The sequence below is a fragment of the Salmo salar genome, chromosome ssa05, assembly GCF_905237065.1.
Source record: "Salmo salar chromosome ssa05, Ssal_v3.1, whole genome shotgun sequence".
Lineage (NCBI taxonomy): Eukaryota > Metazoa > Chordata > Actinopteri > Salmoniformes > Salmonidae > Salmo > Salmo salar.
In genome coordinates, this window is record NC_059446.1 from 72083082 (window position 1) to 72145528 (window position 62447).

Genomic DNA, 62447 nt, shown 5'->3' on the forward strand with positions numbered 1-62447 from the left:
AACCAAGCTTTAACTTCCTGACTGATGTCTTGAGATGTTGCTTCAATATATCCACATAATTTTCCTTCCTCATGACGCCATCTATTTCCTAACTGACTTGCCAAAACTATAGTTTGTTAACAAGAAATTTGTGGAGTGGTTGAAAAACGAGTTTTAATGACTCCAACCTAAGTGTATGTAAACTTCCAACTTTAACTGTAGCTTAAGACATGCATATAATTTCTCCATGGTTTCAAAACCTGTTCTTCACAACCTATATAATCGTTCAGAGAAAGCCTTGGAAACCCTTCTAGAATACTAGAATATTGAGGTGTGACCAGCAGCCTGCACCTGTTTCAACAACTTCCCCATCAAACAAGAAAAAGAAAAACACAAATGAAATGGACCTAAAACTGAAGCCTCCATTTGGTTGTTGATAAATATATAGTATTTGTGAAGGAATCCTTGTGTTCTATTATTGAGTTATTAAATATTGTTTATCTGAGGTAAGAGAGAGTGTTTTATATTCAATGTCAAGCATCTTTCAATGTCAACGAAGACGAACAAAAATGTATTGTACATCTACATTCTACTGAATAATAACATTGTGTATGTTGAATTAAGAGAGGGGAAATCTACTCCTCAGCTGTAACGATTTCACCCCATCTACAAATATGAAGTGACAAGTGGAGAAAATAAAGTAAGTTTTCCTCAGTAATTGTTTACATTCGTGACGTGTACGAGTTTTAATTATTACAGATGTAGAATCTTAATTTGAGCCAGGACAAAATTCTGCAGCAACAGGAAATGTGATGTATTATGTGGATTATAATTAATGGCCATTTTTGTATGGGTTAATGCATTTTTCATTAGGGAAAATCAAGTCTGAAATTTCAAAGTGGAAATTACAAACTTTAGAAGCCCTTTTAGAACAGGAAAATTCTCAGCAACAAAGGTGATCAAATTAAGATCCTACATCTGTACATGTCATTATTATTCTTCTGTTACATATAATGCTCTTATTATTGCTGTTACTGCTGTATTATTGAATATACATATTTGCTTTGCTCTTTCTTTATAACGGCTAACTTTTAAGCTCAAAAATAGGTTAGGTCATATCAAGCACCGTGTCAGATAGATTTTCAGCATCAGTATTTAGTACTTCTATAACAATGTCTCAGCAATATTTCTCAAAGTTCATTCAGACTGCTTGTTTTCAGTTGCTTTGGCACTCAAGTAGCAAAAACAAATTATCTCAGCAGGTCATCAATCTATCCATCTATTCATTCATCTGTCCATCTATCCGTACTGTACATTCATCTGTCTGTCTATCTATTTGTTCATCTGTAGACATTCTGTCTTTTATAGCCTGTTCATCAATCTTCCGTTTCTCTCTGATACAATACTACTGATGCATTTCAGTCCTTACCAACCAGATCAGACTGCAGCACATAGAAATAGAGAGCACAGAACAGATGCATAGATCTCTCCTATCTAACTTACCATAGCCTAGCCTACCTATCTCCCTGCTAGAGGACAGAGTAGCAGGGCCTTTCTCTGCTCTCTGCTGCTGGAAACTATACAAAACATTAGTATACATTAGACAGCTCGTAGGTATAATAACACTTGGGTGTCAATGCCCTTTGTCATATGTATCCCTCTCCCTGTGTCAGTGACAGAGAGACACAGAGAGCAGGGCAAGGCCCCAGAGCTGACCTCAGATCAGCTTCAACAGAGTATTTACACTATTTACACTGCACTACCACATATAGGGCCGACACAGAGCCTATTACTAGCCTGGTCCCAGATCAGTATGTGCTCTAGCGAACTTCTCTCACCATAGTTGCCATGCCAATAGTCAAAGTACCTGATATAAGTGGATCAGTGGCAGAGATGGGCTCTCTGGAGACACATAGAAAATCATATGGCATGACAACAATAGTTAGAGGAGTTGACTAAAGCACATATACAGATCTGGAACCAGGCTAGGCTATGGTCATCACTAGTTTACACAAGCACAAAGTCATAAACCCTTCCTATTTCTACAATTTATCTTCTTAAAATCTGACCCTAAACTTAACCACACTGCTAAAGCTTCTGCCTAACCCTAACCTTAAATTAAGACCAAAAAGCACATTTTTATTTTAATGACATTTTACGATATAGCCTATTTTGACTTTGTGGCTATGTTATCTAGTGGAAACCCTAGGCTACGGCTGCATTCTAAAACAAAAATCTCTGCTCTCTCTCTCTCCCCCCTCTCTCCTCTTGTTGACTCTGGTTACAGTCTCCTATTTACTTTACTCGACACAGTAAAATGGTATTACATTATAATTACAATAAAACGACTTTTGGGGTTCTTTGGGATTCAGTGAAACAAGCACCACTATGTAACATTTAGTACCAGGTAGTTACCAATTGTGTTGAAGAAAGAATAAAATGTTACACAATGTTATCCAATAATTCCTTAGTAAATAGCAGGTAAGTGAAACAGGACGGTAAAATAATGTTACCTTGGCACCCTGTCTGGTGTCAACAAAAGGGCAGAGAATCGAGCAGGCTTTTGTTTCAAAATGTGACTCATGAGTTCAGAATCACACACAGGGGATATCAGTGACGCCATCGGAGTGACTGCATCTTAGAGTTTAGTTTACTACTTGACTTTTTCTAGTTTTCATTGATACATATGAATGAAGTGTAGATGACTTGATAAAATGAGTGATTTGATATTATTTTAGTCTGTTTGAATAACTATGATACAGTACAGTATATTTCTGTTTTGTTGCTAATAAAGTGATACATCTGGAGTTTTTGTCTCTTGCCAACTGGGCTTTGCTTTGTTTAAGGGTGCGTTCGTACATTTTCTCTGGCCATCTACTCCGATTTCAAAGCACTCTCATCTGAGTGTAACAGAGCGCAGAATAACTGATGACTTTACTAGCGCTCAACACCCGTTGAATAGGGCCGGTGTCAGTAAACATCGGCAAAAAGCTTAATTAAATTGTTGCCAGCATCACAGTTAGAGTCACCAACACGCTAGATAACATGTAAACAACCTAACCAACTCTGCTAGGGAGAGTAAAATGGTCAGAGTGAGGTGTTCTCTCATTTGTGTCTGGAAGTAGCTAGCAAGCTAGCCAACGTTAGTCTGTTAGCTTGGGTGCTTGACTGCCGTTGTGAGGTCAGAACGCTCGGATAAACCCTACTCCTCGGCCAGAGCGTCCAGCGTGCGCTCGGGAACGCTCCAAGAGCGAAACACTCTGAATTTACGAACGGACAATCTGACAACGCTTTGAATTACGAACGCCCAGAGCGCACTCTGGCACTCCAGTGAATTTACGAACACATCCTAAGGCTTATATTTACTGTGTTATACTTCTAGGTGAGTTTGACTGAGTCTGAAAACAACCCTCATAATGTAGCAACAGGACAGCACACTGTTAGAATGATCTGCTATGCTAGCCTGACATGAATGTATTGGTGTGTGTTGGTGTGTGTGCGGTGTGTTTATCATTATGGCTGTGTGGAAATGGATCATGCTATAGGGGAGTTATTACCATGGTTCTCTGTAGTACCAACAACTACCTACCTTAAGAGTACACGCTAGCCTACAATTCATATGAGTTCATTCAAATATTGCTCATACTTTTCTATGAGGTATTCTCAATTCAAGTGGTGTATTTCAATCCATTACCTTGTTACCTTTGCTCTGCTAAACAGTGGAGTCTTATGTACAGACGTCCATGGTGCTAGTAATACCACTTCCCAGTAGAGGGGACTAAAAGCTGTTGGAAACACACAACACTACACCGTCGCTAAAACAGATAGATCTGACACTTTCCTATATTGAAGCTTGTGAATGAAGATGGCATGAAGAAAATTAAAAATAGACAAATAAGCATCTAGTGGTTAGAATGTAAACATGGCGTTGCTATAGTGACGGCGGAGTGTTGAGTGGTGCTGTGGTTGGATGGAATGAAGGTCATGTGATGGAGGTGGTCTTGATAGGTCATGATCTGGGAGGAGAGTTGGAGAGAGGTGGTGACGCTGTTGTCCCTTCCTTCTCTGCCTGGTCAACGCTCTCTTCACCAGCCACAGCCACAGGAGAGCCAGGCTTACTATAAAAGAGAGCGAGCAGGAGATTGAGAGAAAGAAAGAGAAAGAGCGAGAGAGAGAAAGAAGATCATTTTTGGGGGAATGCATCATTTAGACAATAACAGGTATACAGTAGGCACAAGAATGCGTTTAGAACTTGGTCAAAGAAAATTTACGGATTACTGTAAACTACTGTAAGTCATTAAAAGTAAGCCAAAGAGAAATCGTGAGAGAGAAGTGAATGCCGGTGGCAGAGAGTGAGTGTACCTGTCCCCACTCTGGGTGATGAGTCTCCTGCAGGTCTCCATCTGTACATCCAGGCCTCTCTTCATAGAACACATCTCCATGTATTCATGTAGGTGACGGTTCATATCACTCTTAGCTGTAGCCAAGTCATACTGGGGAGAAACACATCACTCTTAGCTGTAGCCAAGTCATACTGGGGAGAAACACATCACTCTTAGCTGTAGCCAAGTCATACTGGGGAGAAACACATCACTCTTAGCTGTAGCCAAGTCATACTGGGGAGAAACACATCACTCTTAGCTGTAGCCAAGTCATACTGGGGAGAAACACATCACTCTTAGCTGTAGCCAAGTCATACTGGGGAGAAACACATCACTCTTAGCTGTAGCCAAGTCATACTGGGGAGAAACACATCACTCTTAGCTGTAGCCGAGTCATACTGGGGAGAAACACATCACTCTTAGCTGTAGCCAAGTCATACTGGGGAGAAACACATCACTCTTAGCTGTAGCCGAGTCATACTGGGGAGAAACACATCACTCTTAGCTGTAGCCGAGTCATACTGGGGAGAAACACATCACTCTTAGCTGTAGCCAAGTCATACTGGGGAGAAACACATCACTCTTAGCTGTAGCTGAGTCATACTGGGGAGAAACACATCACTCTTAGCTGTAGCTGAGTCATACTGGGGAGAAACACATCACTCTTAGCTGTAGCCAAGTCATACTGGGGAGAAACACATCACTCTTAGCTGTAGCCGAGTCATACTGGGGAGAAACACATCACTCTTAGCTGTAGCCGAGTCATACTGGGGAGAAACACATCACTCTTAGCTGTAGCCGAGTCATACTGGGGAGAAACACATCACTCTTAGCTGTAGCCGAGTCATACTGGGGAGAAACACATCACTCTTAGCTGTAGCCAAGTCATACTGGGGAGAAACACATCACTCTTAGCTGTAGCTGAGTCATACTGGGGAGAAACACATCACTCTTAGCTGTAGCTGAGTCATACTGGGGAGAAACACATGGTCAAACACTAACATAGCCCTAGACACACTGTCTCACACCCCCCACCTCAATCTGGTCGATGGTCTCTTGGTATTCTTTCTCCCTGGATTTGAATAAGTCCTCAGTGTCGTTAATCACCTTCTCCAGACACTGGTCTTCCTGCTGAGAGGGAAGGAGGAAGAGAGAGAGAGAGAGGGAAGGAGATGGAGAGAGAGATGGAGAGAGGGGGAGACGGGGAGACGGAGAGAGGGGGGAGACGGAGAGATGGAAGGAGACGGAGAGATGGGGGAGACGGAGAGAGGGGGGAGACGGAGAGAGGGGGGAGACGGAGAGATGGAAGGAGACGGAGAGATGGGGGAGACGGAGAGAGGGGGAGACACGGAGAGATGGAAGGAGACGGAGAGATGGGGGAGACGGAGAGATGGGGGAGATGGAGAGATGGGGGAGACGGAGAGAGGGGGAGACGGAGAGAGGGGAGACAGAGAGAGGGGGAGACGGAAGGAGACGGAGAGATGGAAGGAGACGGAGAGATGGGGAGACGGAGAGAGGGGAGACGGAGAGAGGGGGAGACGGAGAGAGGGGGAGACGGAAGGAGACGGAGAGAGGGGGAGACGGAGAGAGGGGGAGAAGGAGAAATGGGGGAGACGGAGAGAGGGGGAGACGGAGAGAGGGGGAGACGGAGCGAGGGGGAGACGGAGCGAGGGGGAGACGGAAGGAGACGGAGAGATGGAAGGAGACGGAGAAATGGGGGAGACGGAGAGAGGGGGAGATGGAGAGAGGGGGGAGACGGAGAGAGGGGGGAGATGGAGAGAGGGGGGAGATGGAGAGAGGGGGAGATGGAGAGAGGGGGAGACGGAGAGAGGGGGAGACGGAGAGAGGGGGAGATGGAGAGAGGGGGAGACGGAGAGAGGGGGAGACGGAGAGAGGGGGAGACGGAGAGAGGGGGAGACGGAGAGAGGGGGAGATGGAGAGAGGGGGAGATGGGAAGAAAAATAAATGGAAGTGATAAATTAAAGAGTACGGTGATAGAATGATAGAGAGAGGAGAAAGATTGTGGTTGTTTATGAAGACGTGTCTGTGTGTGTGAGTATTGGTTGTTTATGAAGACGTGTCTGTCTGTGTGAGTATTGGTTGTTTATGAAGACGTGTCTGTCTGTGTGAGTATTGGTTGTTTATGAAGACGTGTCTGTCTGTGTGAGTATTGGTTGTTTATGAAGACGTGTCTGTCTGTGTGAGTATTGCTTGTTTACGAAGACGTGTCTGTGTGTGTGAGTATTGGTTGTATATGAAGACGTGTCTGTGTGTGTGAGTATTGGTTGTTTATGAAGACGTGTCTGTGTGTGTGAGTATTGGTTGTTTATGAAGACGTGTCTGTCTGTGTGAGTATTGGTTGTTTATGAAGACGTGTCTGTGTGAGTATTGGTTGTTTATGAAGACGTGTCTGTCTGTGTGAGTATTGGTTGTTTATGAAGACGTGTCTGTCTGTGTGAGTATTGGTTGTTTATGAAGACGTGTCTGTCTGTGTGAGTATTGGTTGTATATGAAGACGTGTCTGTGTGTGTGAGTATTGGTTGTTTATGAAGACGTGTCTGTCTGTGTGAGTATTGGTTGTTTATGAAGACGTGTCTGTCTGTGTGAGTATTGGTTGTTTATGAAGACGTGTCTGTCTGTGTGAGTATTGGTTGTTTATGAAGACGTGTCTGTCTGTGTGAGTATTGGTTGTTTATGAAGACGTGTCTGTGTGAGTATTGGTTGTATATGAAGACGTGTCTGTGTGTGTGAGTATTGGTTGTTTATGAAGACGTGTCTGTGTGTGTGAGTATTGGTTGTTTATGAAGACGTGTCTGTCTGTGTGAGTATTGGTTGTTTATGAAGACGTGTCTGTCTGTGTGAGTATTGGTTGTTTATGAAGACGTGTCTGTCTGTGTGAGTATTGGTTGTTTATGAAGACGTGTCTGTCTGTGTGAGTATTGGTTGTTTATGAAGACGTGTCTGTCTGTGTGAGTATTGGTTGTTTATGAAGACGTGTCTGTGTGTGTGAGTATTGGTTGTTTATGAAGACGTGTCTGTCTGTGTGAGTATTGGTTGTTTATGAAGACGTGTCTGTCTGTGTGAGTATTGGTTGTTTATGAAGACGTGTCTGTGTGAGTATTGGTTGTATATGAAGACGTGTCTGTGTGTGTGAGTATTGCTTGTTTATGAAGACGTGTCTGTGTGTGTGAGTATTGGTTGTTTATGAAGACGTGTCTGTCTGTGTGAGTATTGGTTGTTTATGAAGACGTGTCTGTCTGTGTGAGTACTGACCAGACAGTACAACACAGTAGTGTTACACCTGGTACACCTCATGACCAGACAGTACAACACAGTAGTGTTACACATAGCTGAGGTAATCTACTGATGTAATCAGTTAATTAAATTACACTGAGTAAGGCCTTTTTATTTACCTCAGAGTGACAAGACACTGTTAAAAATGTTTCTTCTGACTGGTAAATGGAAAACAGATACTAACTAGTGTGTGTGTGTGTCAGTGTGTGTCAGTGTGTGTGCGTGTGTGTGTGTGTGTGCGTGTGTGTCAGTGTGCAGACACAAGCCTCCAGGCATGCAGTCATTAGTGAAAAGCTTTTTGGAGTGTGTGAGTGTGTTGGGGGAACATTTTTTTTGTTTTTTTAAATCGCCTGATAAAATATATTTCCCAGAGGAGTGAAGGTCAGTGCCCTGGGACAGTTTAAACCACTAGCACCACTGAAATCAGACAGCCAGGCCCAATGCCTGTGAGCAATAAACCCTGTTTTCAGCAGGCCATTAGCCCATCCCTCACCCGACTCATCTGTCTAGCTCTATTCAAAACCATTTCCTGGAAAATACAATTGACAATGCTATAAACTGAGTAACTGCGAATACAGAAACAACTGATAAATGTCTATGGGCTGTTGTGTAACCTCTGCAAAAAGATATCCGTACTACTTGGACAAAGGCATTGCACTAAGTTATCAATTTATACTTATGAGAAGTTGAAGGTACTGCTTCCATAGTTCTAACATCAGTTAACCCCATAGAGTTACTATGGAATACCTAAACATCAACATTCTAAAGCGCTCCATACCTCTCCTGGCTGGTGGGTGGTCTCCGGAGCCAGAGTGCATCCTGGGAAGTCCTCCCACAGCAGCAGAGTCTCCTCTGTCTCCTCCCAGGCCAAGCTGTCACAGTCATCTTCAAACTCACACTCCCGCCTGCAACACACACACGTTTGTTTATTAAAGTTTGTTTGGCCTCTGGAGAAACTGCACATGGAAGATTCCTTCTTATCAGTCTAATACCTTTACTATGGTAGAGTATAGACTGTGTAGAAGCTGGTTGTACCTGTAGAAGCCAGATAAGAGAAACTACACATGTAACAAACACCAGTCCTGTAATGTTACTCACAGCTGGTTGAGCATCCTCTGCATTTCCTCGTTGATCTGACTGGCTGACGAGCCACAGAGCTCCTCCTCTCTGGGCAGGCCCCCATCGCTCTCCGAGGTGCTGATAGTCTCATCACCCTCGCTACTGTTGACGGACAGCGGGGTCTGTTTCCGGGGGCGACAGTTGATGGCAGACTGGGTGTTAGGGACCTAGGAGTGGAAAGAGAGACTTAGACAGACACAGACAGACTGACACAGACAGACACCGTCAGAGACAGACAGACACCGTCAGACAGAAAGACAGACAGACTACCTGATACATCTGGATGACATCCTCACAGTTCCTCTGCTGGGCCACGTCACACAGGCGAGCCGTGATGTCGATGCGTCTACAGATGTCCATGTCCACCTTCATGGCCTTCTCCTGGATCTTACTGTCCAGATCAGACATGTTCTACACAGAAAGAGAGATTGTTACGGTCTCCTAGTAACAGTAATCATCCTAACCAGACCAGGAGTGATCTCTGTGTAGAGTGTGAGAAACAGACTAGGGGACCCAGTGGGACAGGAGAATGAACCAGACAATATTGAGAGTGAAAAGGGTCATCGATGAGCAGATGATTTGTGTGCAGTCAGATCAGGACAGTATGAGGCTGTGTGTGTATATAGGGAGAAAGATGTATACCAGTTGTTGATGATGGTTCTGTTAGGTGTGTATGGCAACATGAGATGGCGCCGATAGAGATGGCAGCTTCGCTTCAAGTCCTTAGGAAACTGCAGTATTTAGTTTTTTTATGCATTATTTCTTAGTGTTAGCCCAGAAAACCTTAAGTGTTATTACATACAGCTGGGAAGAACTATTGGATATCAGAGAGACATCAACTTACCAGCACAACCAGCACTACAACCAGGAATATGACTTTCCCAAAGCGGATCCTTTGTCTGCAACTCCCAGGGCATTTGAACTGATTCCAGAGGCCAACCCAAAACAACGCCGTCGGAGGAAAGGGTGCCGGAGCGGTCTTCTAGTGAGGCTTCGGATACGCGCATACCACCCACAGCTTCCAAGTATATTACTCGCTAACGTCTAGTCCCTAGTTAACAAAGTCGACGAAATTAGGGCAAGAGTTGCTTTCCAAAGAGATATCCGGGATTGTAACATACTCTGTTTCACGGAGTCCGTACAGCCACAGCCAACGGGATTTTCAGTGCATCGCGCCGACAGGAACAAACATCTCTCTGATAAGAAGAAGGGCGGGGTGTATGTTTCATGATTAACGACTCATGGTGTAATTGTAAGAACATACAAGTTCTTTTGTTCACCTGACCTAGAATTCCTCACAATCAAATGCAGACCCTATTATCTCGCAAGAGAACTCTCCTTGGTTATCGTCACAGCCATGTATATCCCCCTGCAAGCGGATACCAAGACGGTCATCAAGGAACTTCACTGGACTTCATGCAAACTGGAAAGCATATATCCTGAGGCTGCATTTATTGTAGCTGGGGATTTTAACAAAGCTAATCTGAGAACAAGGCTACCTAAATTCTATCAGTATATCGATTGCAGTACAGGAGCGAGTAACACACTCGACCACTGCTACTCTAACTTCTGCGATGCATACAAGGCCCTCCCCCGCCCTCCTTTTGGCAAATCTGACCATGACTGCATCTTGTTACTCCCCTCCTATAGTCAGAAACTAAAACAGGAAGCGCCCGTGCATAGGTCTATCCAACGCTGGTCTGACCAATTGTATTCCACGCTTCAAGATTGCTTCGATCACATGGACTGGGATATGTTCCGGGTAGCCTCAGACAATAACATTGACATATACACTGATTCGGTGAGCGAGTTTATAAGGAAGTGTATCCGTGTAACCACTGTGACTAAAACTTTCCCTAACCAGACACCATGGATTGATCGCAGCAGTCGCTCAAAACTGAAAGCACGTACCACCGCATTTAACCATGGCAAGGCGACTGGAAACATGTCCAAATACAAACAGTGTAGCTATTCCCGCCGTAAGGCAATCAAATAAGCAAAGCGTCAGTATAGAGACAAAGTGGAGTCGCAATTCAACGGCTCAAACATGAGACGTATGTGGCAGGGTCTACAGACAATCAGGGATTACAAAAAGAAAACCATTCCCGTCACGGACATAGACGTCTCGCTCCCAGACAAATTCAAACAACTTCTTTGCGCGTTTTGAGGACAATAAAGTGCCACCAACACAGCCCACTACCAAAGACTGTGGGCTCTCCTTCTCCGTGGCCAACGTGAGTAAAACACTTAAACCTGTTAACCCTCGCAAGGCTTCCGGCCCAGACGGCATCCCTAGCCGCGTCCTCAGAGCATGCACAGACCAGCTGGCTGGTGTGTTTACGGACATATTCAATCAATCCCTATCCGTCTGCTGTCCCCACATGCTTCAAGATGTCCACCATTGTTCCTGTACCCAATAAGGCAAAGGTAACTGAACTAAATGACTATCGCCCGGTAGCACTCACTTCTGTCATCATGAAGTGCTTTGAGAGACTAGTCAAGGATCATATCACCTCCAACCTACCTGTCACCCTAGACCCACTCCAATTTGCTTACCGCCGCAATAGGCCCACAGACGATGCAATCGCCATCACACTGCCCTATCCCATCTGGACAAGAGGAATAGCTACGTAAGAATGATGTTCATTGACTACAGCTCAGCATTCAGCACCATAGTACCCTCCAAACTCATCATTAAGCTTGAGACCCTGGGTCTCGACCCCGCCCTGTGCAACTGGGTCCTGGACTTCCTGACGGGCCGCCACCAGGTGGTGAAGGTAGGAAACAACATCTCCACTCCGCTGATCCTCAACACTGGGGCCCCACACGGGTGCGTTCTTAGCCCTCTCCTGTACTCCTTGTTCACCCATGACTGCGTGACCATGCACGCCTCCAGCTCAATTATCAAGTTTGCAGACGACACTACAGTAGTAGGCTTGATTACCAACAACGACGAGACGGCCTACAGGGAGGAGGTGAGGGCCCTCGGAATGTGGTGTCAGGAAAATAACCTCTCACTCAATGTCAGCAAAACAAAAGAGAGGATTGTGGACTTGAGGAAACAGCAAAGGGAGCACCCCCCTATCCACATCGACGGGACAGTAGTGGAGAAGGTGGAAAGTGAAGGTCCTCGGTGTATATATCACCGACAAACTGAAATGGTCCACGCACACAGACAGTATGGTGAAGAAGGCGCAATATCGCCTCTTCAACCTCAGGAGGCTGAAAAAATGTTGGCTTGTAACCGAAAACCCTCAATAACTTTTACAGGTGCACAATTGAGAGCATCCTGTCGGGCTGTATCACCGCCTGTAACACTAACTGCACCACCCACAACCGCAGGGCTCTCCAGTGGGAGGTGCGGTCTGCACACCGCATCACCGGGGGCAAACTACCTGCCCTCCAGGACACCTACAACACCCGATGTCACAGGAAGGCAAAAAGATCAAGGACAACAACCACCCGAGCCACTGCCTGTTCACCCCGCTTCCATCCAGAAGGCGAGGTCAGTACAGGTGCATCAAATCTGGGACAGAGAGATTGAAAAAGAGCTTCTATCTCAAGGCCATCCGATTGTTAAACAGCCACCACTAGCACAGAGAGGGGGCTGCCTACCTACAGACTTGATATCATTGGCCACTTTAATAAATGGAACACTAGTCACTTTAATAATGCCACTTTAAGAATGTTTACATATCTGGCATTACGTATCACATATGTATATACTGTATCCTTCACTATCTATTCTTCACTATCTGTTGCATCTTAGCCGCTCTGTCACTGCTCATCCATATATTTTATACTTATATATTCTCATCTCATTCCTTTACTAGATTGTGTGTATTAGGTTTTGTTGTGGAATTTGTTAGATATTACCTGTTAGATACTGCTGCACTGTCAGATCTAGAAGCATAAGCATTTCACTACACTCGCAATAACATCTGCTAACCATGTGTATGTGACCAATACAATTGGATTGGATAAGAGAAGGTGCATATTGAGAGGAACTTTGTGGATGTAGACTCACGTTGCTCATGAGGCCTTTGAAGAGCACCAGTTCAGCCTTCAGCTGCTGCACTCTGACAGCCAACTCATCCTGACAGCCCTCACTCTCCTGGAGGTCCTACAAACAAAACACACACATAATCATGAGATGCATGTCCATGCACACAGGTACACGCAGACACACAAACGCACGCAGGCCTGCACGAACACACACACAACCCCACCACTCACACACATCCTGCAAACCAGCTCAGCCCCTACTTTCTGGAAAAGGCCAAATTATAAACTCAGCAACAACAAAAAAACAGCCTCTCACTGTCAACTGCGTTTATTTACAGCAAACTTTACATGTGTAAATATTTGTATGAACATAACAAGATTCAACAACTGAGACATAAATAGAACAAGTTCCACAGAAATGTGACTAACAGAAATGGAATAATGTGTCCCTGAACAAAGGGGGGTCAAAATCAAAAGTAACAGTCAGTATCTGGTGTGGCCACCAGCTGCATTAAGTACTGCAGTGCATCTCCTCCTCATGGACTGCACCAGATTTGCCTGTTCTTGCTGTGAGATGTTACCCCACTCTTCCACCAAGGCACATACAAGTTCCCTGACATTTCTGGGGGGAAATGTCCCTATCCCTCACCCACCAATCCAACAGGTCCAAGACGTGCTCAATGGGATTGAGATCCGGGCTCTTTGCTGGCCATGGCAGAACACTGACATTCCTGTCTTGCAGGAATTCACGTGCAGAACGAGCACTATGGCTGGTGGCATTGTCATGCTGGAGGGTCATGTCAGGATGAGCCTGCAGGAAGGGTACCACATGAGGGAGGAGGATGTCTTCTCTGTAACGCACAGCGTTGAGATTGCCTGCAAAGACAACAAGCTCAGTCCAATGATGCTGTGACACACCGCCCCAGACCATGATGGACCCTCCACCTCCAAATGGATCCCGCTCCAGAGTACAGGCCTCGGTGTAATGCTTATTCCTTCGACGATAAACGCGAATCCGACCATCACCCCTGGTGAGACAAAACCACAACTCGTCAGTGAAGAGTACTTTTTGCCAGGCATGTCTGGTCCAGCGACAGTGGGTTTGTGCCCATAGGCGACATTGTTGCCAAAGATGTCTGGTGAGGACCTACCTTACAACAGGCCTACAAGCCCTCAGTCCTGTGACCTTAATTGCCTACCGTCTGTAAGCTGTTAGTGTCTTAACGACCGTTTCATGTTCATTAATTGTGTATGGTTCATTGAACAAGCATGGAAAACAGCGTCTAAACCCTTTACAATTAAGATCTGTGAAGTTATTTGGATTTTTACTAATTATCATTGAAAGACAGGGTCCTGTAAAAGGGACGTTTCTTTTTTTGCTGAGTTTATATTGAGCATCTCAGGGTAGGGCCAAACAGTAATACATTCTATATTGACCAACTCAGGGTAGGGCCAAACAGTAAAACATTCTATATTGACCAACTCAGGGTAGGGCCAAACAGTAATACATTCTATATCGACCCACTCAGGGTAGGGCCAAACAGTAAAACATTCTATAATGACCATCTCAGGGTAGGGACAAACAGTAAAACATTATACACTGCTCAAAAAAATTAAGGGAACACTTAAACAACACAATGTAACTCCAAGTCAATCACACTTCTGTGAAATCAAACTGTCCACTTAGGAAGCAACACTGATTGACAATAAATGTCACATGCTGTTGTGCAAATGGAATAGACAACAGGTGGAAATTATAGGCAATTAGCAAGACACCCCCAATAAAGGAGTGGTTCTGCAGGTGGGGACCACAGACCACTTCTCAGTTCCTATGCTTCCTGGCTGATGTTTTGGTCACTTTTGAATGCTGGCGGTGCTTTCACTCTAGTGGTAGCATGAGACGGAGTCTACAACCCACACAAGTGGCTCAGGTAGTGCAGCTCATCCAGGATGGCACATCAATGCGAGCTGTGGCAAGAAGGTTTGCTGTGTCTGTCAGCATAGTGTCCAGAGCATGGAGGTGCTACCAGGAGACAGGCCAGTACATCAGGAGACGTGGAGGAGGCCGTAGGAGGGCAACAACCCAGCAGCAGGACCGCTACCTCCGCATTTGTGCAAGGAGGAGCAGGAGAAGCACTGCCAGAGCCCTGCATAATGACCTCCAGCAGGCCACAAATGTGCATGTGTCTGCTCAAACGGTCAGAAACAGACTCCATGAGGGTGGTATGAGGGCCCGACGTCCACAGGTGGGGGTTGTGCTTACAGCCCAACACCGTGCAGGACGTTTGGCATTTGCCAGAGAACACCAAGATTGGCAAATTCACCACTGGTGCCCTGTGCTCTTCACAGATGAAAGCAGGTTCACACTGAGCATGTGACAGACGTGACAGAGTCTGGAGACGCCGTGGAGAACGTTCTGCTGCCTGCAACATCCTCCAGCATGACCGGTTTGGCGGTGGGTCAGTCATGGTGTGGGGTGGCATTTCTTTGGGGGGCCGCACAGCCCTCCATGTGCTCGCCAGAGGTAGCCTGGCTGCCATTAGGTACCGAGATGAGATCCTCAGACCCCTTGTGAGACCATATGCTGGTGCGGTTGGCCCTGGGTTTCTCCTAATGCAAGACAGTGCTAGACCTCATGTGGCTGGAGTGTGTCAGCAGTTCCTGCAAGAGGAAGGCATTGATGCTATGGACTGGCCCGCCCGTTCCCCAGACCTGAATCCAATTGAGCACATCTGGGACATCATGTCTCACTCCATTCACCAACGCCACGTTGCACCACAGACTGTCCAGGAGTTGGCAGATGCTTTAGTCCAGGTCTGGGAGGAGATCCCTCAGGAGACCATCCGCCACCTCATCAGGAGCATGCCCAGGCGTTGTAGGGAGGTCATACAGGCACGTAGAGGCCACACACACTACTGAGCCTCATTTTTACTTGTTTTAAGGACATTACATCAAAGTTGGATCAGCCTGTAGTGTGGTTTTCCACTTTAATTTTGAGTGTGACTCCAAATCCAGACCTCCATGGGTTGATCAATTGGATTTCCATTGATTATTTTTGTGTGATTTTGTTGTCAGCACATTCAACAATGTAAAGAAAACAGTATTTAATAAGATTATTTCTTTCATTCAGATCTAGGATGTGTTGTTTAAGTGTTCCCTTTATTTTTTTGAGCAGTATATATTGACCAACTCAAGGTAGGGAAAAACAGTAAAACATTCTATATTGACCATTTCAGGGTAGGGCCAAACAGTAAAACATTCTATATTGACCATCTCAGGGTAGGGCCAAACAGTAAAACATTCTATATTGACCATCTCAGGGTAGGGCCAAACAGTAAAACATTCTATATTGACCAAGTCAGGGTAGGGCCAAACAGTAAAACATTCTATATTGACCATCTCAGGGTAGGGCCAAACAGTAATACATTCTATATTGACCATCTCAGGGTAGGGCCAAACAGTAAAACATTCTATATTGACCAACTCAGGGTAGGGCCAAACAGTAAAACATTCTATATTGACCATCTCAGGGTAGGGCTAAACAGTAAAACATTCTATATTGACCAACTCAGGGTAGGGCCAAACAGTAAAACATTCTATATTGACCATCTCAGGGTAGGGACAAACAGTAAAACATTCTATATTGACCAACTCAAGGTAAGGAAAAACAGTAAAACATTATATATTGAGCATCTCAGGGTAGGGCCAAACAGTAAAACATTCTATATTGACCAACTCAGGGTAGGGACAAACAGTAATACATTCTATATTGACCAACTCAGGGTAGGGCCAAACAGTAATACATTCTATATTGACCAACTCAGGGTAGGGACAAAACGTAAACATCATATTTTATCTTTATAAATCTTGACTCAAATCGCACTTCAAATCCAAAGTACAACAGTATAATCTGTCCATGATGATTATATATTCTTTACAGTGTAAGGATAGATGTTCTTACCCTAAGTCTTACTACAAATCCAAAGTACAACACACAAACATACAGTACATACACACAGATTATACATTGACAACCCTGCCTACTTAATCTCATGAGTGCCTTGGATTATATTGTTGATCTAATTCTCCCTCTTTTCTCTGAAGTATTTGATTCCGTAAACTACTAGCCATAATATTTTGCAGAACTTCTTCCTGAGATATGTCTTGACATAAAAGTTGATTGTGTCTGTGGTGCAAATGAAATAGGGTAACTTGACTTGACTCATCCCTGAGTGTTTCTTTGTGTAACTCTTGTACATTGTTCTGCATGGATAGTTGAATGTAAAGTGGAACTTTGCTGCATGCCATGTGGTCTCCTGTTGGCTCAACAGAGCCTGTCTAACTGGGTTAGGTAGATGTCCCCTGCAGTTGCATCCTCACACATCCGCACACACAACAAACCTGAGAAACCAGAGCCCCACCTGGCTCAGCTACATATGCTCACCGATGGCAAGATGGCGCCGACAGACATGGCAGCTCTGCTTCTAGCTCCTTAGCAACTTTGCAGTATTTTGGGTTTTTTTTGTGTTATTTTTTACAAACGGAAAGAACTTTTGAATATCATAGTGGTGGTAACTCACCAGCATTACGACCAGGAATAGGACTTTCCCAATTTGGAACCTTTGTTCGTAACCCCCAGGGCATTTGAACTTATCCCAGAGGCTGCTACAAGACGCCGCTGTCGGAGAAGAGTAGACTTCAAGTCTGACTCAGGAGGCGTGCACACCATCTACCGGTTCCGAGGATATTACTCGCTAATGTTTAGTCCCTGGACAATAAAGTATACGAGCTCAGGGCGAGGATCTCCTCCAGAGAGACATCAGGGACTGTAACATACTCTGTTTCACGGAATCAAGGCTCTCTCCGGATATACTGTCCCAGTCAATACAGCCAGCTGGGTTCTCAGTACATCGCGCACACAGGAATAGAGAACTCTCCGGGAAGAAGAAAGGCGGGGGTGTATGTTTCATGATTAACTACTTATGGTGTGATTGTGATAATGTACAGAACTCAAGTCCTTTTGTTCATCAGACCTAGATTACCTCACAATCAAATGCCGACTGTATTACCTACCAAAATAATTCTCTACAGTTATGGTCACAGCCGTGTACATTCCCCCTCAAGCCAATACCACGACGGCCCTTAAGGAACTACACTGGACTTTGTGCAAACTAGAAACCACATATCCTGAGGCCGCATTTATTGTATTTGGGGATTTTAACAAAGCAAATTTGAAGAAAACGCACCCGAAGTTCTATTAACACATTGACTGTAGTACCCATGCTGCTAAAAACCACATGACCACTGCTACTCCAACTTCCGCGACATATGTGGCAGGGTCTACAGACAATCACGAATTACAAAGGGAAAACCAGCTACGTCGAGGACACCGACGTCTTGCTCACGGACAAGCTAAACACCTTCTTCACCTGATTTGAGGATAACACAGTGCCACCAACACAGCCCACTCCCAAGGACTGTGGAAGTGCACTGCCCGCACTTCAAGGACATCAACCACCTGAGCCATGGCCTGTTCACCCCGCTATTGTCCAGAAGGCGAGGTCAGGATGATAGCGGGGTAAACAGGCCGTGTCTCGGGTGGTTGATGTTGTAGATTATCTTTTTGGCCTTCCTGTGACATCAGGTGTTGTAGGTGTCCTGGAAGGCAGGCAGTGTGCCCCCGGTGATACGTTGGGCAGACCGCACCTCTGGAGAGTCCTGTGGTTGCGAGCAGTACACTTCTGGTCACAAGACGCAGGCCTCCTTATTGTCCCTAGAATTTCCAAGCAAACAGCTGGATGCAGGGCTTTCTCCTATGGAGCTCAATTTTTATGGAATGGTTTGCCTACCCATGTGAGAGACGCAGACTTGGTCTCGACCTTTAAGTCATCTCTTCAGTAGGTCCTATGATTGTGTGTAGTCTGGCCCAGGGGTGTGAAGTTGAACGGAAAGGCACTGGAGCGACGAACCGCCCTTGCTGTCTCTGCCTGGCCGGTTCCCCTCTCTCCACTGGGATTCTCTGCCTCTAACCCTATTACGGGGGCTGAGTCACTGGCTTACTGGTGCTCTTCCATGTCGTACCTAGGAGGGGTGCGTCACTTGAGTGGGTTGAGTCACTGACGTGATCTTTCTGTCTGGGTTGGCGCCCCTCTCAGGTTCGTGCCCTGGGGGAGATCTTCGTGGGCTATACTCAGCCTTGTCTCAGGGTAGTAGGTTGGTGGTTGAAGATATCCCTCTAGTGGTGTGGGGGCTGTGCTTTGGCAAAGTGGGTGGGGTTATATCCTGCCTGGTTGGCCCTGTCCGGGGGTATCATCGGACAGGGCCACAGTGTCTCCCGACCCCTCCTGTCTCAGCCTCCAGTATTTATGCTGCAATATTTAGTGTCGGGGGGCTAGGATCAGTCTGTTATATGTGGAGTATTTATCCTGTCTTATCCGGTGTCCTGTGTGAATTTAAGTATGCTCCCTTTAACTCTCTATCTTTCTCCCTTTTCTCTCAGAGGACCTGAGCCCTAGAACCATGCCTCAGGACTACCTGGCCTGATGACTCCTTGCTGTCCCCAGTCCACCCCAGTCCACCTGCTGCTGATCCAGTTTCAACTGTTCTGCTTGCGGCTATGGAACCCTGACCTGTTCAATGGACGTGCTACCTTGTCCCAGACCTGCTGTTTTCAACTCTCTCTCTACCATACCTGCTGTGTCTAACTCTGAATGATCGGCTATGAAAGCCAACTGACATTTACTCCTGAGGTGCTGACCTGTTGAACCCTCTACAACCACTGTGATTATTATTATTATTATTATTATTATTATTATTATTATTATAATGACCCTGCTGGTCATCTATGAACGTTTGAACATCTTGGGTATGGTCTGTTATAATCTCCACCCGGCACAGCCTGAAGAGGACTGGCCACCCCTCAGAGCCTGGCTCCTCTCTAGGTTTCTTCCTAGGTTCCTGCCTTTCTAGGTAGTTTTTCCTAGCCACCGTGCTTCTACATCTGCATTGCTTGCTGTTTGGTGTTTTAGGCTGGGTTTCTGTATAGCACTTTGTGACATCGGCTGATGTAAAAAGGGCTTTATAAATAAATTTGATTGATTGATTGAGTACAGATGCATCAAAGCTGGGACCGAGAGACTGAAAAACAGCTTCTATCGCAAGGCCATCAGACTGTAAACTAGCCATCACTTGCCGGCTACCAACCGGTTACTCAACCCTGCACCTTCGAGGCTGCTGTCCAATATACATAGACATGGAATCACTGGTCACTTTAATAGATGTTTACATACTGTTTGACTCATTTCATATGTATATACTGTATTATAATCTACAGTATTTTAGTCAATGCCACTCTGACATTGCTCATCCTAATATTTATACACTACCGGTCAAAAGTTTAAGAACACCTACTCATTCAAGGGTTTTTCTTTATTTTTACTATTTTCTACATTGTAGAATAATAGTGTAAACATCAAAACTATGAATAACAAATATAGAATCATGTAGTAACCAAAAATTGTTAAACAAATCAAAATATATTTTATATTTGAAATTCATCAAATAGCCAACCCTTGCCTTGATTACAGCTTTGCACACTCTTGGCATTCTCTCAACTAGCTTCAGTTGGAATGTTTTCCTAACAGTCTTGAAGGAGTTCCCACATATGCTGAGCACTTGTTGGCTGCTTTTCCTTCACTCTGCGCTCCGACTCATCCCAAACCACCTCAATTTGGTTGAGGTCGGGGGATTGTGGAGGCCAGGTCATCTGATGCAACACTCCATCATTCTCCTTCTTGGTAAAATAGCCCTTACACAGCCTGGAGGTGTGTTGGGTCATTTTCCTGTTGAAATACAAATGATAGTCCCACTAAGCGCAAACCAGATGCAAAGGCATATCGCTGAAGAATGCTGTGGTAGCCATGCTGGTTAAGTGTGCCTTGAATTCTAAATAAATCACAGACATTGTCACCAGCAAAGCACCCCCACACCATAGCACCTCCTCCTCCCTGCTTTACGGTGGGAAATACGGAGATCATCCTTTCACTCACACAGCGGTTGGAACCAAAAATCTCCAATTTGGACTCCAGACCAAAGGACAAATTTCCACTGGTCTAATGTCCATTGCTCGTGTTTCTTTGCCCAAGCAAGTCTCTTCTTCTTATTGGTGTCCTTTAGTAGTGGTTTCTTTGCAGCAAAAAGGCCTGATTCACACAGTCTCCTCTGAACTAGAGGTTGACCAATTAATCGGAATGGCCGATTAATTAGGGCCGATTTCAAGTTTTCATAACAATCGGAAAACGGTATTTTTGGACGCCGATTTGGCCGATTTTTTATATATATATTTTTAGACCTTTATTTAACTTGGCAAGTCAGTTAAAAACACATTATTATTTTCAATGACGGCCTAGGAATGGTGGGTTAACTGCCTTGTTCAGGGGCAGAACAACAGATTTTTACCTTGTCAGCTCGGGGATTCAATCTTGCAACCTTACGGTTAACTAGTCCAACGCTCTAACCACCTGCTTTACATTGCACTCCACGAGGAGCCTGCCTGTTACACGAATGCAGTAAGAAGCCAAGGTAAGTTGCTAGCTAGCATTAAACGTATCTTATAAAAAACAATCAATCAATCATAATCACTAGTTACTTACACATGGTTGATGATATTACCAGTTTATCTAGCCTGCCCTGCGTTGCATATAATCGCTTAGTTACACGTTGCTCCAACCATAGACATCAATGCCTTTCTTAAAATCAATACACAAGTATATATTTTAAAACCTGCATATTTAGTTAATATTGCCTGCTAACATGAATTTCATTTAACTAGGGAAAATGTGTCACTTCTCTTGCAACAGAGTCAGGGTACATGCAGCAGTTTGGGCCGCCTGGCTCGTTGCGAACTGTGAAGACTATTTCTTCCTAACAAAGACAGCCGACTTCGCCAAACGGGGGATGATTTAACAAAAGCGCATTTGCGAAAAAATCACAATCGTTGCACGACTGTACCTAACCATAAACATCAATGCCTTTCTTAAAATCAATACACAAAGTATATATTTTTAAACCTGCATATTTAGCTAAAAGAAATCCAGGTTAGCAGGCAATATTAACCAGGGGAAATTGTGTCATTTCTCTTGCGTTCATTGCACGCAGAGTCAGGGTATATGCAACAGTTTGGGCCGCCTGGCTCGTTGCGAACAAATTTACCAGAATTTTACGTAATTATGACATAACATTGAAGGTTGTGCAATGTAACAGGAATATTTAGACTTAGGGATGCCACCCGTTAGATAAAATACGGAATGATTCCATATTTCACTGAAAGGAAAAACGTTTTGTTTTCGAGATGATAGTTTCCGGATTCGACCATATTAATGACCAAAGTCTTGTATTTCTGTGTGTTATTATATTATAATTAAGTCTATGATTTGATAGAGCAGTCTGACTGAGCGGTGGTAGGCAGCAGCAGGCTCGTAAGCATTCATTCAAACAGCACTTTCGTGCGTTTTGCCAGCAGCTCTTCGCTGTGCTTCAAGCATTGCGCTGTTTATGACTTCAAGTCTATCAACTCCCAAGATTAGGCTGGTGTAACCCATGTGAAATGGCTAGCTAGTTAGCGGGTGCGCGCTAATAAAGTTTCAAACGTCACTCGCTCTGAGACTTGGAGTAGTTGTTCCCCTTGCTCTACATGGGTAACGCTGCTTCGAGGGTGGCTGTTATCGATGTGTTCCTGGTTCGAGCCCAGGTAGGAGCGAGGAGAGGGACAGAAGCTATACTGTTACACTGGCAATACTAAAGTGCCTATAAGAACATCCAATAGTCAAAGGTATATGAAATACAAATCGTATAGAGAGAAATAGTCGTATAATTCCTATAATAACTACAACCTAAAACTTCTTACCTGGGAATATTGAAGACTCATGTTAAAAGGAACCACCAGCTTTCATATGTTCTCATGTTCTGAGCAAGGAACTTAAACGTTAGCTTTCTTACATGGCACATATTGCACTTTTACTTTCTTCTCCAACATTTTGTTTTTGCTTTATTTAAACCAAATTGAACATGTTTCATTATTTACTTGAGGCTAAATTGATTTTATTGATGTATTATATTAAGTTAAAATAAGTGTTCATTCAGTATTGTTGTAATTGTCATTATTACAAATAAATAAAAATCGGTCGATTAATCGGTATCGGCTTTTTTTTGGTCCTCCGTTGTTGAAAAATCATAATCGGTCGACCTCTACTCTGAACAGTTGATGTTGAGATGGGTCTGTTACTTGAACTCTGTGAAGCATTTATTTGGGCTGCAATTTCTGAGGCTGGTAACTCTAATGAACTTATTCTCTGCAGCAGAGGTAACTCTGGGTCTTCCATTCCTGTGGCGGTCCTCATGAGAGCCAGTTTCATCATAGCGCTTGATGGTTTTTGCGACTGCACTTGAAGAACTTTCAAAGTCCTTGAAATTTTCCGTATTGACTGACATTCATGTCTTAAAGTAATGATAGACTGTCATTTCTCTTTGCTTATTTGAGCTGTTATTGCCATAATATGGACTTGGTCTTTTACCAAATAGGACTATGTTCTGTATACCACCCCTACCTTGTCACAACACAATTTATTGGCTCAAACGCATTGAGATGGATAGAAATTCCACAAATGAACTTTTAATAAGGCACACCTGTTAATTGAAATGCATTCCAGGTGACTACCTCATGAAACTGGTTGAGAGAATGCCAAGAGTGTGCAAAGCTGTCATCAAGGCAAAGGGTGGCTATTTGAGGAATCTCAAATATAAAATATATTTTGATTTGTTTAACACTTTTTTGGTTACTACATGATTCCATATGTGTTATTTCATAGTTCTGATGTCTTCACTATTAATCTACAATGTAGAAAATAGTAAAAATAAAGAAAAACCCTTGAATGAGTAGGTGTTCTTAAACTTTTGACCGGTAGTGTATATTTCTTAACTCCACTCTTTTACTTTAGATTTGTGTGAATTGATGTGAATTGTTAGATATTACTGCACTGTTGGAGCTAGGAACACAAGCATTTCTCTACACCCCCAATAACATCTGCTTAATATGTATGTGACCAATAAAATGTGGAAGTAGGACGTACAAATGACTTTCAGATGTAACTGTCTGACAGGGACCAACGGTGCCATTTTGGGGAGTTGATATTGTTGCTGTAATTCACACATACTGAATGTGTGTAAGTAGCTACACCACTTCCTCAAATAGTTAACCATTTGGCTGTTTGATCATGACAGTCAGCTGCTTTCTATAACACGTATGACGAACGTCATGGGAGGAGCATCTAACTAGTAGGTTAGGGATTTATACATAGCCTACAGTACAATTACGTTAGCTGTTTATAAACATACTATATTAGGTTAGTGGTTTGCACACTATTCAACCAAGCTGTTTCACACAAGCAATTGTATTAGGTTGTTTGGCATGCGTCAGGGCAATGTGAAACGTGTCAACACCGCCAGAACCTCAGACACAGCGTCAGAGACAACACTGCGCTTCTGGCCCCGCGCCCTAACTTACTGTATAGATCAGTGAGGAGGGACCTTTGTGTCTACAAGCATTGAGCTCCTAAACATTTCAATGTAATGTCTTGTTGTCATGTTTGATATGTTGACACGGCTTTGTTCGTGTCCCTGCAAAGTGTAACAGAAAGAGAGGATACATTTACCCCCTATGTATCAATCAATAAGAGAGGCCGGGCACACACACTGTTACCTCCTGTAGGTCTTCCATCTTCTGCTGCATGTCCACTCTGACAGTGTACTCCTCCTCCCACCTACACAACAAAAAGTAATGTGAAGTAAATGACACAGCAAAATGGCAACATCATAATAATAACTATTAACTGTGTGTCTGTGTGTGTGTGTGTGTGTGTGTGTGTGTGTGTGTGTGTGTGTGTGTGTGTGTGTGTGTGTGTGTGTGTGTGTGTGTGTGTGTGTGTGTGTGTGTCTGAAACCCCTGGTCCATGAATCTGGGCCCCAGGGTCAGACAGCACCATCCATCTAGTGAACAGTAATCTCATTAAAAGCCTGTACAGTTGACATGTTAGAACTACGATGGCTGATTCAGTGACTCTACACACCACACAGACCCCACTGCACAGCACTGCCATTTATAGAATTGCTGCTTAAAATGTACAATACTGCGACATGTCGGAGTCTTTACCAAAGTGCTCTTAAAACAAATAGGAGGTTATATAGTGTACAGGGAGGCGTTTTTTTGTGCCATTGTGCACACTGTTGGGATTGAGATAGATGGGTAAGGTGAGAGTGAGGGAGAGGGAGAGAGCGAGGGAAAGATGAGCTGAGCTCTCTTTGGAAGCCACCTCCCTTTTCCAGCAATCACAGCCTGCCGTGCAGAGTATACCGCATTGCAGATACTAGGTGGAGGGGAAGGCGCATGGCCGCATGCAGTTGGGGAGAGAGAGAGGAAGAAAGAGATGATGTGGGGGAAGGGGCTTGAAGAGAGGAGAGTGGAGTTGGCAGTGGAGAGCATGCGAGAGAGAGAGAGAGAGAGAGAGAGAGAGAGAGAGAGAGAGAGAGAGAGAGAGAGAGAGAGAGAGAGTGAGAGATGGAGAGAAGAGGAGAGAGAGAAGTGAGAGAGAGAGAGAATTTGGTATAGATCAGACATAACCTAACCCACTCCAATCAATTCATTAAAACAGGAACATTTCCCATCTGGTTGGAAATAAATAGGGAAATGATCTCAGAGAAAATGGTTGTCCTGTGTGATACCTATATCTCCCCACACATTAATGATGACAGCTTCTCCATCCTAGAGGGGGAGATCAACCCTTTCCAGGCCCAGAGACATGTACTAGTCTGTGGCGACCTAAAGCCAGAACCCGACACTCTTAGCAGACAGGGAGACAAACACCTACTTGGAGGTGACAGTATTCCCTCCCCAATATGCCCCCTAGACACAGCTGACAAAACAACCAACAAAAACAGGTCACAACTCCTGCAGCTCTGTTGCATGCTGGGTCTAGACATAGTCAATGGTAGGCTTCGAGGGGACTCCTACGGTAGGTACACCTACAGTTCATCTCTTGGCAGTAGTACTGTAGACTACTTTATCACCGACCTCAACCCAGTGTCTCTCGAAACGATCACAGTCATCCCACTGACACCCCTATCAGATCACAGCAAAATCACTATCTTCTTGAACAGAGCAATACTCAACCAAGGCATTGAAGCTGAACAAACTACATGCTTTTAAGAAATGCTATAGATGGAAGGAGGGTAGTGTAGAAAGCAAAAAACTATTGGCCAACAACAAATCCAATCCCTCCTAGACAATTTCCAGGACAAAATGTTTCCCTGCAATAGTGAAGGTGTAAACGTGCAGTAACACTATATTTGATCTATCAGCTAACATATCAAATTTAAATTCAAGCAGAATACCTAAGAAAACTAACAATGAGAAATGGTTTGATGAAGAATGCAAAAACCTAAGAAAGAAATTGAGAAACCTATCCAACCAAAAACATAGAGACCCAGAAAACCTGAGTCTACGCCTTCACGTTGGTGAATCACTAAAACAATACAGAAATACACTACAGATAAAGAAGGAACATCATTTCAGAAATCAGCTCAATGTAATTGAAGAATCCATAGAATCAAATCACTTCTGGGAAATTGGAACACACTAAACAAACAACACAAAGAGCTATCTATCCATAATGGAGCTGTATGGATAAACCACTTCTCCAACCTTTTCAGTTGTATAACAAAGAACAAACATATACATGATCATTTACTAAACTTAGAATCAGCTATTAAAGACTACCAGAACCCACTGGACTCCAATTACATTGGATGAGCTACAGGCCTGTGGTGTTGATGGTATACTAAACTAAATGATTAAATATACAGACCACAAATTCAAATAGGTTATTCTTAAACTCTTCAACATTATCCTCAGCACTGGCATCGTCCCCAATATTTGGAACCAAGGTCTGATCATCCCAATCCACAAAAGTGGAGACAAATTTGACCCCAATAATTATAGTGGAATCTGCTTCAACAGCAATCTCTGAAAATTCCTCTGCACCATCATCAACAGCAGACTCCATCATTTCCTTGTATACACCATGCACACCCTTAGTGACAAACGAACCAAAATAAAAGCAAAGTCTTCTCATGCTTTGTTGATTTCAAAAAAGCTTTTTGCAAAGGCACTAGAACAGCCTGCAGCACCAGGCCTCACAAATAAAAGGTATACTGTTTGCAGATGATCTGGTTCTTCTGTCCCCAACCAAGGAGGGCCGAACGCAGCACCTAGATCTTCTGCACAGATTCTGTCAGACTTGGGCCCTGAAAGTGAATCTCAGTAAGACAAAAATAATGGTGTTCCAAAAAAGGTCCAGAAGCCATGACAACAAATACAAATTCTATCTAGATAGTGTTGCCCTAGAGCACACACATAGTTATACCTACCTCGGCCTAAACATTAACACCAACGCTAACTTCCACAAGGCTGGGAACAATCTGAGAGACAAGGCAAGAAGGACCTTCTACCCCATCAAAAAGAACATAACCCTTGACATCCCAATCAGTAATAGAACCCATTGCCCTCTATGGTTGTGAGGTCTGGGGTCCACTCACCAACCAAGAATTCACAAAACGGGACAAACACCCAATTGAGACTCTGCATGCAGAATCTTGCAAAAAATAACTTTGTGTGCAACGGAAAACCCAAAATAATGCATGCAGAGCAGAATGAGGACTATACCCACTAGTTATCAAAGTGCAGAAAAGAGATGTTCAATTCTACAAACAACTAAAAGAAAGCGACGCCCACACATTACATCACAAAGCCCTCACCTACAGAGAGATGAACATAGAGAAGAGTCCCCTCAGCCAGCTGGTTCTGTGGCTCTGTTCACAAACACAAACAGACCCACAGAGCTCCAGGATAGCAACACAATTACACCCAACCAAATTATGAGAAAGCAAAAGGATAACTATTTGACACACTGGAAAGAACCAACCAAAAAAACCGAGCAAATTGGATTCACTTTTTTTTTTATTTCACCTTTTATTTAACCAGGTAGGCAAGTTGAGAACAAGTTCTCATTTACAACTGCGACCTGGCCAAGATAAAGCAAAGCAGTGCGACACAAACAACACAGAGTTACACATGGGGTAAACAAACGTACAGTCAATAACACAATAGAAAAATCTATATACAGTGTGTGCAAATGTAGTAAGATTAGGGAGGTAAGGCAATAAATAGGCCATAGTAGCAAAGTAATTACAGTTTAGCAATTAAACACTGGAGTGATAGGTATGCAGAAGATGAATGTGCAAGTAGAGATACTGGGGTGCAAAGGAGAAAAGAAAAAAATATATATAAATAAATAACAATATGGGGATGAGGTAGTTGGGTGGGCTATTTACAGATGGGCTGTGTACAGGTGCAATGATTAGTAGTAAGGCTCTGACAGCTGAATGCTATTTGGCCCTAAACAGAGAGTACACAGTGGCAGAATACCTGACCACTGTGACTGACCCAAAATGTACAGACTCAGTGAGCATAGCCTTGCTATTGACAGAGACCCCCATAGGCAGACCTGGCTATGTGCATAATGCACACAAAATGAGGTGGAAACTGAGCTGAACTTCCTAACCTCCTGCCAAATGTACGACCATATTAGAGACACATATTTCCCACAGATCACACGGACCCACAAAGAATTTGAAACAAATCAAACATTGATAAACTCCCATATCTGTTAGGTGAAATACCAGTGTGCCATCACAGCAGCAAGATGTGTGGCCCGTTGCCATGAGAAAAGGGCAACAAGTGCAGCACAAATAACATTGTAAATACCACCAATATTTATGTTGATTTATCTTCCCCTACAACCATATGCACATTGACATAACACTGTACATAGCTGATAATACAGTATAACACAAAAACATTTAAAAATATTTTTCAAAACTTTGAGTGCAATGTTTACTGTTAATTTCTAATCGTTTTTGGTGACATTGTTTTATGTCTTCTCACTTCTTTGTTTACTGTTTGTCTCACTTGCTTTGGCAATGTAAACATGTTTCCCATGCCAATAAAGCCGCATTTGATTTGATGAGAGAGAGCAAGAAAGACAGAGACAGAGAGAGGTGGAGGGAGGGATGATAATACAGGACAGAGCAAGTCAGGAAAAGAAGGGAGGAGACAGTAAGAAGGGTACAGTGGTGTAAAGTACTTAAGTAAAAATACTTCAAAGTACTATTTAAGTAGTTTTTTGGGGTAACTTTTACTTCACTACATTCCTAAAAAAATGCATGTACTTTTTATTCCATAGATTTTCCCTGACACCCAAAAGTAATCGTTACATTTTGAATGCTTAGCGGGCCAAAAATGGTCCAATTCATGCACTTATCAAGAGAACATCCCTGGTCATCACTACTGCCTCTGACCTGTCAGACTCACTAAACACAAATGCTTTGTTTCTGAATGATGTCTCAGAGGTCGACCGATTATGATTTTTCAACGCCGATGCCGATTATTGGAGGACCAAAAAAAAAACGATACCGATTTAGAATATATATATATATATATATATATATATATATATATATATGTAATAATGACAATTACAACAATACTGAATGAACAATGAACACTTTTATTTTAACTTAATATAATACATAAATAATATCAATTTAGTCTCAAATAAATAATGAAACATGTTCAATTTGGTTTAAATAATATAAAAACACAGTGTTGGAGAAGAAAGTAAAAGTGCAATATGTGCCATGTAAAAAAGCTAATGTTTAAGTGCCTTGCTCAGAACATGGGAACATATGAAAGCTGGTGGTTCCTTTTAACATGAGTCTTCAATATTCCCAGTTAAGAAGTTTTAGGTTGTAGTTATTATAGGACTATGTCTCTCTATACCATTTGTATTCATATACCTTTGACTATTGGATGTTCTTATAGGCACTTTAGTATTGCCAGCCTAATCTCGGGAGTTGATAGGCTTGAAGTCATAAACAGCGCAATGCTTGAAGCACAACGAAGAGCAGCTTGCAAATGCAGGAAAGTGCTGTTTGAATGAATGCTTACAAGCCTGCTGCTGCCTACCACCGCTCAGTCAGACTGCTCTATCAAATATCAAATCATAGACTTAATTATAATATAATAAACACACAGAAATTCGAGCCTTAGGTCATTAATATGGTCAAATCCAGAAACTATCCTTTCGAAAACAAAACGTTTTTTCTTTCAGTGAAATACGGAACCGTTCCGTATTTTATCTAACGGTGGCATCCCTAAGTCTAAATGTTCCTGTTACATTGCACAACCTTCAATGTTATGTCATAATTATGTACAATTCTGGCAAATTAATTCCGGTCTTTGTTAGGAAGAAATGATCACACAGTTCGCAACGAGCCAGGCGGCCCCTGACTCTGCGTATACCCGGAGGCCCCTGACTCTGCGTATACCCGGAGGCCCCTGACTCTGCGTATACCCGGAGGCCCCTGACTCTGCGTATACCCGGACTCTACTTGCACTGAATACAAGAGAAGTGACACAATTTCCCTAGTTAATATTGCCTGCTAATATGCATTTATTTTAACTACATATGCAGGTTTAATAAATATGTTCATGGTTAGGTACATTTGTGCAACGATTGTGCTTTTTCGCGAATGAGCTTTTGTTAAATCATCACCCGTTTGGCGAAGTTGAAGTAGGCTGTGATTCAATGATAAATTAACAGGCACCGCATTGATTATATGCAACGCAGAACACGCTAGTTAAACTAGTAATATCATCAACCATGTGTAGTTAACTAGTGATTATGTTAAGATTGATTGTTTTTTAAGACAAGTTTAATGCTAGCTAGGAACTTACCTTGGCTACTTGCAACCACAAGGTCCTTTTGATGCTGCATTCGGTAACAGGTGGTCAGCCTGCCACGCAGTCTCCTCGTGGATTGCAATGTAATCGCCATAATCGGCATCCAAAAAGGCCGATTACCGATTGTTATGAAAACTTGAAATCGGCCCTAATTAAATCGGCCATGCCGTAGAACGACCTCTAGTCTGAGTGTTGGAGTGTGCCCCTGGCTATCTGTACATTTACAAAAACATGAACAATTGTGCCATATGGTTTGCTTAATATAAGGAATTTAAAATTATTTATAATTTTACTTTTGATAGTTAAGTACATTTAAAACGAAATGCTGGGTGACTTTCACTTTTACTTGAGTAATTTCCTATTAAGGTATCTTTACTTTTAATCAAGTATGACAATTGGGTACTTTTTCCACCACTGGAGGGGTATGACAGAACTAGCCAATGAGAGAGCGGGAACAATGAATAGCATATGAATGGATAGATGGAGAGAACAAGGGACAGGGCAGGGGAAATGGAGTGGAGGAGAAGAGTGGAGAAGAGGGAGGGAAGGCGGTGTATCTTATACTGAAACTACCTTCTTGAAGTGAATTAATAGTCCTGTGGGTTTCCCTCTCTCTATGTTTTGCCTGCAGGTAGATTTAACTGCATTACTACAACAACAGACTCATGACAGAGAGAACATTATTTCACTACACTGAAGGCCTAAATCACATCTATGACTGTACAGTACGGATGCTATCAGATATATGGATGTCTGAAGGTGAGACAAGCCTGGACTTGACTCACTTGGAGGTGGCAGTAAGGTCACATGCCTCATGAAATCACAATAAACAAAAAGCCACAAACACACACTTGTCCCAGGTCCTCCCGATCACAAACCAATCCCTGACCCTACCCAGCCTTCCTAATGGGACATACATGCTTGTCTATCACCTTACATTCATTGGGCATTTTCGCTGAGATATGTTTATCCAAATCAACTTATGGTCATACCTTCAGCATAGACCATGTCTATGTGACCTGTGCAGCGTGAATCGAAGCCTCAGCCCTGCTGTTACTAGTGCCACAAATCAGCGGTCTGGGTACTAGTTCTGTCACAGAATACAAACTGCAGCCACTTCAAACGTGCAGAGGTGCACTATGGTATCTGTATCAGATTCCTGGGACTGTGTTTGGCCCATGCCCCTGTTTTTCTAAAGGGGCGCTAAGCAGATATTCCTTCCCCAAGCCAAACCATAAGTCAAATCTTCAAGTACTTGAGCTGTGCTTGATTTATATATAGTTTGCCTGGTTCCAATAGAATAGTCCCAAAAGTACAAAATCAATGCAGTAATCCAAAAGTACAAACCACTAAAGCAAGCATACCCTGACCGAGATCTGGAGTCCACTAGCTAGTGGGAAACTCAAGAGTTCAGGGGTCTTTGAACTTGAAAAGCATTGGTGTGATTGTTGAAACAGAGCCTTCCTGTGTTGGATCTCAGTTAAATGACTTCATTCTGAGTCAGTTATGGTCTGATAATGTTTGGTATTTCACCCAGCTGCCCTTTGACTGAAGGCCCTTTGCATCTCTAGCAATAAGAATGTTGTGGGCTGTGGCAGAAATAGACAGAACACAGGCAGGACACAGCTGCTCTGAAAGGCCATCTGTTGCAGTAGGGCCTTCCACTTCACCCAAGTAGCAAAATAATACATGTACGCCTATTATAGTTACATCAACTGACTTTTGCCAAGAGACATTTAATCACAACTCTAGGTCCCCGTGCGCCTTTACACCCTTCAGACAAACACGTTAATTAGGCCTTACATTGGTGAATAAATCAACCAAGGTTGATCCTATTTACCTGCGTTTGTACTCGTCTCTCTCCCTCTTGACTTTGGCCAGGACGTTGTACAGGGCTCTGATCTCCGGGGTAATGGTATCAATCTGGACCCCGACCCCGTCCGGCTGGACCCAGGACACACCGGGGCTGGTGACGCGCGTCTCCACGCCAGAACCGAGCTTGCGGGTATGGTTGTAGGACCAGATAGTACCGGGAAGGAACCGGGGAGGCGGGTTGGTGGGGGTTCCAGTGCCAGTACTGAAAAACGTTTTCCCGTTGGTGATTGAATTGGACCCGGCAGGAGAGTCGATTGTCGGGGTTGATAGGCTTACCGTGATGGTCGGATTCTGATTCGGTTCGGTGGGGTTTGTTTCAGCTTTGTTGTTGGACTCAAGCGTGAGGACAGTGTTGAGGGCAGGTGTGAAGAGGGTAGTGGGTCGTCTCGCGGAGTTATTGGTGTTTTGGAAAGGGAGTGACCCGGGCCTGAGCGGGATAGTTCCCACAAACCCGGTCTGTACACCTGTTTCTTGGGTATGGGCCCTTCTAGCACTTTCAGAACAACTTCCATCACAGCTGTTCTTCGCACCCAACGCCTGTTGTAGTTGTTTCTCTAAAATCTTATTCCTTCGCTCAAGTTCATGCACTTTGGCCAGAAAGCATCGGAAGCGTAAGTTCAGAGTCTTTAGGACACTGATATTGGAGCCCAGGTCGTTCCTCAGGGCCATCGCTGCAGGGGGTTGGGGCACAGATCGGTGATAAGAGTGGTTATTATGGTTCAGATGCAGGTAAGCTTGTGAGGGTGTGGTGAAATCGAACCCTGGCAGAGTCTCCGTGCCCAGTCCGGGATGGTCGCCCAGGAAGAAAGATGTCGGGTCGGGCGAGCAGAATACGGCTTCGGGCAGAAGGCCTGAGGGGGAATCCGGATGACTCGGTCCTCCTTGGTTCTGCTGCTGTTGATATTGGAGAAGCGAGTTCGCCCCTAACAAAGGATTCATGCTATGGTATGGAAAACTAAAGCGCTGCAGATCTGGCATGAACACGGATGGTAATTTTCTCCGTATAAAATCACAAAAATAAAATAATGACAGGCTGAAGGTTGACTTGTTGTTGGGTACCAGACGTATCCGTGACGGTCCACCTTTACCTGGTTACGTAACTGTTTCTAATTACGAATGTTATCCTCGATTTATCTCCGGTCAGTCTAAAGAGGCTCGTGGAATAAGTTCCCTCTCTCTTCCCGTCTCGCTCTGTTGCTGGATAACGGTCGCCCCAAAAAACAATGCCGAATAGGCCGGTCCGACGGCTATGCGCAGGCGACAACACTCAAATGTATTTCAGAAAAGTAATGTTTTGGTATACAGCCTATATGAGAGAAAGTACTGTTAAATGCTGCAAATCTCTAATGTATTAAAAATAAATCCAGTGTCTTCCGTCAACGCTTATCTGGCTCCAAAGTGACCACAAGACACAACAAGTGCTGTGGGATTTGGAAAGCAGTGAAACTACCGTAAATACACAAGTAGCTGGTTTTCTGTGCCCAGTAGGCAACGAACAGTTCAATAAGACCTCTTAAACTCCTAGTTCACAATTTGGGGTGGTGTTATCAGGAACATTTCAGCTTGTGAATGTCATTTTATGGTCACACCATAGGCAACAAGATTTTCCCACTTGGCTCGATTTTATTTTGTTACAAAATACACACATACAATTTGACACACTATTCTATTGTGTGAAACTATAATGTGAACCATAACCCACAGGCCGATCAGGACAGTGTTGACAAAGACAAAAGAACTACAAACTAGACTAAACTAAAAGATGGAATACTATTTTCAAAACTGCAGCAGACATCTTTGTTGGTGCTTAGATATAAAGGTAAAAAATACACACAATATGTAAAAATACAACATAGTGTATATTTTACATATCATAATTGCTGGTTATATAATAATACTATTGTTTTGGCTACATTTAAAAAAGAGTCACTACTCAAAACACTCACTATGATACAATACTCCCGTTGTTCTTACACAAAACATGTTTTATTTTAAAGCTGTTTTTAAAGAGGTCTCTGCTCCTAAACACCGCCATCCTTTCAACATCTCTTATCTCTCCCTCTATCACTCGGTCAGCAGACTACTAGAGGTGGAACCCCCCAGCTCTCTCTCTGTCTCTCTCCCTGCCTCGCTCAGACTCTGCCCGTCCATGTTGACCTGTGTGTCCTGCGAGGCCACGCCCAGTGCGTCCCACCCCACCGAGATGGTGTCGCCAGCCCTCTCTTTCTTCCCCAACTCCACCATGGGCACAGCCTTGGGCCTTGCTCCTCCCTCGCCAGCTCTGGCAGTAGGAGAGGCTGCCTTTGGGGGCTGAGGAGAGAAAGAGGAGAAGAGAGAGAGAGAGAGAGAGAGAGAGAGAGAGAGAGAGAGAGAGAGAGAGAAATAAAGTGAGAGAGAGAGTTATCAATCATTCTGCACCTGTCCAGTCCACACCTGTAGCTATAAAGACTCCTTACTGTCAGAGTAGCTCCCTCCTCTTCCCCGCATTCTCCTCCTCTCCCCGTTCTGTCTCCCAAACAGTATGTCGTATACGTCCTCTCTGAACTCCTTGTTCATGATCTGGTAGATGAAGGGGTTAATCATGCAGTGAGACTTGGCGAACATTGCTGGTATCAGAGACACCATAGGTGGCAGGCAGGACACCGGCCGGTTGCTCCCTGTCTCCGACTCCCCCTCCTGGCCTGGGGCTGAACTGCGTGTGGAAGCAGCAGACAGACTGTGGCCTAAGCCAGAATAGGAGTAGGGATCTGGGTTGGTCACATCCCGCAAGGATTCTCCAGGGTCGTAGTAGACACTTCCGTAGTTGCTTCCGTAGTTTTCCGTGGAGGTCCAATTGAGGAGACCCATAATGTTGGGGATGTTTGGGAAGGCTGAGGCCATCCCGGTGGATCCTCCAGTCCCCATGGAGGGGCCTCCTCCCTGCATGGCCTCCCCGGCTCCATGCTCCTCCTTGGGGGCCAAGGCGGAGTAGAGGGAGACGATGGCATAGGGAGTCCAGGATAAGAGGAAGGTGGAGCACACCACAGCTGCTATCTGGGACAGACAGACAATAGATGAAACAACAGAAAGATATAATGTGCTGTCTGTACTTACACACTTGTTACAATGTTAATACAAAAGTTATTCTCTGGTAGTTCCTCTGCCTGGAATAAAGCAGATGTTACAACATCTTTCATTTCAAGCCAGTAACTAAGCTTCTTCTAACATAGTCTGTTTTCCACATACCTTTGTGAGTCTCAGGTCTTTGCTGGTGTGAGTGACAGTTGAGGAGGGAATAGATGCCAGAGCGCGACTAGAACGGTAAACCTACACAGAGAGACATGTCAGTAAACACAAACTTCAACCGTCACTGACCACAAACAAATACACAAGGGCCATGCTGCTAGACCACCAGTTGGCTACAGCTATTGAGTCCACCATCACGGTAATAGATCATGCTTGCTGGACTGTACTCAGCATGCATTCCATACGTTATAGTGTGCCCCACTCAGAATATGCCAGGACAATTGATTGATGGACAATCATTGAGTTACATGGCATGCTGTTTTTTGCAGAGTCTGAGTTGAGTTCCCTGGACTCTCCCCTACTGAATCAGCCATTTTGTGCAGCTGGGTGCAGTTTCTCTCACCGTCAGCAGAATGGTCATGTAGGAGGCGACGATGGTCAGTGTGGGGAGAAAAAAACACATGATCAGGATCAGCAAGATGTAGACCCTGTCGATCAAAGATGACCTCATCCCCCACCTCAAAGAAAAGAGGAAGAAGAAGATGTATATTTAGAGACAATACTTTTATTACCTCGTACCCAGGCTCAATTGCTGCTGCTGGATGAGATGAATGCTTTAATAACTGCAGACATTCTCACACACACACACACACACACACACACACACACACACACACACACACACACACACACACACACACACACACACACACACACACACACACACACACACACACACACACACACACACACACACACACACACACACACACACACCAAAACAGAGTCTAATAAGAGAGAGTCAGCAGTACCAGTTGATGGTGCAGCTGGTCCCAAAGGGTTCTGGTCCGTAGCTGCCGAAGCCGAAGACAGGCAGGGAGGCCCAGAACAGAGAATAGGACCACACCAGTCCTATGGACATGGACATGTGACGTCTCTCAATCCACTGACCTGGTAGAGAGATATGGAGGAATTTTATTTCACCATTATTTATTCTCATTGGCTTAGATCTATTTTTTTGAGAGACACCTGATAGTCCAGCATGTACTATATTATAAACAGACACATAGGAAAGGGATATGAATAAAGTGAAGCACGTTGTTTGATTGACCACTAATTAGTAAATAAGAAATAGGATTGATCCAAAGGCTTCAGGTGTATGAAGCGTGTAATGAATACATGTATTTTTCTTTATTTTAGCAGAGAGTCTCATTGAGACCAAGGTATCTGTTGCAAGTGAGCCCTGAAAATGGATGCTAGTAGTCTAAATGGTTGTGTGTGATATTTACGGTTTTCTATTTCTTTATGTAGTGCTGCATGTTGGTAGCCCAGACATTAACCCTGCCTGACAACTACCCTTCCCCTTCCTTTTAAAAATGTGTTACCTGTATTTAACTAGGCAAGTCAGTTAAGAACAAATTCTTATTTTCAAAGACGGCCTAGGAAAAGTGGGTAAACTGCCTTGTTCAGGGGCAGAACGACAGATTTTTACCTTGTCAGCTCAGGGATTCAATCTTGCAACCTTTCGGTTACTAGTCCAACACTCTAACCACTAGGCTCTAACCACTAGGCCACCTTCCCTTTCCTATAACTACCTGCGTGACTACCCCCCTATACAATAACATCATTGCTGCCTAGTGTCTACGTAACCGAAAAGTCATCTCCAAGTCAACAAGATCAAGCTGGACTCTGGACCAATCAAAAATCTTAAAAACTGCTCTAATAGTGCCCCCAATTACCTCTACAACGTGGGCTTGAAGAAAGAGTCGGACATAGAGACAGATTATAAACTACACTACATGACCAAAGGTATGTGGACACCTGCTCGTCCAACATCTCATTCCAAAATCATGGGCATTGGTATTGGTATTTTTGGTATTTTATTTGGATCCCCATTAGCTGTTGTAAAAGCAGCAGCTACTCTTCCTGTGGTCCACACAAAACATGAAACATAATACAGAACATCAATAGACAAGAACAGCCTAAGGACAGAACTACATTAAAAAAATTAAAAGGCACACCTAGCCTAAATATCAATGCATACACACAAACTATCTAGGTCAAATAGGGGAGAGCCGTTGTGCCGTGAGGTGTTGCTTCATCTGTTTTTTTTAAAACAGGTTTGCTGTTTATTTGAGCAATATGAGAACGAAGGAAGTTCCATGCAATAAGGGCTCTATATAATACTGTATGCTTTCTTGAATTTGTTCTGGATTTGGGGACTGTGAAAATACCCCTGGTGGCATGTCTGGTGGGATAAGTGTGTGTGTCAGAGCTGTGTGTAAGTTGACTATGCAAACAGTTTGGGATTTTCAACACATTCATGTTTCTTATTAAGTGAAGTGATGCAGTCAGTCTCTCCTCAACTCTTAGCCAAGAGAGACTGGAATGCATCATATTTATATCAGCCCACCTGATTACAATGAAGAGCAAAATGTGCCGCTCTGTTCTGGGCCAGCTGCAGCTTAAATAGGTCTTTACTTGCAGCACTGGACCACACGACAAATATGGAGTTGGAGTTGATGGTCCCCCTTTGCTGCTATAACAGCCTCCACTCTTCAGGGAAGGCTTTCCACTAGATGTTGGAACATTGCTGTTGGGACTTGCTTCCATTCAGCCACAATAGCATTAGTGAGGTCTGGCACTGGTGTTGGGCGATTAGGCCTGGCTCGCAGTCGGCGTTCCAATTCATCCCAAAGGTGTTCTATGGGGTTGAGGTCAGGGCTCTGTGCAGGCCAGTCATGTTCTTCCACACTGATCTCAACAAACCATTTCTGTATGGACCTCGCTTTGTGCATGGTAGCATTGTCATGCTGAAACAGGAAAGGGCTGCCACAAAGTTGGAAGCACAGAGTTGTCTAGAATATCATTGTATGCTGTAGCATTAAGATTTCACTTCAGTGGAACTAAGGGGCCTGAACCATGAAAAAAAACAACCTGACCATTATTCCTCCTCCACCCACACAGTTGGCACTATGCATTCGGGCAGTTAGCGTTCTCCTGACATCCACCAAACCAAAATTAGTTCATCGGACTGCCAAATGGTGAAAAGTTTACACTGCTCCAGAGTCCAATGGCAGCAAGCTTACTCCACTCCAGCCAACGCTTGACCATGGAAACCCATTTCATGAAGCTCCGGACAAACAGTTATTGCACTGACTTTGCTTCCAGAGGCAGTTTGGAACTCGGTAGTGTGTGTTGCAACAGAGGACAGATGATTTTTACGCGCGACACGCTTCAGCACTTGGCGATCCCGTTCTGTGAGCTTGTGTGGCCGACCCCTTCACACTTCACTTTCACTTCACAATAACAGCACTTACAACTGACCTGGTCAGCTCTAGCAGGGCAGAAATTTGATGAACTGACTTGTTGGAAAGGTGGCATCTTATGACGGTGCCACATTGAAAGTCACTGAGCTCTTCAGTAAGGCCATTCTACTGTCAATGTTTGTCTATGGAGATTGCATGGCTGTGTGCTCAATTTTATACACCTGTCAGCAACAGGTGTGGCTAAAAAAGCCGAATCCACTCATTTGAAGGGGTGTCCACATACTTTTGTATATGTAGTGTATGTTTAGATTAGATCATTGAATGCAGAGGTTCTGTTCTATATTCTGTTTAAAATCAATTATCTGACGTGCTCAGTATAAAGGGCATATTCAAAGCAAGGGCCTTGTTTATGCTCTGACCCACTGACTAAAGCCTCAGGGAAAACCAAGAAGTCAATGAGGCCACTAAAAGGGGTCAACAACATCCCTTTGTGTCACCCCTTTTGTTCTCTCAATTTAGTATCAGACATGTATTTCATGTCATGAAAAGTTTGGAAAAATATAAAATAAGGATGAAAGACAAATGTAGCCTACGGAAGCTAAATGTTTTGGGGATTCAACAACACTTTATCATTGTCTTCCCAAGGGAAAATATGTAAGAAATGTATAAAATGAAGAATATAATAAGTATGTACACACATGACTCAAAAAGACAGCAAAAAGAAATGAAGGGAATCCCACTGACCGTATCTGAAGCTGCAGATCTTGAGGCAGCGGTCCAGAGAGATGAGACAGGTGGTGATGAGGGAGCCAATCCCAAAAACAAAGCCCTGCAACCCGTACCACAGGCACCCTGCTTCCCCAAACACCCAGCCATGGGACACACTGGTGGACCAGAGGAGTTAATGACCTGATAATGATCATTGGTCGTTGGAACACTAAGCACTTTGTCTGATTCATGGGATGTGAGTGTTAACTGTCAATTGTTTTGGATAAAAGACACCTGTACCATATCATTCTGTCTAGTTTGATATTCATACTATCAGTATGGGGGATTGAAGATTGGGCGACAGGAATCGCTCACCTGGAAATGATGAGGCATGGCGCCCCCAAGAGGCTGTATCCAAAATCACAGATGGCCAGGTTGATGGTCATGAGTTCTGGTGGTCTGAGTTTCTTCTTCTTTCTACAGAAAACCAACAGCACTATGCCATTCCCAGCCACTGACACTACACCTGGAGAAGAAGGGAGGAGAGAAGGAAGAGAGGAGCGGGGAGATAAGAGGTTTGAAGCGACGGGGAGGGAGAGAAAGATAGAAGTACAGAGACAGACCAGCTCACTGTGAGCTCTTGGGTATAACAAGGGTCAGTAAACCGCCAGTCATTTAATATTTCAACCTCTGCTACCTTCCTGACCCCCTCAACCCACTATTAGGCTTTGAAAGCATCGGGGAACCAATCCAAAGTGAATAAATGTTATAGCTGAATCGACATGATTGCTTGCTGGCTGGCTAGTGGGGTGCAGGGTGCTGTTCATAGCCTCATTTGATTTGTTGTGTAGGTAATTATTGGGAGCAACAGGTATGGAATGTTCCATGCTGTGATTCCTCATGTGTATCCTCTCCTCTCTTCTTTCCTCTCTCCTTTTCTCTCACCTTTCCTCTCTCCTTTCCACTCTCCTCTCTCATTTCCTCTCTCTATGTATCCTCTATCCTTTCATCTCTCCTCTGTCCTTTATGTATCCTCTCTCCTTTCCTTTCTCCTCTGTCCTCTCTCCTTTCCTCTCTCTATGTATCCTCTCTCCTTTCCGCTCTCCTCTCTATGTGTCCCGTCATCTCTGGTGTGACCCTGGGGTTGCTATGCTAATACACTTTGTATTCAGTCTGTCTGTACAGCTCCATAATGGAAACAGTCATAGAGAGTTAGATCACTGACTGACTTGATCAGAAAGGTTGATCTGATGGATGACAGATCTGTGTTGAAACAAAGTAAACCCATTCAGCCATCTGTGTGGGCTCTGGATTCTGATGATTAAGATGTGAAAAGCTGTTGCCCAGCTTATATATCGAAAACCTTTCAGTCCTTTGGGATCAAATTCGATTTTGTTCATATTGTTTTTAAGTCTTGATTTATCTGAACAGAATTTCACCCCCATAAATATACCTTAAGCCAAGCCTAATTCTTCTACACTGTAGAGATTATGTTTATGATTATTTTACCAGTGAGTTACTCAGGAGGAATACCAACCAAACTCTAATGTTAACTGACACCAACACTGAATCACTCATCTGTGATAAGGAGAGATGCCTAATTTCAAATCAACCAACAACCCTGGGCCTCTATACCCAAGTCTCTAGACACTTGTATAGATCTGAAATTATTTGATGTAGTATGGTAATATCTCAAACTTGCCCTTTACGCTTTGAGGATTTTTCACCATATTGCTTATAGTACACATACTGTAAAATCCAATCCTTTCAAATCTCTATCAGTGGTTAAAGAGTATAGGGGTATAGTGGCTAAGGGTGAGAATGTGTTATAGGCAGATGGTAGATTTGACTCACCTGTGAGGATGAGGAAGATGGCGACTCCCAGGTCAGTGCTGGGGGAGAGGTGAGAAAGGAAGGCAGGAGGGATGGAGGATGGGACAGAGCCCCCCCACGAGCCATTCCCTCCCAGAGACATCAACTGGTGGAGAAAATAAGACAGAGAGAGAGATTTTACTGTAAAGCCCAGTAGATAGAAGAGGTCAAAAGAGAGAGGAGGAGAGTAACGTACTGAGACAGAGAACGTGCTAGAAAGTGGAAGGTAAGAGGTTTTAACCCCCTAGACATGCACAGAAAAACAGAGAGTTAGAGGTGTTAAATTCCCTATAGTATTAGCTAATGTGGATATAGACAGAGAAAGAGAGAGAGAGAGAGAGAGAGACAGCAATGCTGGGGTAGTTATATATTGATGGAGAGAGCAAAAAAAGAGGAGAGAGGAGAGCGGAGAGAAGATTGGAAAGGGTAGAGGAGAGCAGAGAGGGTAGGGGAGAAGAGAGGGGAGACGGGGTGAGTCTTACAGCCAGTGTCTTACAGCCAGAAATGTGTAAAAGTAAGAAGTGCACAATCTGGAGAAAAGTGGAGAATTGGAAAAGCAGGAAGAGAAAAAGAGAGACAGCCAATTGAAACACACACAACTATTATCACAGAATCAAACTCACTGTTCAGTTCAAAGCTGAAATGCGATCACACACACTAATGAGAAATCAACAGGTGACACACACACACCAAGAGGAGCATTCTTACTCACCTTCCTCTTCATCTGTCAACCTGCCCCTCTCTACCTCTATTTTTTACTTCCTATCTCACTCTTTTGTTCAGTCTGTCTGTGTTGTGAGTTAAGCTCTTTTTTAAATCTTAAGCCTCTGTCAATTTTTGTGCTCTATTTCTGAGAAAAGTAAATCAACTTGCTGTCGACAATCTGGCGGAGAAATGATCAGTGAGTGCGTGGTCCGAAATGGCACACAGAGGGAAAATAAATGGAAGGATCTGAGCCTTTTTGACCTCCCTCTCTCTCTCTCTCTCTCTCTCTCTCTCTCTACTCTCTCACTCTCATCAATCTCTTTCTCTCTCTTCCATGCTCTCGCCCTCTTTCTCTCTTTCTTCCATGATCTCTCTGTATCTCTGTCACTCTTTATATCTCTATCCATTGTTTAAACTGAATACCGTAGAAGAGATATCACCACTTGTGATATAGTAACAAGAGCACACATGTAACTGACTCATAATTTGGATGTGTGTGTTTGTGTGTGTGTCTAACAATGAGAGCAACAACACCCAGGAGACACACATCTTCTCTTCAATAAGATTATGGATGGATGATGATCTGACTACAGGAGAATAATCCTTCTCTAACTGACTGCCTTGTCAGAGCATGACGTGAGAGAGATATTAGACACTGGGATGTTGAAATAAATACATAGCCTACTGGCTGCAAACTGAACTATTACATTAACCTGGTCTTAAATCCTGCTCTTATGGGGCTTAAAGTCGACCTACAAGTTTGACTTGACCTGACCCTGAGTGAGCACACACACACACAAGTCTGACTTGAAAGGTTACATTAAATGGTGTATGTTTAGAGGCTCAGCTTTACGACCAGAGGATACCTTAGTGTGTAGCAGTAGGTGTTCAGCCATCAACATGTTCTCTTCTCTCCTGTTGACTCACACACCTTAGTCCAGGAAGTCCTGCTGTGTGTTACTGTCACTAATAGAAAACCTCAAGTGACAGAAAAAGTGGAGCATTTTCACTCATTAAAGTTAACAGACACTAATTCATTACTTACACTTGATTAAGTGGGTCATTTGAAAAACTCAGTGAGTTGAATGTTTGATGTAATTATGACTTATGATTATCAATTAGTATGATGGAAACCCAGTATTCTCTAAGCCCTTCTGTCCACTGTAAGCACTAAGTCAACTATAGTGAAGCCCAGTGAAAGCATGAAAACCTCCCTACATTCTCTATAGGCACCACAAGTCCACCTAAAGCCCCTGATACACACATACTGTCAAGTCTACAATAATCACTCTGTTCATTACACCTCCTGCAGCCCCCATAGGACCACCATGCTGTGAAATCCCTAGTCTAGAGGTTGTTGGTCTCTGAGCGAGTCAGAAAGGTAAAGCCCAGTAGAGTTGGATTGCCTCTCTTCCCTTTTGATTCCCTTGTCAATACCATCGATTGGGAATATTTTATGAAGTCCAATTGCGTAATCATAATGGTCAGCCATTGTCAACTTTAGTTAGTCATGCCAGGACACCCTCGGCTGAACAAATGGAGCAGGTATTGAACTGGGGGGGTGTAGAGAAAAATAATGATTCATCTCAGGAAGGGGGAGAGAAAAATAAGATACTTTAACACTGTGCAGAAAGGGAAACTCTGTGCAGAAAGGGTTTGAGTGGACAAAAATGCATTCATTTTTACCTTTTGGATTCTGTGTATTGCTAGGTATTACTACACTGTTGGAGCTAGAAACACAAGATTTTCGCTACACCTGCAAATCTGTGTACACGACCAATAAGCTTTTATTTGATTCGAGAAGAGAGAACTGGCAGAGGAAGTGACGCGATCATAGAACTGAAATGAAAGTGTCTGGGTTGTGTTTGAAATCATGGTTCTGTCAAATGCATAGATTCTTACAAGAGTAAATGGCTCAGAGAGCATTCAGAGATGTTTTAGTTTACAGAGCAACCTCATTGTATAGATACTGTATCTAAACTAGTCCTATGTACCCAGGGTCAGGAATAATTGTGTTGCATAGTGTTTCCATTGTGTATGAGTGATCGATCACTTCAGGTTCCTAAGCTTAATAGAAATAACAAAGGAATTATTTAAGCGTTTGTCCTTTCCCATTATCATCAACAAGTCAATACTAAGTAATTATCCTTTTATCCCATCAAGTGAAAAACAGGAAGCCATATTTACTCACAGAGGACTTTTATTCCGCTTCTGAATGAAGCAGGTTCAGTGCAACAAACAGAGAAAATCTCTTCACACCCAGATTCCATCTCACCTTTCACAAGACCAGAACAGGGTCTTTACAATACAAAAATAAATTATAGTTGTGATTGTTAGTTATTTGTTTAATGCGGGTAACTTTCTCATGGCAAGTTAAGGGTGATAGTCCAATCGAATGGGAAATATGTGGTCACGTGACGTAGCGTAGTAGCGTTTGGTTGGTTGGTTGCGTTACTCCTTGGTGGCCATGTGAGCCATCAGGTCAATGACGCGGTTGCTGTAGCCGAACTCGTTGTCATACCTGGGGAGAGAGGAGAGACACGGTCAGGTTTCTTCATCACCAAGAATGTGTAGGTGTGGATACGTGTGTGTATTTGCAGAGGATGAATGCGTACCATGTAACCAGCTTGACGAAGTGGTCGTTCAGAGCAATGCCAGCGCCGGCATCAAAGATGGAGGAGTGGGTGTCGCCGTTGAAGTCTGAAGACACAACCTGTTGCTCCGTGTATCCAAGAATTCCCTTCATGGGTCCATCAGCGGCAGCCTTGACAACCTTCTTGATGGCGTCGTAGCTGGCCTGTGGTTCAAACAACAAGAGGGGGGTTGTCAAATTGTTCCATCGTTGCTAAATTTACAATGCTAACTAATCATGTATAAATTAAGGCATTGTCTTGTCTACTCAACAATGGGCTATACTGCCATCTTTATTTAAAGATGTGGTCACTGTGTCTAACAACTGGTCCTAGGACAGTTATCTTGTTGCTTGTATTGGCAGGTAAGGTACACCATAGAGACACTCAGACATGATGTGTATTGGCAGTTTGGTAAGGCGGGGGGAGGGGCTACTCACAGGCTTCTCCAGACGGACGGTCAGGTCCACCACTGAGACGTTGGGGGTGGGGACACGGAAGGCCATGCCAGTGATCTTGCTGTGAGGATGAAGAGGGAGTGACAGCAGCGTAAGGTCAAAGTTCAACTTACTCCTCTACAGTTTGATATACAGACATAGTGACTGGTTCTTAGACAAATGTCTGTTTCATTGCTATACATTTTACTGTTGACTGAACTGTAGTAATGGCTGACTAGTGTTATAAATGTGTAACTGGTTAGTTATTATACTAGTGTCTAGTTAGAGGCTGTGAACTTGCGATTCTAGTATTATAATTGTCTTGTTTTACTGGTTGTTATTAGTTATTTAGAGGTTGTGGTACTGACCCGTTCAGCTCGGGGATGACCTTGCCGACAGCCTTGGCTGCTCCGGTGGAGGCAGGGATGATGTTCTGGCTGGCGCCACGTCCATCCCTCCACAGCTTTCCAGAAGGACCATCAACAGTCTTCTGGGTGGCGGTGACGGCGTGAACTGTGCTCTGAGGGAGAGAGAGAGAGAGAGAGAGCGATGTTAGTGGAAAGGGAGATGAGAGAGGAGTGACCCACATTAAGGAGGTACAGAAGTGGTGGTAGTGGGGGACGGCTGGATAAGAAAAACAGAGATGGTGTGTCGGTGATCTTAAAAACAGTCCATCCCTTGTTCTGTACTGTTAGTGTTGTGTCGGTGTGAAATCTATCGTTATGTCAGATTATACCCTCTAGGTGATTAATCCCAGGTGTTGCATTTTAATCCGTACCATCAGACCCTCAATGATGTGGTAGTTATCGTGGATGACCTTGGCCAGGGGAGCCAGGCAGTTGGTTGTGCATGAAGCATTGCTGTGGAGAGAGACGTGCTAAATTATAGTCTGAACCACAACAGAATAGCCAGGCGCTGCAGGTAGTATCTGTTAAGTGGAGGGAGTGTGTGTTCAGTCGGAGGGTCTCACCTGACAACCTTGAGGGAGTTATCGTACTTCTCGTGGTTGACGCCCATGACGAACATGGGTGCATCAGCGCTGGGAGCGGAGATGACAACCCTCTTGGCACCACCCTTCAGATGGGTCTGGAGGAGGGGGGAGAGATGTTAGAGTCCGTTATTACATTTTTTGTAGCCTGGTTAAATATCGTGGCCTAGTTATTGTATGTATTCAACATAATGCAACACATACAGGTTAAGCCTGATGGGTAAAGTGATGTTATAAAGGAGTTATTTCTGTTCTAATGATATTCCTATATCATACAGTTCTGGATGCTGTGTCTACTGATGGGGATACTTACAGAGGCCTTCTCAATGGTGGTGAAGACACCTGTTGACTCAACTACATAGGTGGCACCAGCATCTCCCCACTTGATGTTAGCTGGGTCTCTCCTGAGAACGAGAGAGAGAAGAGGAGGTTCAGGGTTATGTTATGAGGAAGCAGAGCACCATAGACTATATCATTTATATTGTTATAGATTCCACAAGGGGGCGCCATTCCATAAGGCCACAAGGGACTTCAGGTCTCTCCTGCATATTCTACAGATGCTGACCGGATTTGTATAAATTGCTTTAGATGTGGGGGGAAAAAAAGTGAATTATTTGTTACAAAATTAATGAACTCACTCGTGGAACACAGTGATTTTGTGTCCATCGATGACCAGCTTGCCACCCTCAGCCTTGACCTCACCATGGAAACGTCCGTGGGTGGAGTCATACTTGAACATGTAGACCTGAAGAGGGAGAAGGAGAGGAGGTGAGTCTCTTGGCCTATTGTTAATAGATCCTAAGTTATGACAGGGCCTTGGTTTGGTCATTGAGGGCATCAGGGTGACAGCAACATTCAAAGGTCTTGAAGTTATTGAAACCACTTAATAAGTTAGGGTGAAGAACTAATCTATACATAAGCTAAATATTTCACAAAGTCTTAACCTTAATTCTTCATACATGTCAGGGATCAATACATTTTTCTACTGATTCAGTGGGCTAGAAGTCCATGGTCCATTGTAGGCTTTAGGCTACTCACCATGTAGTCCAGGTCGATGAAGGGGTCGTTGATGGCCACAATCTCAACTCCCTTCTTGGAGTGGAATGCAGCACGGGTCACCAGACGCCCGATACGGCCGAATCTGGAGGACAAGACGATTCATTCCATTAATCATTTATGTCACACCCAGTCCTCAACAATAAGGAATTTCATAAACCTCTCGCTATTGAAAAATGAATGAAGTTGTGGTCCCCCATCTGTCTCTCCTGTATTCTAATGTAAGAGCTGGTGCCTTGCTCAGTAGGGAGCCATGTTTCAAAGGTCACAGATAGAAATGTCATGTACACAACTGAACTGACATTTCTGTTCCACAACATCTGACTGTTGTGTAGCACCTCAAGCAAAAGACTAAAGACTGGACATAAAGAGCTTTCAGAGAAACCTCAAATGAACATGTGGCGACCTCAAAATACTGTATTTCCATAGAAAGAGGACAGGGTTCAGGGGGGTTGTGTACCATAGCCAGCAGAGTGAACAGGACTGAGGCTGTACCCTCTGGGGTATAAAGTCTAACTGTCTACCCCTGATGTGGTAATTCTCCACCATGAAGTGAGAGGCCTGTTTGATTAGTAGTTACTTTTTAACTAGAAAAATCAGGTTCACAGGCAGACAGGCTCTGATACACACTGTCCTCCGAGAGGTGGAGGGGAGGCGAAGAGGAGGATAGGAGAAGGGGAACTGCAGATCCCCCGCACATATGAGTAGTGAGGCCAACGACACATTTTCAACTGTAGACTGGACAATAAAACTGTTCTATTCAACTAAGCACAAGGTGACCACTTGTCTACTAGTGAAAACATCAGAGAACAAGAGACCACCAGGGTGGCCGTCCCTGGGTTTGTGTGTCTGTTCTGCTAACCAGAGTGTGCCTTCTGCAAAACACAAGTCTCTTCCTGCTCTTTAGTCACTGAGCTAGTTTAGAGTAAGACAGCTATTAAATGTTCTGATGGTTCAGAATGTCAACAAGACACTACTGTACCCCTGACCTTTTCTCCAAAGGGTGCCTGGCTAAAAAAAGACTGGAGTAAGAGAGGGTACAGAGAGAAGGGTCATGTAAGCCAAGCTCCTCAGTGCTCGTCTGAATACTACACATCATCGGGGATGACTTGTGCATCATATGAAACTTGTGTTTCTCGCAAACAGAGGGCAGGTCCTTTCAAAAGGGACATCAGTACTCCCTGTGTGAGGTTACCAGGGTACATCCATTAGTAAGGAATGATGTACTGAAAACTTGATTGTATTCATTACTATGTTTCTGTTATTATTAATTTATTTTAGCGAGATTGCCATTTCAAATAGATATGATTTTAAAGCGTAAACTCTGCACTGGGTCAAGCCAGAGTAGGAGATTCTAACACTGTGTGTGTGGTGGTGATACATTGCTAGATTGTGTGTTGTGGTGTAAGTTAAGGGGTTAAATGAAAATGTATCTTACCCATTGACACCTACTTTCACCATTTTGCCTGAGTTGGTCTAGTCCTCTGTGGGGGGAGAGAAGAGGGGAGGGAGAGACATTAGCTATTAAAACAAATATTGACCATCCATTATGATTTCTGGGGATTTCCATACTTTATGGCATAGAACTTTGCAACCGAGTTATAGCTTTAAGGTAAGCAGAGGCATAGAGAACATAGCATAAGAGAATAATAGAGTATGCCATAGGTCCCTAGAATAGATCATTTATCTGAACAGTATGACACATCAAATGTCTGCAACTCATAGTAAGTTTATGCAAAGAAGAACATTTGCATTTAAAAGCACAGCAAAATGTTTTAACTGGAATAAAATGTGTGATAGTCTGTTTAAACAAATTGCAACATGTTGTAAGTAACAGTTATGAACTTTGAAAGTCTAACTAAACTTTGCGTCAGGGATTCAGAGTTCAATCATGGCAGATTGAAGTCACTTTAACAAGAGGTTTGAATAGTCTTTTCTAAAGAGAAAAACCCCTATATACATCAAGTAGTTGGAGCTGCATCTCATCAACTATGACATTAAATAAATGGCCACGCATGCAACAAGTCTTAGAATAAAACAAACAATCGCAAGCTTGTCAAGCCAAAAGCTGACAATCTCCCTAATCTTGTTGCTATCTAAGGCCCATATTATCCCCAGCCATGAATTTAGTTAAATATCCTAATGTAGCCGTTGGTTGGTCATTTACCGTTTGTGAGATGCCTCAATCCTGTCTTACGACTTTCGGGTGTGAGTGGGGACTGGCAGAGCTGGGCAACCTATTTATTTCCACCCTGTATGGACACGCCCCTTTGTACGCTACGGACTCTAAACCCCGCCCCTTTCAGAATGTCAATGTCATAAGGAAGTTGTGACAAGTCAGCCTATTATAAATTTAGTGTATGTAGCCTAACAATAAAGCTGCGTTAGCTATATGAATTGGGTCTTACTGTGTTCACCCTGTTTTATTTTACTAGGCAAGTCAGTTAAGAACAAATTCTTATTTACAATGACAGTCTACTGTGAAACACTGGGTTAACTACCGTGCTCAGGAGCAGAATGACACATTTTTACCTTGTCACCTTGGGGATTTGATCCAGCAACCTTTGTGGTTACTGGCCCAACGCTCTAACCACTAGGCTACCTGCCTCCCCTTTCCTGGTATTTAAAGTAAAACTGGCCTAAAGTAGCATTGATTTTGTGGGTTCTAGTGAATAGTGTAGGCCTGAATATTGAGTGAAGTGCTTTCACTTTGATTCATTTTGCTTTCAGGGAAGTTCATCAGACTCTCTGTATCTGTCTGAATATATGGCCCTCTTATTTCACTCAAGGCCGCCACATTCAACCAATAGATTTTATTAACACTGAATGTTTTTTTTTGTATACCTTTTTAAACCTTCCCATAGCTTTAATTTGGAAGCATAGGAACAGATGATGCAACACTACACAGATATAATAAGTCCTTGGATGGCCAAATGATATAATAGAGGGTCTGTTCCTGTGTGACCTTCTCACTAGATAGGGAGAGCCAGACAGCGAGAGCAAACGGGGATCAAATCACTTTCCTCCACAGTGTGACATTTACAGTCCAAAGACCACGACCCTTCACTTTCAACCTCTCTCTCTCTCCTCTCCTTCTCCTGCCTAGGGTGTGAGGAGTGCTGTGTGGACCTATGGCCATGCCCTGAACACATCACATTTTGCACATTCTCATGCCTTAGGCTTAGATACAGTTTTCACAGAAATAACTTGTGTGGGTGTGTTTTGTCTGTCTACTCAAGTGACTGTGTCTAAGGAGTTGAGTTCTATCTATGTCAGAGTAACCGAATGGCAAGTCTGGTTATAACACAAGATTGGGTCTGTGGATCTGGTTTTGTTCACTTGGTGTCTCAAAAGAACATTATGAACAAGAAAACCCAAGGATTTTAGTTCTGTAAATGAAGCTACCCCTCCAGCCTTGTCTTATGTACAGAAATCCAGTCTGTCTGGCCGTGGTAGGGACATGTATATATGTAGCCCTGTGTCATGTGACACATTTTTCTAATTTGAAAGCCTTATCTTTTGCTTTAACATGAAACAGCCCACCTTGTATATTCTAGTGTACCACCCTCCTAAACCTAAACCTAATAGTTGGTTCATTGCAGAATTCTCTGACCTCTGTCTTTGGTTATGTCTAAATATGACAGGGTTATTCTTGGAGATCTAAACATTCATGTGTTTAGCCCAAATAATGCACTAGCTAGGGAGTTTTGAACCCGTTAGGATCCTTTAACTTTGTGCTACATCCCACAGGGCCGACACACAACCAAGGCCATACTGTTGATCTGGTGCTGTCCTATGGTCCGAATATTGATTACTTGGAAACTATTGATGTGTGTCTCTGACAATCTCAATGTTGTTTTTAAAATGCTTCCTCCTACTCCTCCTAAAAATGTGTTTGTCACCACTCACTCTCACATTATCTCCACAACTCCTAGTAAGTTCATCTACCAATGCCTTCTGATCCTCTACTACTCCTGTTATTTGTCTTCACAACGGTGATTTTCTGGGAAGCTACAGTGATGTATGTGAGGCTACTTTAGACTCCGTGGCACCAGTTAAAAGCAGAAATAAACTGCTGGCCAGCGTCTCACCATGGTTAAATGACCACACATCTGCTTTAAATAGTGAACTTGGAAAGGCTGAACGTAAATGGAAGGCCTGCAAACTTCAAGTATTCTATGAGATAATGAAGGAGCTGATGAGAAATGATAATGTTGCGGGTTAAAGATGCATCAGCGAACTACTTCTCTACCCTGATCTCTGAGAACTCCCACAACTTTAGAAAATGTTTGATCCCAGATTGGCAGTAGCTGACTCCATACCAGCATTGCTGTCCAGAAGGCACTTGAGGAAACTACTCTGTCTACAGCTGCCTTTTTCTCATTTGGGCAAATATCCTTTGAGTCCCTCCTTGATACTGTAGGTCACATGAAGACCTCCTCCTGCCCCTTAGACATGATCCCTGCTAGATCACTCCTACTGTTGGGTTGGCCCTTACATTCTGCCTATTGTAAGTAGCTCCCTGACTTCTGGCTCCTTTTCAGCCTATTTTAAAACTGATCTGTTCAAACCTCTCCTTAAAGAGCCCAATCTAGACAAAACAAATGATGGCTACCATTACTGCTTATGCGGTCGCTGGCTTGAAAGGTCGCTGGTTTGAATCACCAAGCCGACTACTATAGGTGAAAAATCAGTCGATGTGGCCTTGAGCAAGACACTTAACCCTAATAACGGCTGATCCCTGGCCGTGAACACACTCTCCGAGGGTTGTTCAAAAAATATATATATCTAATTCACACGTGTATGAAACACACTTGTACATGTGTGAAATAGTACAAATGTAAACACCCAAGTAATTATTATTATTGAAAAATATAATCGGGTTTTCAATAATTTCTTCTGATCATAAATGTCCCATTAGGTCAATAAGGACTTGTTGGAACCAGGGTGGGGCGTCAGTGATCTTCTCTTTCTGCTCTCTATAGGAATATAAAATGACCAATTAGTAGTCTGAACCCTTAGGCCTTTGGTTCATACGCCTCTACAAGCAAAACACATAACAACCTGTACCTAAATATCACAGTGAAGGAAATAACACAGAACTAGCGTTACATGTTCTCCAACACAGAGCGACATGCCATGACCCATGACCCATAACACATGAACAACATGTTCAACAGCAGAATAGCAGTCATGCCACCCTGCACTAATATTTTTGTCACAGGTGTTGGAATTTAGGGTGATGACGAGCCAATGACCTGGGCATAGTTGAACTACCACGACCCCATGTGAACACGCACTGCTCTTGGCCTCCGCTGCACAGCTTAAGGTCAGAGAGGTGAAGTAAAGGTCATTCTATAAATATAATCAGACCGGTCTACTCCTCGGTGGATGGTATACACTGGTGATACTGTGTACTGTATTTGACCCTGCTTAATATCACACCACATGATCACACAGTCATCATAGGTCATACTATAGTCCATGGTAGGCTAATATAAAGGCCACCTTCTCCCTTAATTTAGATTTTTCATGTAGGCCTACAGATTTCTGTAAGAAAACGTTTAATTTGTGTCTGATAATTCACTGTTCAGTTGGTTAGTTATGTTCAGATTTGTGTAGTGCTTTTGAGAAAATCAGAGGAAGCCAAAAGTAGTTTTGAATACTAAAGAGGAGCCATGGGCTTAAATCTAGACCCAGAAGACCCTAGACCAGACGCTGTGAGGCTGAGAGTACAAGAAGACTACTGCTGTAGGCTATGTGTCAATATACAGTGCCCTCTGTGATTATTGGGACAGTGAAGCATTTTTTCTTATTTTCTTGGATTTGAAATCAAACAATGACTATGAGGTTAGTGCAGACTGTCAGCTTAATTTAAGGGTATTTTCATCCATATCAGGTGAACCATTTAGAAATTACAGCACTTTTGTACATAGTCCCCCCATTTTTGGGGAGCAAAAGTCTTGGGACAAATAATGTGTATTAAAGTAGTACCAAGATAATTGTGCTTCTGTAATTTTCTTACTCATCATTATTCACGATTTATTCAGGATTATCCGTAATCATGGTAGTATCCACATTCATGTAGAAGTGTTTAGAAACCTATTCTATTCTTATTTACATTAAAAGTGAATCCAAAATGACACAATACATCATTTATCATTCATTTCTATTGGGCACAAAATAATCTGAAACTCAACCAAAACAAACCGCATCAGAAAGGTGTACAGCTGGGTTCATATGCTGCTGAATTATCATCAGTATCATAATGTCCATTAACAGAGTCCAGCACAAAGTCTGAAGTCTGGATTGCACAACGGTTTGGACCTTGCAACATGACAGACTAATTCAGACTGACCCCTTGTGGTTTACTTTAGGGACTGCATCCAGTCTTTTAACCTGAGTTAACCTCTTCTATGATGAACACACTACTGACTCTAGAGCCCTGAAACTCAACTCTGGACCTCGAAGTCAGTTCCATTGCATTTTTGAATTGTTCCCCTCTAATCATGGACTGGTTTAGACCTGGGGCACCAGGTGTGTGTAATTAATTACCAGGTAGAACAGAAAACCAGCTGGCTCCAGACCTCGTAGGGTCAGAGTTGAGTACCCCTGCTCTAGAGACTCTCAGTATCCATCTCCCAACCTCTAATGCACATTATTGACCCTGGTGAAATTCCCTCTTTCCCCAACCCAGAACTGACCCTGGTGAAATGCCCTCTTTCCCCAACCCAGAACTGACCCTGGTGAAATGCCCTCTTTCCCCAACCCAGAACTGACCCTGGTGAAATTCCCTCTTTCCCCAACCCAGAACTGACCCTGGTGAAATGCCCTCTTTCCCCAACCCAGAACTGACCCTGGTGAAATACCCTCTTTCCCCAACCCAGAACTGACCCTGGTGAAATGCCCTCTTTCCCCAACCCAGAACTGACCCTGGTGAAATGCCCTCTTTCCCCAACCCAGAACTGTATTTAAAGAGAGAAGATGATGTTCTGTTTGGGAAGTACTTGTCATATAGACAAGAGTTAACTCCCTTCTATAAGTGAGATACTAACGACATAGTAAATTCAGTTTGGAAGCATCAGTGGTAGCTTGATTAGTGTAGCTCCAAGCCCTAATTGGTCCTCCCACACAACCCCACCATGTTATGCAGGCATTTCATTTAGCTCGGAGGAAGACATGTACCTTCTCTCTCTCCCTCAGCTGCCTGTGGCAGATTTAATCAAAACGACCATGGAAACAGAGGTATAAATATCTGCTGTGAGAAATTGAACCTTCAAATTGAATGGAAATGCATGAATATGTAGATGACGCATGTCAATGTGAAATGAACAAATGGAGGAGTAGAGGATTTGAGGATGAATCTGCCACTGGAAGATGTCAGGACTTTAATAGAACACAACACTCAATACAACATGTTTCAGTGTACATTTATTCATGCCAAATGTATGTCAAATCAATAGCAGAGAGAAGAAACATTTGACTTTAATTATATTATTATCTTTTTTCTAATATTTATTTCCATTAAACATGCCATAACACAACTATTTCTGCAGGATTAACAAGGACAATATTAGTCAAGAAAGACAAAAGTTTTAAATACTTCATTTTAAATAAAGTGCAGGTATACTGTCAAAACAACACTCAGAGACTTAAAATAGAATAACAGCTTGATGTAAACATAACTCTGATACTTTGAAGATTCAAATGAATAGATGTACAATATAAGTACAGCTAACCCCTTCCAACAGCCAGGAGACATACAGAGTAACTGTCACTAAGCTCGATGGAACCACATTAGCAATACAGCAAGTACACTACAGCTACGCTACATGTAGACCTCCTTTGTACTCACATTAACATCCTTGTATTCACCTCATGTGTGTAAATGACTGTGTGCTGTGTAGCAGCCTACTGTGTGTTCGTCCTCATATCCCCTGAGGGACGTCAGTCTCTTCCTCTCTCTCCACTAGCAGCCCAGTCCACTCATTGACCCGATCCTGTCCAGTTTGAGTCCGAAGCATCCTCGGTTCCACCCCCTCCTCGACCGGTCCGTCACAGCTCTTTTCTGATTGGCCAGGGTCCCCTTCAGGAGGCGGAGCCAGGTGCTGTCGCCCTGTGCTGGTATGTCAGCCCATTTGGGGTACTCAGCGACTTTGACCCCGGAAGTAAAAGCAGAGGAGGGCTCCTCTGGTTGGCTGCTCACCAGGTTCTCCAGGTCATCCAGGGTCAGGTCGTTGTAGCGATCCAGAAACTGCTCAACAAACTAGGCAGGAACAACAAATATGGTGTTATTATTACTACGCAGAAAAGTCACGAGAGCTCCGTACAAAAGTTATTGATGATCCATCTCTGCCCTCAATCCAAATATACCCTCTACTCCCCTCTTCCCCATCTCCCCTCTGTCCCACTCTCCCCCTACTCTCCCCATCTCCCCTCTGTCCCACTCTCCCCATCTCCCCTCTGTCCCACTCTCCCCATCTCCCCTCTGTCCCACTCTCCCCATCTCCCCACTGTCCCATCTCCCCTCTGTCCCACTCTCCCCATCTCCCCTCTGTCCCACTCTCCCCATCTCCCCTCTGTCCCACTCTCCCCATCTCCCCTCTGTCCCACTCTCCCCATCTCCCCTCTGTCCCACTCTCCCCATCTCCCCTCTGTCCCACTCTCCCCATCTCCCCTCTGTCCCACTCTCCCCATCTCCCCTCTGTCCCACTCTCCCCATCTCCCCTCTGTCCCACTCTCCCCATCTCCCCTCTGTCCCACTCTCCCCAGCTCCCCTCTGTCCCACTCTCCCCAGCTCCCCTCTGTCCCACTCTCCCCAGCTCCCCTCTGTCCCACTCTCCCCATCTCCCCTCTGTCCCACTCTCCCCATCTCCCCTCTGTCCCACTCTCCCCATCTCCCCTCTGTCCCACTCTCCCCATCTCCCCTCTGTCCCACTCTCCCCATCTCCCCTCTGTCCCACTCTCCCCATCTCCCCTCTGTCCCACTCTCCCCATCTCCCCTCTGTCCCACTCTCCCCATCTCCCCTCTGTCCTCTCCCCATCTCCCCTCTGTCCCACTCTCCCCATCTCCCCTCTGTCCCACTCTCCCATCTCCCCTCTGTCCCACTCTCCCCATCTCCCCTCTGTCCCACTCTCCCATCTCCCCTCTGTCCCACTCTCCCCATCTCCCCTCTGTCCCACTCTCCCCATCTCCCCTCTGTCCCACTCTCCCCATCTCCCCCTACTCTCCCCAGCTCCCCCTACTCTCCCCAGCTCCCCTCTGTCCCACTCTCCCCAGCTCCCCTCTGTCCCACTCTCCCCATCTCCCCTCTGTCCCACTCTCCCCATCTCCCCTCTGTCCCACTCTCCCCATCTCCCCTCTGTCCCACTCTCCCCATCTCCCCTCTGTCCCACTCTCCCCATCTCCCCTTTGTCCCACTCTCCCCATCTCCCCTCTGTCCCACTCTCCCCAGCTCTCCTCTGTCCCACTCTCCCCATCTCCCCTCTGTCCCACTCTCCCCATCTCCCCTCTGTCCCACTCTCCCCATCTCCCCTCTGTCCCACTCTCCCCAGCTCCCCTCTGTCCCACTCTCCCCATCTCCCCTCTGTCTCACTCTCCCATCTCCCCTCTGTCTCACTCTCCCCATCTCCCCTCTGTCCCACTCTCCCCATCTCCCCTCTGTCTCACTCTCCCCATCTCCCCCTACTCTCCCCAGCTCCCCTCTGTACTCCCCAGCTCCCCTCTGTCCCACTCTCCCCATCTCCCCTCTGTCCCACTCTCCCCATCTCCCCTCTGTCCCACTCTCCCCATCTCCCCCTCTGCTCCCCTACTCTCCCCATCTCCCCTCTGTCCCACTCTCCCCATCTCCCCTCTGTCCCACTCTCCCCATCTCCCCTCTGTCCCACTCTCCCCAGCTCCCCTCTGTCCCACTCTCCCCAGCTCCCCTCTGTCCCACTCTCCCCATCTCCCCTCTGTCCCACTCTCCCCAGCTCCCCTCTGTCCCACTCTCCCCAGCTCCCCTCTGTCCCACTCTCCCCAGCTCCCCTCTGTCCCACTCTCCCCATCTCCCCTCTGTCCCACTCTCCCACTCTCCCCATCTCCCCTCTGTCCCACTCTCCCCAGCTCCCCTCTGTCCCACTCTCCCCATCTCCCCTCTGTCCCACTCTCCCCATCTCCCCTCTGTCCCACTCTCCCCATCTCTCTCTGTCCCACTCTCCCCATCTCCCCTCTGTCCCACTCTCCCCATCTCCCCTCTGTCCCACTCTCCCCATCTCCCCTACTCTCCCAGCTCCCCTGCTCTCCCCAGCTCCCCTCTGTCCCACTCCACCAGCTCCCCTCTGTCCCACTCTCCCCATCTCCCCTCTGTCCCACTCTCCCCATCTCCCCTCTGTCCCACTCTCCCCAGCTCCCCTCTGTCCCACTCTCCCCATCTCCCCTCTGTCCCACTCTCCCCAGCTCCCCTCTGTCCCACTCTCCCCAGCTCCCCTCTGTCCCACTCTCCCCATCTCCCCTCTGTCCCCATCTCCCCCTACTCTCCCCAGCTCCCCCTACTCTCCCCAGCTCCCCTCTGTCCCACTCTCCCCAGTTCCCCTCTGTCCCACTCTCCCCATCTCCCCTCTGTCCCACTCTCCCCTCTGTCCCACTCTCCCCATCTCCCCCTACTCTCCCCCTCCCTAACTTTCCACTCCCACCTCCTTCTCCATCCCCATATCCCCTCTTTTTCCTATTCTCCTCTCACTACCCCTCTCCCTTCACCCTCCTTACCTGGATGGCATCAGGTGAGGGGTGCAGGGTGCGCCCCTCTGTGTGCCCCAGGGGTGCGATCAGGAGCAGAGCAGCACAGAGCAGAGCTGGGTACAGCATGGCAGCGGTGAGTAGAGGGAGGGCGGGAACAGTAATGCAGGAGACTGGCTGGACACGACTACACTGACACTGCAATGACAACAGAATTCTGTAAAAACAGAGAGGAATTAATATGCCAATATAGATAATACAGTGACAATTAATACAACTATAATACATCTCTAAAACCATACAGAAAAATGTTTGACTACACATCACACAGAGCAATGACCACCACCACGGCTCTACTGACCATAAAGTTAAATCCATGATCATGCTTTATGATGACGTTTAATACCCTGATGTTAATAATCAAATACATGAGAAAAACGTCATTTTCGCCAAGGGAGAAATTGCCTTGTACACACAATATACTGCTGTATGAAAATCTGAGACAAGGTAGAAATTGTGACATTATGTGAGATGAGTATTGATTTTCATTGAATATCTTATAAAACATCAGATCTACAAATGAGCCCCTGATTCCTCTATAATAAATCAGTACATTATACTTCCTGGTTCTTTAAGATCAAATAGACATGGATGCATTTAAGTATTTACTCAGGAATATTACTTACTGCATGATAATAATGTACTAAATAAAATAAAACATTCATTGTATACAATGAAATATGCAGCAATACCTACTTTTTGGTACAAATTCCATCTTCCTCTTTATCTAATCAACCTGAAAGCACAGGTGCATAACCTCTCACCCTTTTGCTAAACGAACAAATAAAGAATGCATGAAACTCACACTTTGTCTTCTTCTCTTGTCTCCGATGCTGTGGGTCACTGTGTGCTCTCACAGGCTGGCTGCATCTCTATTTCTCTCACGCAGTCTTTCCCTCTCCTCTATCAGCTACCTCTCACTGTTCGGCACCTGCTGAAAGCATCACTATCTCACGCTTTGCCCCTCCTTTTCTCCTCTTCCCTCTCTCTCAGTGATGTTATTGAAAGGATGAGTTTGCCTCTTGTGTTCGCTTGGCAGTGGTTTAATGTTAGTGTATCAGCTGGGATGATGAGGTGGGTTTATACCGGCAAACATCCTCCCTCCGGCCCCCTCCATCTCCCCTCCCCTACTTCATCACTGGGATGATGTCATGGCAGTAGGAGTGTTTGTCATCACCAAGGTGACTAGAGGTTGCCGGTGGCCACACATCTCCCCTGCTTGGAACACAATGATGTCACTGGAGGACACCTGCCAGGGTCAAAGGGCAAACAGAAACATTACAAGAGCGCCCAATGGGTATAGTGGCTGGGGAGGACCAATTTTTGAAACTGGACCTACAGTGGAGGTCGTCCTCGATCGGTCTGGTAACCTCACCACCTCATCAGTAGGTGTGTATACCCCTGCACTGTATTTGTGTCATAGCATCTCTGCTGTGTATGTATAGTGGTCATTGCAAATTATGCTTTCCATCCTGTGTGTTTATAGCCTCGCTCTACCCTGTGTGTTTATAGCCTCGTTCTACCCTGTGTGTTTATAGCCTCGCTCTACCCTGTGTGTTTATAGCCTCGCTCTACCCTGTGTGTTTATAGCCTGACTCTACCCTGTGTGTTTATAGCCTCGCTCTACCCTGTGTGTTTATAGCCTCGCTCTACCCTGTGTGTTTATAGCCTCGCTCTACCCTGTGTATTTATAGGCTCGCTCTACCCTGTGTGTTTATAGCCTCGCTCTACCCTGTGTGTTTATAGCCTCGCTCTACACTGTGTGTTTATAGCCTGACTCTACCCTGTGTGTTTATAGCCTCGCTCTACCCTGTGTGTTTATAGCCTGACTCTACCCTGTGTGTTTATAGCCTGTCTCTACCCTGTGTGTTTATAGCCTGACTCTACCCTGTGTGTTTATAGACTCACTCTACCCTGTGTGTTTATAGCCTCACTCTACCCTGTGTGTTTATAGCCTGACTCTACCCTGTGTGTTTATAGCCTGACTCTACCCTGTGTGTTTATAGCCTGACTCTACCCTGTGTGTTTATAGCCTGACTCTACCCTGTGTGTTTATAGCCTGACTCTACCCTGTGTGTTTATAGCCTCGCTCTACCCTGTGTGTTTATAGCCTGACTCTACCCTGTGTGTTTATAGCCTCGCTCTACCCTGTGTGTTTATAGCCTGACTCTACCCTGTGTGTTTATAGCCTCACTCTACCCTGTGTGTTTATAGCCTCGCTCTACCCTGTGTGTTTATAGCCTGGGTCTACCCTGTACCCTGTGTTTATAGCCTCACTCTACCCTGTGTGTTTATAGTCTCGCTCTACACTGTGTGTTTATAGCCAAGCTCTAGCCTGTACCCTGTGTGTTTATAGCCTGACTCTACCCTGTGTGTTTATAGCCTCGCTCTACCCTGTGTGTTTATAGCCTCACTCTACCCTGTGTGTTTATAGCCTGACTCTACCATGTGTGTTTATAGCCTCACTCTACCCTGTGTGTTTATAGCCTCGCTCTACCCTGTGTGTTTATAGCCTCGGTCTACCCTGTGTGTTTATAGCCTGACTCTACCCTGTGTCTTTATAGCCTCGCCCTATCCTGTGTGTTTATAGCCTCGGTCTACCCTGTGTGTTTATAGCCTGACTCTACCCTGTGTGTTTATAGCCTCGCTCTACCCTGTGTGTTTATAGCCTCACTCTACCCTGTGTGTTTATAGCCTGACTCTACCCTGTGTGTTTATAGCCTCACTCTACCCTGTGTGTTTATAGCCTCGGTCCACCCTGTGTGTTTATAGCCTGACTCTACCCTGTGTGTTTATAGCCTCGCCCTACCCTGTGTGTTTATAGGCTCGGTCTACCCTGTGTGTTTATAGCCTGACTCTACCCTGTGTGTTTATAGCCTGACTCTACCCTGTGTGTTTATAGCCTCACTCTACCCTGTGTGTTTATAGCCTCACTCTACCCTGTGTGTTTATAGCCTGACTCTACCCTGTACCCTGTGTGTTTATAGCCTGGGTCTACCCTTTGTGCTTATAGCCTGACTCTACCCTGTGTGTTTATAGCCTCGCTCTACCCTGTGTGTTTATAGCCTGGGTCTACCCTGTACCCTGTGTTTATAGCCTCGCTCTACCCTGTGTGTTTATAGCCTGACTCTACCCTGTGTGTTTATAGCCTCGCTCTACCCTGTGTGTTTATAGCCTGACTCTACCCTGTGTGTTTATAGCCTGACTCTACCCTGTGTGTTTATAGCCTCACACTACCCTGTGTGTTTATAGCCTCGGTCTACCCTGTGTGTTTATAGCCTCACTCTACCCTGTGAGTTTATAGCCTGACTCTACCCTGTCTGTTTATAGCCTCGCTCTACCCTGTGTGTTTATAGCCTCGCTCTACCCTGTGTGTTTATAGCCTGGGTCTACCCTTTGTGTTTATAGCCTGACTCTACCCTGTGTGTTTATAGCCTCGCTCTACCCTGTGTGTTTATAGCCTGGGTCTACCCTGTACCCTGTGTTTATAGCCTCGCTCTACCCTGTGTGTTTATAGCCTCATTCTACCCTGTGTGTTTATAGCCTCGCTCTACCCTGTGTGTTTATAGCCTCGCTCTACCCTGTGTGTTTATAGCCTGACTCTACCCTGTGTGTTTATAGCCTGACTCTACCCTGTGTGTTTATAGCCTGACTCTACCCTGTGTGTTTATAGCCTGACTCTACCCTGTGTGTTTATAGCCTGACTCTACCCTGTGTGTTTATTGCCTCGCTCTACCCTGTGTGTTTATAGCCTGACTCTACCCTGTGTGTTTATAGCCTGACTCTACCCTGTGTGTTTATAGCCTCACTCTACCCTGTGTGTTTATAGCCTCGCTCTACCCTGTGTGTTTATAGCCTCGCTCCACCCTGTGTGTTTATAGCCTCGCTCTACCCTGTGTGTTTATAGCCTGACTCTACCCTGTGTGTTTATAGCCTGAATCTACCCTGTGTGTTTATAGCCTCGCATTACCCTGTGTGTTTATAGCCTAATTCTACCCTGTGTGTTTATAGCCTTACCCTACCCTGTGTGTTTATAGCCTCGCTCTACCCTGTGTGTTTATAGCCTGACTCTACCCTGTGTGTATATAGCCTGACTCTACCCTGTGTGTTTATAGCCTGGGTCTACCCTGTGTGTTTATAGCCTCGCTCTACCCTGTGTGTTTCTAGCCTGACTCTACCCTGTGTGTTTCTAGCCTGACTCTACCCTGTGTGTTT

At 44.5% G+C, this 62447-nt stretch overlaps 4 protein-coding genes across 10 annotated transcripts; all 4 read right to left on the reverse strand.

The window, feature by feature from the left end:
- Positions 1-982: 982 nt before the first annotated feature.
- LOC106576644 (non-homologous end joining factor IFFO1) lies at positions 983-34015 on the reverse strand. Of its 4 annotated transcripts, none has more exons than XM_014153895.2 (9): positions 32531-34015; positions 24535-24595; positions 12802-12897; positions 9045-9185; positions 8754-8941; positions 8434-8560; positions 5397-5489; positions 4342-4472; positions 983-4097 (listed from the first exon to the last, which is right to left on the reverse strand). In XM_014153895.2, exons 1-9 carry the CDS (start codon positions 33541-33543, stop codon positions 3989-3991), a joined length of 1959 nt encoding a protein of 652 aa, XP_014009370.1. In that variant the 5' UTR covers positions 33544-34015; the 3' UTR covers positions 983-3988. The 4 variants fall into 4 exon arrangements, 3 of the variants coding, with proteins under 3 accessions (XP_014009370.1, XP_014009365.1, XP_045574713.1); XM_014153890.2 differs by having other exon boundaries at positions 5397-5492; XR_006769966.1 differs by having other exon boundaries at positions 4052-4097; positions 4342-5251; positions 5397-5492.
- A 153-nt stretch (positions 34016-34168) lies between these two features.
- Positions 34169-42604, reverse strand: LOC106576962 (opsin 9). Its single transcript, XM_014154560.2, has 9 exons — positions 42352-42604; positions 41622-41745; positions 40143-40293; positions 39804-39943; positions 36603-36741; positions 36194-36308; positions 35791-35871; positions 35022-35598; positions 34169-34875 (listed from the first exon to the last, which is right to left on the reverse strand). Exons 1-9 carry the CDS (start codon positions 42361-42363, stop codon positions 34649-34651), a joined length of 1566 nt encoding a protein of 521 aa, XP_014010035.2. The 5' UTR covers positions 42364-42604; the 3' UTR covers positions 34169-34648.
- A 2180-nt stretch (positions 42605-44784) lies between these two features.
- LOC100136417 (glyceraldehyde-3-phosphate dehydrogenase) lies at positions 44785-49669 on the reverse strand. Its single transcript, NM_001123561.1, is given in 11 exon segments — positions 44785-44865; positions 44960-45141; positions 45415-45493; positions 45780-45931; positions 46190-46271; positions 46382-46497; positions 46713-46803; positions 47038-47144; positions 47438-47540; positions 48894-48939; positions 49623-49669. Coding segments are annotated over 10 exon segments (1005 nt in total). The 5' UTR covers positions 48917-48939; positions 49623-49669; the 3' UTR covers positions 44785-44795.
- A 5164-nt stretch (positions 49670-54833) lies between these two features.
- On the reverse strand, positions 54834-59348 carry anfc1 (C-type natriuretic peptide 1). Of its 4 annotated transcripts, none has more exons than XM_014153218.2 (3): positions 59038-59348; positions 58203-58370; positions 54834-55721 (listed from the first exon to the last, which is right to left on the reverse strand). In XM_014153218.2, exons 2-3 carry the CDS (start codon positions 58299-58301, stop codon positions 55425-55427), a joined length of 396 nt encoding a protein of 131 aa, XP_014008693.1. In that variant the 5' UTR covers positions 58302-58370; positions 59038-59348; the 3' UTR covers positions 54834-55424. The 4 variants fall into 4 exon arrangements, with proteins under 4 accessions (XP_014008693.1, XP_014008684.1, XP_014008703.1 ...); XM_014153209.2 differs by lacking the exon at positions 59038-59348 and adding an exon at positions 58929-59028 and having other exon boundaries at positions 58203-58389; XM_014153228.2 differs by lacking the exon at positions 59038-59348 and adding an exon at positions 58929-58999.
- Between the last annotated feature and the right edge of the window lie 3099 nt (positions 59349-62447).

Bases quoted from the DNA above. Each gene is read 5' to 3' on its own strand.
- LOC106576644 (XM_014153890.2), bottom strand. From the start codon at position 33,543: ATGCCAGATCTGCAGCGCTTTAGTTTTCCATACCATAGCATGAATCCT. The intron at 12,898-24,534 runs GTAACAGTGTGT...TTTTGTTTGTAG, and splicing joins AGATGGAAGACCTACAGGAG to GACCTCCAGGAGAGTGAGGG. The intron at 8,942-9,044 runs GTAGTCTGTCTG...TTCCACTCCTAG, and splicing joins ATGTCATCCAGATGTATCAG to GTCCCTAACACCCAGTCTGC.
- LOC106576962 (XM_014154560.2), bottom strand. The intron at 39,944-40,142 runs GTGAGCGATTCC...CTGGTCCACCAG, and splicing joins CCATGCCTCATCATTTCCAG to TGTGTCCCATGGCTGGGTGT. The intron at 36,742-39,803 runs GTCAGTGGGATT...TCTCTCTACCAG, and splicing joins GATCTGCAGCTTCAGATACG to GTCAGTGGATTGAGAGACGT.
- anfc1 (XM_014153218.2), bottom strand. From the start codon at position 58,301: ATGCTGTACCCAGCTCTGCTCTGTGCTGCTCTGCTCCTGATCGCACCC. The intron at 55,722-58,202 runs GTAAGGAGGGTG...GTTCCTGCCTAG, and splicing joins CCTCACCTGATGCCATCCAG to TTTGTTGAGCAGTTTCTGGA.